At 44.3% G+C, this 69744-nt stretch overlaps 4 protein-coding genes across 17 annotated transcripts in view; all 4 read right to left on the bottom strand.

Annotated features, from left to right (window-relative positions):
* CHD4 (chromodomain helicase DNA binding protein 4) overlaps window positions 1-19850 on the bottom strand; it is a 37277-nt gene extending 17427 nt beyond the window's left edge. For 2 of the 9 annotated variants that reach the window (XM_069101614.1, XM_069101615.1), the window contains exons 1-25: window positions 19663-19850; window positions 18552-18726; window positions 14621-14742; window positions 14200-14415; window positions 13857-13975; window positions 13490-13731; window positions 11552-11679; window positions 11180-11315; window positions 10868-11046; window positions 10461-10700; window positions 9648-9851; window positions 9352-9557; window positions 8840-8971; window positions 8667-8763; window positions 7489-7680; window positions 6826-7026; window positions 6560-6697; window positions 6280-6401; window positions 5962-6135; window positions 5444-5585; window positions 5219-5350; window positions 4999-5116; window positions 4642-4766; window positions 4068-4305; window positions 3729-3904 (exon numbers count right to left, since the gene is read on the bottom strand). In XM_069101614.1, the coding sequence (XP_068957715.1) occupies window positions 3729-3904; window positions 4068-4305; window positions 4642-4766; window positions 4999-5116; window positions 5219-5350; window positions 5444-5585; window positions 5962-6135; window positions 6280-6401; window positions 6560-6697; window positions 6826-7026; window positions 7489-7680; window positions 8667-8763; window positions 8840-8971; window positions 9352-9557; window positions 9648-9851; window positions 10461-10700; window positions 10868-11046; window positions 11180-11315; window positions 11552-11679; window positions 13490-13731; window positions 13857-13975; window positions 14200-14415; window positions 14621-14742; window positions 18552-18648 (3876 nt within the window). In that variant the 5' untranslated portion in view covers window positions 18649-18726; window positions 19663-19850. The remainder of the gene's footprint in view (window positions 1-3728; window positions 3905-4067; window positions 4306-4641; window positions 4767-4998; window positions 5117-5218; window positions 5351-5443; window positions 5586-5961; window positions 6136-6279; window positions 6402-6559; window positions 6698-6825; window positions 7027-7488; window positions 7681-8666; window positions 8764-8839; window positions 8972-9351; window positions 9558-9647; window positions 9852-10460; window positions 10701-10867; window positions 11047-11179; window positions 11316-11551; window positions 11680-13489; window positions 13732-13856; window positions 13976-14199; window positions 14416-14620; window positions 14743-18551; window positions 18727-19662) is intronic. The other 7 variants (XM_069101619.1, XM_069101617.1, XM_069101622.1 and 4 more) reach the window with 7 other exon arrangements.
* Window positions 19851-36597: 16747 nt separating this feature from the next.
* LPAR5 (lysophosphatidic acid receptor 5) lies at window positions 36598-43648 on the bottom strand. The gene is made up of 3 exons (XM_069101606.1): window positions 43544-43648; window positions 40143-40241; window positions 36598-38271 (listed from the first exon to the last, which is right to left on the bottom strand). The coding sequence occupies exon 3, from the start codon at window positions 38134-38136 to the stop codon at window positions 37033-37035; it is 1104 nt and encodes a 367-aa protein (XP_068957707.1). The 5' UTR covers window positions 38137-38271; window positions 40143-40241; window positions 43544-43648; the 3' UTR covers window positions 36598-37032.
* Window positions 43649-46229: 2581 nt separating this feature from the next.
* ACRBP (acrosin binding protein) lies at window positions 46230-59418 on the bottom strand. The gene is made up of 12 exons (XM_069101461.1): window positions 59321-59418; window positions 58835-58966; window positions 58665-58720; window positions 58105-58521; window positions 57768-57862; window positions 56919-57021; window positions 53718-53982; window positions 53068-53236; window positions 52243-52422; window positions 51933-52100; window positions 47207-47290; window positions 46230-46672 (listed from the first exon to the last, which is right to left on the bottom strand). Exons 1-12 carry the CDS (start codon window positions 59416-59418, stop codon window positions 46550-46552), a joined length of 1890 nt encoding a protein of 629 aa, XP_068957562.1. The 3' UTR covers window positions 46230-46549.
* Window positions 59419-60720: 1302 nt separating this feature from the next.
* Window positions 60721-65894, bottom strand: ING4 (inhibitor of growth family member 4). Of its 6 annotated transcripts, XM_069101613.1 has the most exons (9): window positions 65745-65894; window positions 64950-65021; window positions 64361-64468; window positions 62972-63156; window positions 62655-62769; window positions 62205-62313; window positions 61880-62027; window positions 61439-61500; window positions 60721-61327 (listed from the first exon to the last, which is right to left on the bottom strand). In XM_069101613.1, exons 1-9 carry the CDS (start codon window positions 65779-65781, stop codon window positions 61288-61290), a joined length of 876 nt encoding a protein of 291 aa, XP_068957714.1. In that variant the 5' UTR covers window positions 65782-65894; the 3' UTR covers window positions 60721-61287. The 6 variants fall into 6 exon arrangements, with proteins under 6 accessions (XP_068957714.1, XP_068957708.1, XP_068957709.1 ...); XM_069101607.1 differs by lacking the exon at window positions 64361-64468 and having other exon boundaries at window positions 62972-63138; XM_069101608.1 differs by lacking the exon at window positions 64361-64468 and having other exon boundaries at window positions 62205-62310; window positions 62972-63138.
* Between the last annotated feature and the right edge of the window lie 3850 nt (window positions 65895-69744).

The raw sequence follows: 69744 nt of genomic DNA, 5'->3' as shown, positions 1-69744 counted from the left end.
GTTAAACAGATCCAAACAAATGAAAGAATAGAAGGCAATGTGAAATATCTCATGGGAAAAACCACTGACCTGGAAAATAGATCCAGGAAAGATAATTTAAAAATTATTGGACTGCCTGAAAACCATGACCAAAGTAAGAACCTAGAAATCACCCTCCAGGAAGTTCTCAAAGAAAACTGCCTGGATGTTTTAGAATCAGAGGGCAAAATAGAGGTTGAAAGAATCCACTGATCACCTCCTGAAAAAGATCCCCAAAAGAAAACTCCTAGGAATATTATAGCCAGGTTCCGGAATTCCCAGATTAAGGAGAGAATATTACAAGCAGCCAGGAAGACAATTTAAATATTGTGGAAACACAATCAGGATAACCCAGGATCTGGCAGCTTCTACACTGAGGGATTGAATGGCTTGGAATATGATATTCCAGAGGGCAAAGGAGCTGGGATTAAAACCAAGAGTCACCTACCCAGCAAAACTGAGTATCATGTTTCAGGAGAAAATATGATCGTTCAGTGGAACTGAGAACTTTCAAGCATTCTTGCTGAAAAAACCAGAGTTGAACAGAAAATCTGACATTCAGATACAAGAAACAAGAGAAGCATGAGAAGGTAAACAGGGAAAAGAAATCATAAGGAATGTATCAAAGTTGAACTATTAACATTCCTACATGGAAAAGCAATAATTGTAACTTATGAAACTTTTCTCAGTAGTTGAAGGGAATATATATATATATATATATATATATATATATATATGGGGTAAACTAGAAAAGGCAAGAGGAAACAGTTACAATGGAGGGAAAGACTAGGAAGGCAAAAGGGAATGGGTCAACCTTATTCCCATTGAATTTGGCTTGAGGAGGGAATGAAATACACACTAAATAGAGTGTCTCACCCTACAGAAGAGTAGGAGGGGAAGGGGATGAGAGGGGGGATGATGGAAGGGAGGGCAGGTTGGGGGGGAGGGAAGTTGGAAGCACCCACTTTTGAAAAGGGACGGGATCAAAGTAGAGAATAGAACAAGTGGGAGGTGGGATAGGAGGGAGGGAAATATAGTCAGTCTTTTACAATATATCTACTATGTTATTGTTTTGCATTAGCCACACATGTACATCCTACACTGAACTGCTTATCTTCCCAGTAAGGGTGGGTGACAAGGGAGGAAGGGGAATGAATCTGGAATTCAAAGTTTTAAAATCAAATATTCAAATATATATGTATATACATATATGTGTGTGTGTATATATATATAAATACAAATATATATATAAATATACACTATTATCAATACTATTTTACATGTAATTGGGAAATAAGATATACAGGCACCGGGGCATAGAGATCCACTGGAAAAGTTGAAAGGGGCATGGGAGAAAATATAGGAGAGAGCAGATTGGAGGAGGGGATATCCTGAGACTGCTATTTTGGGGGGTGGGTAGGAAAAAAAAACGGGGAGAAAATTTGTAACTCGAAAGCGGGAGGAAATGAATGATGTAAATCGGAAGTTAATAAAGCATTTGAAAAAAAAATATTCATATGGGATGGCCCCCCCTGAGAGGGGGAGAAGCACTGGGATGATGTAAGAAATAAAAAAATATTTAAAAAATATTAGGGGTGGCTTAATGAACAGCAAACCTGACATACATCAACAATGTGATATGGCAGCCAACAAAGTTAATTGTAGCTAACATGGTGGATTAAGAGAAGTATAGTGTCAAGGACCGGGGATAGTCTCACCAATTTCTACCCTATTCAAACCATTTCTGGAGTATAATGTTCATTTCTCAGTGCTACATTTTATAAAGAATATTAATAAACTGGAAAATATATGTAAGAAGGCAACCAGGATTGTAATTAAGGGCCTCAAGAAAATGCCACATAGGATCAAAGATGTAGCACTTAAAGGGGACTTTTGAGAAGTATAACCCTCTCATCAAAATCAGAAGGATTTTACTTACTTCCCCAGGATTACACAACTAAAAAGTATGAGGCAGGATTTGAACTCAGCTCTTCCTGACTCCAAATCTGGTGTTCTTATCTGCTATACCATGCTACTTCTCTACATGAACTACAATATTTTAGCCTTTAGAAAAGACCTGAAAACATGAAAGCTGTTTAATTCAAGTACAAACTGTTTAATTCAAGTACAAACTTAACTACTTGGCCTTAAGACAAAAATATAGATGGAAAATATAGGAAGAAAGCCATACGGCAAAACCTTACAATTTGAGTTATCCAAAAGTATATATGTGCTCTGTCCAAAGGCAATATCTTCCTTGTTATTGGAAATCTTCAATCAAAAGGTTGGTCACTTGTTGGTATGGAGTAAATTAATAACTTATGGTGTCCTTCCTAACTCAGGGTCTGTAGCCTTCCCTCAAGTATCTTGAGAATTAATCCCTTAATACCTTAAAAATTGTGTCTCCTTATTCTCTTCCAGACACTATTCCTGTCTTTGTGTTATTTCTCCCATTTTTATTTCCTCCTGTTAAACATCAGGAACTGTGCAGTTAGAATCCAAATGTCATGCTCCGCTGGTTGTAGAAAATAGTGTTACAGAATCTTGGCAAATCTTTTCCATTTTTCTTCTTTTCCTCCTTGGATTTTCATTTTTAAATGTGCTCCCAATGATGTGGCTTATGTCTCTTCCAAATTCTATATAGTTTTTCTCTTCCTCTAATCTTCCATCAATCTCCTCACTTATACTTTATAAAATTTTTATACTAAACTAGTGGTATATTTTATTTAGGTGTCAGTCATCACCTTCTGTTTGGCAAACCGATCAAGTATTTCCTACCTGAGGCAGTTTTGAGTCTTTTGGTGTCCTCAGTAAATACTGAAAAGTTTGAATCAGTGTCTATTCTTTTATCCTTACCCTATTATTCCCAAAGAAGAACAGATTTAAATAGGTCAGATTGGAAGTGCCTCAAATGAATACCACATGTTCTCATTTAGAATTGATTTTTATATTTCTTAAAACAAAGCACTACTTTTTACTGTGCACAGACAGCTTGACATACTGGCAACCAGTTCCTTCTTATCAGTACATAATAAATCTTTTTTGGTGATGTAATTTGGCCCTAGCCATAGCCAACACATATAGACTCTCTAATTGAGGACAGACAGTATCCATGACACAGATACATGAGATATTTGTAAAAACTACAAACCTCTGGTCTGTCTTTTTTTGGTTCTTACTCTTTAAACATGTAGTCGACATATTTTTTGCCATCCTCCCCATAACACCAATTTGCTCCATTCTCTACCACTATACCACAATCACTGTAGAAGCAGAATGACAACCAAGCCTGAGGTTCACTTTTTCCCATGGCCAAAGAATTCATCAAAAAGTGTCTCACCTCTGGCAATGAGCTTCTGCAAATGGAAGCCAGTCTTGAAAAGATATGACTATGCTTCACGTCTTTCTAATAACGTAGAACCTCACAATACTGGCTTAACATTTGAAAACCTCCACAATACAATAAGGCAATGGAGTAAGCTATCAATGAATATCCTTCAGAAACAAATGGATTAAAAAGAAAACAGAGGAAATAACAGAATTAAGAAGATTGGCAAGAGTCACCAAAAGCCTGTTGGGACAAAGGTCAGTTTAGACAACCTGAATTTAAGAATGGATAAAGAAATGCACACCTGGAGAATGGATTCTTCCCATTTTAAATACCACCCTACTCCTGATTGATGGTTCCAGATTTCCCCATTGTCACTTACCCCCATTTCTTCTTCCCGAACCACATACTGGGCCACCTTGAAGGAGCTCAGGTATTCATTCATGCCTTGAAGTTCTGTGTCTTCTGTTTCATCCTGATTTCGATCTAGTAGTCGCTCTATGGCCTTGTCATCATAGTGGATAACACTACTGTCTTCTCCTTCCTTGTTGTCTCCCCCTATGAGAAAACAGTATCCCACATAAAGGACCAGGAGGTATTTGGTAGAACAGAATGAGTCAAAAAATTTAAGTAACTTTCCCCTGGAAGATCTACCACTCCAACTCCCATAAATACTCTCTAATACTGTATACCAAGTTTAAAGACCCAACCAAATCCTTACCTCCATCAGTGGCTTCATCCTTGAATAGTTCCTCAGTACCAAACTTGAGGATATCATCAAGCTCCTGCTTGGACATGGAGCCAGTCTTAGAGCCTAGGCCAGGCCTTACTACAAGATGTGTAAGCATCATCTTCTTCTTTGCCACCTGTGTGATTCGCTCCTCTACTGAAGCACGAGTCACAAAACGGTAGATCATCACTTTTTTATTCTGACCAATTCGATGGGCTCTGCTAAAAGCCTACAGGATGGTAGGAAAAGAGGCAAAAGTTGAATATCTTTCACCCTGTTTCCCTGATCTATTGATCCTTGCATCTGGACTTCTCTCCACATCTAAGTACCAATGCCTGTATCAATCTTCCCAACCTAGATACTAGAATAAGATGGAATTGAGGGACTGTTCCCTGAAAGCATTACCATCATGCCCAATTCTCTTGCTCACAAAAAGATTAACAGTTATGAAAAGTAAAACTTCTGTTTTCATTTAGCCATCTACTCATAAAAGGCAGGGGACCTTTACATAAACAAATAGTATCAATGCTCAGCAACTCATCACTTTGAATCTGAGCCTGTTCACCTGGATGTCATTATGGGGGTTCCAGTCAGAGTCATAGATGATAACAGTATCTGCAGTAGCCAAATTGATTCCCAGGCCCCCAGCTCGAGTAGAAAGAAGAAAGCAAAACTGTTGAGCACCAGGTGCTGTAAAGAGAATAAAAAATGCCATTTCAGATATCTTTCAGAAATAATCAGACACCTTTCAAGCCAGAGGTAAACTCTGTTATTTCCTTCCCTACTCAATAAATTCCCCTGTGGCAGGTATAAATGGAAAAACAGGTGTGGAAAAAAGTGACTAGCCAAAAGACAAGTCTGATGGTGTTTTGATTTGCCCCCCTTTTCTCAATACATATATATATATATCCTGACCTCTTACCGTTAAAGCGATCAATGGCCTCCTGACGCATGTTCCCAGTAATACCCCCATCAATTCGCTCATACTTATAACCTTCATGTTCCAAAAAATCTTCTAAAAGGTCCAACATCTTAGTCATCTAAAAAAAGAATATATTTGATATACATGAGTTGAGTTCTCTTCCTAAGAACCATCTCCTTCTAACTCTCCTATATTTTATCCCAACACACTTGATTGATACCTGTGAGAAAATGAGTACACGGTGGCCACCCTCTTTGAGGTTCTTGAGCATTTTTTGCAATAAAAGTAGCTTCCCTGATGCTCGAATTAGGGCACTGCCATCATACATCCCATTGGGCATCTTTGGTGCTTCCTAGAGTAAAAGATAGGAAAGGAAAGAAAAATGAAATGAAAGACAAGGGAGTAATTCAGATGACATTAAAGAAATAGAAGTTTCAGGACATACCATGGCAGCCACAGGGAAGAGGTAAGGGTGATTACAGCACTTTTTAAGATCCATCACCACATTAAGTAAGGAAACCTGATTGCCACCACCCCGAGCATTGAGTGCTTCAAAGTTTCGAGTTAGAATGTACTTGTAGTATTTCCTGCAGACAGAACAGAAAGTCATACTACCAAACTTCAAGATAATCCTAAGTTCTAGGTATATCCCTTCTTTTGGTGGAACCCAGAGAATTAAAAAAATCCTAGGCTTAGGGTCTAAAAGTTATTAAATTGAACCTAAAAGTAACTTGCAAATAGAACTTGACTAAAATTGGAAAAAGTGTTTTATGACACTGGTACTGATAGCATCTCCAGGCCCCACTTGTTCCCTACCACCAGATGCCCCAGAATTGGAATGTTCCCAGAATGGAGCAAAGTGTGGATACTGGAAATATTGTGGGGGACAAGCAGATTTTTCTAGATATTTTTGGTGGACTTAGTGTTTCTCCTGTCCCTTCAGGGAACATTCTTCCAACTCACTTCTGCATGGGGCTCAGTTCCACACGCACAATCAGCTCTGTCTTGGAGGGCATGTTCTTGAAGACATCAGCTTTAAGCCGCCGCAACATATGAGGACCCAACATGTCATGCAATTTCTTGATCTGGTCCTCCTTGGCAATGTCAGCAAACTCCTCTAGGAATCCCTCCAGGTTGCTATATCAAGGAAAAAGGAAAGAAGTTTATCAGAGAATTGGGGGGGGAAGAGGCAGAGAAATATGTGATAAACAGGAAAAAAAATGGGGGGGAAGTAGTAGAGTAGGTATGAGAAATGATGTACTGTAATTAAAAAATACTTACTGGAATCTTTCTGGAGTGAGGAAATTAAGCAGGTGGAAGAGCTCCTCTAAGTTATTCTGTAGAGGAGTCCCTGTTAGTAGTAACTTGTGCTGGAGGGAGTACCCATTGAGGACCCTGAAAAACTAATAGGGCAGAGGAGTCAGGTAAGAGGGAAAGGAAAACAGATCACTTCATGCCACCTATGGGCCCCAGCATGAATCCAGAGAATCCCAATCCTTCAGATTCCCCACCTTCAATAAATCAATAGAATCTAATAAAAGAGGCCAAAGACTTTGCTTACCTTAGACTGATTGTTCTTAAGTCTATGAGCTTCATCCACGATCAGGCAGGCCCAATCAATGGAGCCCAGAATGGCCATGTCAATGGTGATCAGTTCATAGGAAGTCAGCAACACATGAAATTTCACAGATGCTTCTTTCTGCAAAGGAAGGGGGACCCAATCACTGATGCTAAGCCCCACTACTGTGAGGAGCATCTTCAAGATCCCAGGGTTTCCCTTTTTCTTCATCCCAAGGGAATAGGCTTGATAATCTCCCTCTGAGATACCTTCATTCTTGAAGCCTTCTTGCCACCACGGATAGCATTGTCTTCAAAAGAAAACTCATTTTCACGGATAATGGCACGACTATCCTTGTCCCCAACATAGGTTACCACATACATGTCTGGAGCCCACATCTCAAACTCTCGCTCCCAGTTGATGATTGTAGAAAGTGGGGCACTCACTAGGAAAGGGCCTTTTGAATGACCCTGGGGTGGGAAAGGGAAGAGAAGAGTTTTAGGTCCTTTTACTACCCCATGTCTATAAACCACTCTATACATTACAACTGCCCAACGTCCCTGCCAAGAGTTTGAAAAAGAACAAAAGGCATCAGCATCAGTCTTAAACCTTCTCCCCTTCTAAACTGTTTTGACCCTCCTTCAAAACTTGGTCTTCCATGGGGCCTTCTCAGACTAATTCCTCCCACAGGTCTGATCAAACTGGGACACCTGCCCTGAACATACATTCCTACAGCTCTGCCTGTCTGCCACTAGTTACATTTTGTTATGTAATAAATATTCTTTTTCTGTCTTATTTCCCCCATTATACCAAATGCTCTAAGAACAAGAATTAGTCTCCTCTCCTACCTCGGCACTAAGTAAAAGGCTCTGCAATAAATGAATAGTTTTGAGAAGACAGAAAAGATAAGTAATAGCTGTGCTCTTTCTCACCTCCTTGTATAAAGAGTAGAGGAATACAGCTGTCTGAACAGTTTTGCCCAAGCCCATTTCATCTGCCAAGATGGTGTCAGTGCCCTGGGCCCAGGAAAAGCGCAACCAGTTCAATCCCTCCATCTGATAGGGATGTAAAGTCCCACCAGTGGCATCTAAGTACTCTGGCTGCCGCTCATACTTCACTGTTGGCTGAAAGAAAAAATAGCGGGAAGTCAGAAACAGGCAGGTGATGGGCTTATATTCCACGAAGACAAAGATGACTTTGTAATACCAAGTATCTTTTCCAGCCTACTTACATGTCAACACGAAAGCCTGTGCAAAGTTTCCTTAGAGGTCATTATTTCCCCTCTGCCGTTGTCCTAACCTCTTCCTCTTGGCAGAACAATAACCCACCAAATAAATTTTTAGTTTTAGTATTAAAAGATTTTCAGGAAAACACTCTAGTGTCCCTCAGTAATTTAATAATTCCTAAAGTCATAAAATTCTCCAAATTAAGGAAACCTATTTATACCACATTCCTTCCTAAGGTTCATTTTGACAACTTTCCTGTCTATTCTCCAAAAAAAGACAACCAGAGAGGAAAAGAGCCTTGGGATGAAGATCAGGAATGCTGAGATCTAGCCCCAACTCAACAAAGTATATATAAATATGGGCTAAGGATGTTATTAATGTATGTAAAAGTACTTTGTAAATCTTTTCATTTGATAGTCATAAACACTGTGTAAGACAGACAGTTGTATTAACACTCTCATTTTACAGGTGATAAAACAAGAGCTAAGAGAGATTAAGTTATTTGCCCAGTCTCACAGCTAAATGTCAAAGGATAGATTCAAACCCAAGTCTTTCCTGACTCCAAGTGTAGCACTCTTTCCATTACACCCTGTTACTTTTCTCCAGGATTTTCATGACCTTAAACAAACTTTCCATCCTCCCCTTCCCCTTTTCCACCTCTATGCTTTAGTTTCCCTGCTGGCTAGAATGAGAGGAAATAAAGCCCTCTCTTAATTTAGAGGTATGGTGAAGGGAGGAAAAGGAGACTTAACTAAAACAATTAAGAGCTAGAGAGAACAGGTTATTATTTATAGCACTGCCATCAAATGAAGCATCGTCTGGATGGAGACAAGATCCATTCTCCCACCTAAATAAGTGATATCCTTTTCTCTGTCACAACTCACATCAACTGTAGGGGTTTCAGGGGGCCTCTCCAACTTCCTTAGCTTAACCTTCTTGAGCTTTTTGCCAGGTCGTCCTTCCTCACCCCGCATTAGCTCCCTAAAGAAAAGAGAGGTTAGATGTCTGCCCTTCCAATGTCCTTTCTCTCCCACTATGAAGGCACTCAAATACTCACCTATGGTTCCAGTAACTCTGCTTGAACAGATCATAATCTTGCACCTCCACATCCTCACTCTCCCAAGATGCTTGATCATAGGGCAGGTCCCGCCATTTGATCAAATAGTGGACATGACCCTTCTTATCCACACTGTGGCACCAAAGAAAAAGAACTGTCAGAGTAGGTTACTCCATTCTCTTCAGGATCTTGAGGTAGACAGGCCTGAACAACACATACTGCAAGCTAGGAAATCAAACTCTGCACCTCTAGGGTGGTCACCAAGAGCAACATTACCACCACCACCACCCCTTTCCTCTCATAACAGTTTAAACACCAAGATTCCTTTAATACTAATTGCACACGTATTTTGTATAAGACACTGACAGACTTTCTACTTGCTCAGTCTAAGTAACAGGAAAAATGAGTCCTAATTCTCTTTCACAGAGATCTTGTTCCCCACTCACGCCAATTCCAGTAACCTCATAAGGCCAACCTTAACAACCTATAGCAACCACAAGCTTTACTAGTACCTATGGTTGAGGATTCGGTGAATCATCATCCACTCAGGTTTAATCCCATAGCGGTAGAAGCGTTCCTCCATTTCTGCAAACTTGGGGTCTTTGTTCTTTCGCTTACGGCTTTTTTCTTCCTCCCCACCAAAGTCTCCAGATGGTGGTTCATCCATATCATTCTTGCGCTGGTAGTTGCGGAACATCACTTGGCAGTGAAGCTCCAGCTGGGATCAGAAAAATATTATCCTTTATCTAGGAATATTATCTTTTCCCTTACTCCCTGTACTTCATTGCACACATCGAGCCACATTTACCTGTAGTTCTGACACCCAAGAACAGTGCCAATAGGACATGCCTTGCCACTTCACAAAGAACTGCCGCTCAGGTCGCCCCTCCAGAGGTTTAGGGGAAGGAGTATTGGGGTCAGCATCAGGAGGTCGAGGCACTGGTGTAGGGGATGGTGGCTGCCCCCATTTCCAGATCAAGATCTTCTGAACTTTACCTTTCAGTGAAGGGCACTAAAAAAAGATAATAAACACAAAAGCATAGCTCTAAAGAAAAGGCCTGATATACCCTGTGTCAGCACAGTCAGAGGTTTATAGCAACAGAAAGAAGGAAAAATCTTTTCCATTTCTTATCTTCATCTAGCAATGGTTTCACAACTAATCTCTTTTTTACCACCCAAATGCCTAGTTCTCAAAAAATTATACAGGACAATTAAACCTGGTAAATCAATAGACTTGGAGGCCTGGATTTTCCTTATGGAAAATTATAGAGTATTAAGTGGCTCCAATAAACCAGTGTGAATTGATAGGGTCCCTGAGGCTGGGTGTCAAGGCAGAGACAGGAACAGAGTGCTCCAGACTAAGACGACACTACTTCAGTACCCTCTGGACAGCTGGCAAAATATTAACTTTCCTGCCAGATGAATTCCAGAATCACCAGAAACCTTGGGTTTTATAAAAGCTAGGTAGACAGGAACTGCTTCAGAACTAAAGAAGTCATTTCCCTAGTTCCCAACCAATCCCTTGCCTTCTTTACTGTCATGATGCTTTGGTGCTACATAATAACAATGCAGTAAGTTATGAATTTTACTTCCCCCCTACAACTTCAAGTCAGGCACTCACTGTGCAACGAGGACAGAGCCATTCGCCATTGGGGATCTCTGGAAGTGGGGGATTCAGGCAGTGGATATGGTAGGAAGAGGGACAGGTGTCACAGCAGAGCAGTTCCCCACCATCCTTGCAGACACGGCAGAACTCCATGTGATGATCATCCTCCTCCTCAGGGTCACCGCCAACTTCTTCTAGTATTTCTTCACCCTCAGAGTTGTCCTCCTTTGCCTCCCACTGGATACCCTCCTTTTCCTGTGGTAAGAGATCACAGTTAGGTTCCACCCCCCCCCCAGTTCTTGACCTACCTTTTCCCCCAAAACCAGCTTCTTTCCCCAAAATCTCATAAGCTTCATCCCCATAACCCTATAAAATACAACCTCCCCCAAGTCAACAGAGGCCCATATTTGACAGGTACTCACACAGTGTGGACAACTCCACTTGCCCTCTGGGGCCTTCTCCATATCAGGATCCAGGCAGACCATGTGGTAAGCACGGGGACAGGTATCACACAGGATGATCTCGCCTCCTTGCTGGCACACTTCACAGTAGTCCTGGTGGTCTGTCTCATAACCATCCACAGCAGTCACCTCCTCCTCGCCTAGGCAAGGAAGAGGGGAAGCCCAGTAAGTAGCACAACCCGCCACCCATTATGATACCTCCAAGTCTCAGGCCTATTTTTAGGGGATTTGGGCCCTCACCAATAACCATACAAAGACATAAGAGAAACACACCTTTCTTTTTCTTTTTGGTAGCTCTGAGTTTCTTGCGGCTGCGGCTGCTCCGACTAGTTGATCCATCTGACACAGAGTAACTGTTGATACTAGCATCATCAAAGTCAGATTCCACATCCAGGTCATCATCTTCACTCTGGCAGGATGAAAGGGATCAGAGATATAGAAGTCCTAGCCAAGGGGAAGACGTATATGATAAGGAAAGTACCATTCTTTCCTTTCAGGGAGAATGTTAGGATACTAGGAGGGAGTATTAGATGTCTACTATAACAACTCTGCCCACAACCTCCCACACTTATATCCACTGCTGTATCCCATTCTAGGGTACTTTCTCCTTGGGATGTGGTGACCCTACCACATGCAGATTCTCACCGAAGACCTCTTGCGCTTAGAGCCAAAGCCTCCCAGTTTGATTTTCAGGGGTGCCACCTTCTTCGGTTTAGGCTTCTTAGCATCGGGCACACGGGGGCTAGCTTTAGGCTTCCGTCGGGCATTGGGACCTAAAAGAAAGTTAAATGCAAAGACCAACTCTCCAAGGGCTCCAAAAGTCTGCCTTATTGACCTTATTCCCTCATTCACCTTTAATCTCTTCCTATTTCTGACTCCATTCCTGTTATCTGCAAATTCGTCAGGTTTACCACATCCTTTAAAAAAAAAAACCCACACATACTTCACTTAACCCTATCCTACCATACCTGTTCAAGCTACTGATCCCTTTCACTGCCAAACTTTTAGAAAAAAAATCATCTATGCTCACTCACTGCTTCTACTTCCTCACCACCCACTCATAATTCTCCAACTCTTTCAATCTGGCTTTCGACCCACTACTCTACCTAAACTTCGTCTCTCCAAAGTTGCCAACCACTTTAACTGCTAAATCCAATAGCATTTTCCATCTTTCTTGACCTCTCTACAGTTTTTTCTACACTGCTGACCTGTCTTCCCACAACATGTACCTGAATACTCTTTCTTCCTTTGGTTTTCAGAAACTACTCCTGATTTTTTTCACCCTATCTACTTAATCAAGCTTTCTCAGAATCCTTTACTATACCATCTTTCATTTCCTAATTCCATAGAGTGGATGTCCCCCAGGACTCTGTTCTCAGTCCTTTCCTCTTTGCAACTTCCTTCTTGATCATTTCATCTGTATAAAGATGATTCACAAATCTATATATCCATTCAACTTTTTCCTAAGTTCTCAGTCTGGCATCATCAGTTGCCTGCTAGACATCTCCATGTGGAAGTTCCATTAGTATTTCAAAAACAGCAAGTCTAAAATAGAGTTTATGATCTCCCCACTGAAAAACCCCACTTCTAAACTTCCTTATTTATCCTAGTCACCCAAAAGTTATTCTTACCTCTATTTTCTCCTCCTAAATCCAATCAATTATGAGCTCTGGATTCTGCTTCTACAACACCTCCACCTGCATATTCAATCAGCATCTCAGGCTCTACTTGTCCAATGTATTACCCCATCCTGTCAATTCACCCATTCTCTTCTGTCCAGTCACAGAGCTACTACTCTAGTTCCAGCCATCAAAATCTCACCTAGGCTACCCTAACAGATTGTTATATTTGCTTCTAAGCCTTCCCCTTTTCAATACTGCTGCCCACAGCTGACAAATTAATATTCCTGTAACACATTTGTTCACGTCACTACCTCCGTGCCCCACTCCCTTTACTACTCAAAAATCGTTACTGCCATTAGGACAAAAGTTCTGCCTTCTCAGCCTGGCAAGAGGGCCCACCACAATCTGACTTCAGTCTTATCAAATTACTCCCCTTCACACTTTATGCTCTAGCCAAATTTTATTAAATCAGCTTCCCAAACTCAATGTTCCTCATTCCTGAAATGTTATCTTTTCATCCCTGCTTCTCAGAATCCTTATCTCCCTTTAAGAGTTAGTATAGCTGGCACCTTTGTGAAGCTTTTCCTGATACCCCCAAAAGTCAGTGCTCTTTCCCTCCTCATATTGCCATACAGAACAAATCTTCCTACCTAGCTCTTCCCCAGGAGAATGCAAGCTCCTTAAAGATCATTTAGCTTTTGTCTTTGTATGTTATCCCCTGAGCCAAGCACAGTGCCTTCCTCATATGGCACTTAACACAAATGTGTTGAATTGAATCACTGGGCAGTAGGTTTAAAAAAAGAAGAAAATCCTCTTTACAATACTTCCTAATATAGTTTTGCCAACATAATTTTCCCCAAACTTCTCCAACCTAAACTTGAGATCCAAATTCAACCTCCTATGTAAGAAAAGACATCTTACAACCAGACTTGTCTACATATTCCTATCTTATCTTACTAACCTTTGCCCTCCTTGGTTTTCGCCTTGCGGATGGGTACCTCCACAGGGGGTGGAGGTGGAGCAACTTCAGTTGCAGTTACCATACTCTCCACCACAGCCACAGCAGCAGCAGCTGCAGCTGCCACTGAGGCCCCAGAACTGCCCTTGAAGGGGTTGTTGGTACTGAACTCTCGCCACTTGGCCCCTAAAACCATCATCATCTTGGAAACTGCAATCTTGGGGTTCTTAGCAGCAATGAGAGGTCTGGGGAAAGAAGAATGAAATTAGACACTGTTTGATAAACAGAAGAAATAGCAGGATTAGAGACTGAAAAAGAGAGGCATATGCCTCTTCCCTTTCTAATGATCCCTGAGTCTTAGCTTAAATACCGGACAAACTGGCTGAAGGCCTTATAGTTGGTAAGGGTGCGGTAATCTTCTTCTGAGAACACGTGGTCAATGTCCTCCATGCCCCAGTCTTCCAGTAGCTGACCTGATGACTTGGGCTCCTGCAGGAGGCCAAGGGAAAAGAGTCAAAGCCCTAGCAGTTCTTTCAATGGTACATATTAAGGAGTAACAAAGGACCTTTGAGAAGCTGAGAATTATTGGATCAGAATACTATTATAAGGGGACAGAACTGGAAGATAGGTATTTTATAAGAGAAAGCCTTATAAGGGGCAGTAAGAAATTTTGGAATGAGAAAGAAAAAAAAAAACACAACGGATTCAGGTACCTTTGAATCATCATCATCATCATCTTCTTCCTCCTCCTCCTTCCTCTTAGACTTGCTTTTCTTCTCTTTCTTAGGTCCAAGCTTCTTCTTCTTTTTCTTGCCAGGAGTATAGTCACTGCCCTCGCTGTCTGATCGCAAAACCATCTCATCTTCTTCCTCCACAAACTCAGGCCCCTCCCCAGAGCTGTCTCCCAGCTGCCGGCATAAGAGCACACGCTAGAACAGGGAGGGGGGGGAGGGAAAGGGAGACAGACACACACATGCTACACACATGCTGGCCTTGGGACAGCCACCTGGCTTATCCCAGGACCTTTCCTACATAAGGTCCACCCCCTACACACAAGTCTTTCCTATCCCTAATTCTCATATTTTGACTCCTTCCCACCCTCCATCCATTCATACTTTAGCCATCCTCACTCACCTCCTTTTTTTGTCGCTTGCTCTTTGGGATTTTAGGATCCCGGGGTTTCTTAGGCTTCTTCTTCTTTTTGAGTTTAGGAGTCTCTGCCTCTGATAAGTCTTCCTCTGGGTCTTCTTCATTCTCTTAAGTATGTTCATTAGGGTAGAACACAGAAAAAGAGAAGATATGGAACTGTTAGGATCCAGTACCCAGTCTTCAATCTATAATTTCCCCACATTCTGAGGGGAATGTGCCTTCTTCACTCTCCTTCAGGAGACTAAAAGAAATTGGTACTCAGAAGAGAAAAAGATCAAGAAAAAGCAGGATCCATATTAAACAGAGCCACTATAGTAAGTCAGCCATCTCTGGTCTATCACAGAGCCCCAGGGCCACTCCTTAAGAGCAATTTTCTTTATCTCCACTAACATAGCTTCTGAACTAAGGTAACAGTACAGGAGAAATAAGTTCCAATATTCAGTCATGATGCACTGTAATTGACAAGATATCCCTAACCTGGGGAATTATACCAGCTGAAAGACAGGAAATATGGCAGCATACCTCTTTCTCTAATAATATTCTAAAAATATGGGTAACAATTCAGCTCCAGGGTTCCCCATCTCCACACCCTTAAAATCAACTTTGGTTCACTGCTACTTAGGGCAACCAAAGCTTCTGGATCCTAAGCCCAGGTGCCAACTGTATCTCCAAAGACAGCTTCCCCCATACTCCCCTCCACTCCCTTCCCCAATAGTTTACTCCCCTTTCTTTCCTACCCCAAGCTTCTTCTCTCTGATATTCCCTGGGGCCAGTAGTTTTACCCTCCCCTGGGCCCAAGTCAAATCAGCTGTTACTACTCCCTCCAACCCAGCCTTCTCCCATCTGGCTTCCTCCTCCCCCTCGGCTCTGGGCACACTAGCACAAAGCCTAGGGTTATATACATGGTTGATGGGCTGGGCTGGGGGGGGGGGGGGCACTGAGGAGGAAGGGAAGGACAGATGTTGCTTCTTTTTTAACAGAAATCCATGTCAGCTCACTTACTCCCCCTTCTCTGGCCACCCCCACCCATCATACGGGTGGTAAGGGAGGTACCTCACCAACTAAGGAGAGGGAAAATGGCTCCTGACCACAGAAGCCACCCAGGGCACCCAGCATGCCAATATAGGGCAGACAGGAAATGGCTGGGAGGTGTGAAAGGGGAAAGAAATTGTCCTCATTGAGAACTTTCTTGTCCTTTCCCCTTTCAAAAGGACCCCAGATCCAGGTCCCTTACCCAGTTTTAGGGTGACATTTGTCTTGAGAGACCTCAAGATAAGGAAACCCAGTATAAATGCACAGGAGACAAGTGATAACAAGAGGTTGAGTTACACCACCAAAAAAATTGTTTTAAAGACCAGAACATAGCTAGGAAATTGAGAGGTCCAAACATACAATCCCCTTGCCATACTTCTGATAGCTAATATTTCATTGGTTGTGGTAGGAATTCATGGCAAAAAGTTCTAAAACATACCCTACAATGCCACCTTCATTTGAGTAGCTACATAACAAAGTCCCTCACTTCCCTCAAGTTTCAGAGATTCACACACGTGGCCCAAGGAACATAAACAATATTCTTTTTCCAATTCTATACAAGCTCCTACCCTCTAATCCCTGGAGACCTAGCCCCTAAGCAGCTTCTGGCTCTTCCCTCCCAGGACCAGACATTAGAAAACAGACATCAGGTTAGACAAAGCGCCATCAGGCCCCTAGCCTACTTAGCCCAAGATCAGGCTAGGCTCAAGGCAACCCCTCCCACTCCCAAGGGAATAGGACACCCGGCCTAGATCTCACCAGGAAGAATAATTTTCTGGAAGGCCTCATCTGAACACTCCCATGTTATCCCATGATCAACAACACCCCAGTTCCTCCTTTTTAGAACTCCTATAAAGAATCCCGAGAGGAAGGCAAGGGGAATGAGGATGCAAGAGGTACATCCTAGTCCACCCACAAATAGCCCCCCAACCTCTCAGGCAAAGAATGTGCTGACATGGCCAACATCACATTAGTTGAGATCTGGAGGAAGATTTGGGAAAGGGACAGGAACGGGGTGTGGCAAAGTGGAAAAACTGGGTCATAGAACAGCTTGGGGCAGAGTTCATCTTGGGAGCCCATACAGCTTCCAGCTAGGATAGGAACAACCCCAGCCCTGGGGGCCAACAGAGGGGGAAAAAGGGAATAATTGCCTGTGGTTCACCTAGCCTCTAGGCCAATAGCACAAGACAACTCTACTGTTTGTCAAGAAAAGGCTAGGACCACTCTACTTCCTTGGACAACAGGCCAACCATATGCTACCCTAGCCTATATGAACCAAAGAAGTTCAAAATTTGGCCCTCCACTATACTAGACTAAAGCAAAGGGCAGTGGAAGATAGGGATTAACATCCACCCAAATAACTTCGAAGGGCAGAGCAGAGGCTGCACTGCACACATCCCTAGCCCTAACTTAGAAAACCCCAAATCTAGAAGCATCTCTATGGCAGCCCAGTTTTTCTCAAAAGTAAAGAAAATTAAAAATAAGAAAGCTAGTCACTGGGGAACCTAAGCAAGAACAGTAGCCTTTGTAATGAGAGGATGGCTGGCTCAGATAACAAAAAATCAACAGCAGCAGCAGTAGTTAACATTTATACAGTACTCTAAGGTTTACAAAGTACTTCCCATACATTGTCTCATTTGAACTTTACAATAACCTTGTGAAGTTGGTTCTACAGTATCATCCCCATTTAACCGAAGACAAAACTGAGGCTCAGGGAGATTTCTTGGCTGGCCCAATGGCCACACAGCTAATGAAAGAATCTGAATCCATCACGTACTCCACTGTCTCTCTGACCCAATACAAGGACAGAGTTCACTTGAATAGACAACAGGGAGGAGAAGAAAAACCTGAGATGGGGAAAAAAGAAAAGGAGGAGGAGAACAAAAAGTCCAGTTTAGGGGTAAAGGAGAAGACAAGAGAAGCACACAGCATCTCTCTGTCTGAGGAATTAACCAAAGCTCTGCTCCTCAGGACTGGTCAGTACCATCTCCATCTCCAGAAAGCACAGGGTAAATCCAACCATTCCAATTTGCCTGGTCCAAGGTTCCACCCCAAACACACATAACACACATATATACTTTCTTCTCCCCTGCCACCAAGATAAACATACTTTCCCTGACACAAGGTCTTCAATAAAACATTCCTTCCCTAAGAAGAATGACGGAAAGTCTTCAAAAAAAAAAAAAAAGATTCCTTCCTACTCATTGTACTGGGGTAGGGGCTCCTCTGCTCCCCAAACCCTCAAACCTTGTCTTCTAGATCATTAACATATTCCCTCCGCTTTCATTCCCCCAACCAAAACACTCCAGCAATTTGCCTGGCTGCAAGTGCTCCATATCCCGGCTGTGAGCGAGATTCAAACTTTGCACAGTTCAGTCACCAGAGAGAACAGAAAACCGGTAACTGATCACTGGCTAAAAATAAACTGAAAAAGAGAACCCAGCAATCCCTGTTTATACTTTCCAAGGCAGCAATGACCCCTGCCCCCAAGACCCCACTAGATTTCAGAGATGCTTGGCCATTCTCCCCCAAAACCCTAATGCCAAGCAACAAAGCACTGGCTGACCATAACCTAAGCTTAATGCTACCCTATTCATTCTAAGTTTCACATACAGCATTACCATCTCGCCATGAGCTCAGACCATACAATGGGCACTAGATGTCATCTCCAAGACACCTCAATCCATGATGCCCAAGGCAGAAACACATGGCTGCCATCACCCTTTTTTACAGGAGAGCTCTGAAGAGAACCACTCCCTCTACATACCCTCCCACCTCAGATTCTGCAAAGAGAGGCATTACCCAACCCTGCCCCAACAGAGTCACTTGAGGAAGGCCCCAAAAGCCTCCTCTTTCCCAGCCTGTGCCCCTTCAGAGCACTTACCTGGGTGGGGTGGGGGAAGGCTGTTTAGAAGCACCTCCATGTCCTCTTCCTCACTGCCTGCTGAGCAGGGGGATGGGGAGCCCAGGCCTGAAGCCATCCCCTTCCACTCCTGGCCAGGGAATTGGCCCAGCTGCTCCTGCCTCCGGCCTGGGGCCCTCTGTGCTGGCCCGAGTCACTGTGCAGAGGAGGGGGGGGAGGGGGGGAAGAGACAGAGAAAGAGAGAGAGAACAGTCAGTGACGTGCACTGTCCCTGTCCCCCTCCCCCACCCCACCCCCACCTATTCTTTCCACCCACCACCCCACCAACCCCCCTCCCCCCTTGCCACTTGGGCCAGACAGAAAAACCCACTTCAGCTGAACTTCGTTCTTCAGCATTTCGGGGGGAAGGGTCCGGGATCTGACTCGCTCCCCGTAAGGGAGGCTAAGGCCAGAGGTGGGGCAGGGGCAGGAAGGAAGGAGCCCTCCCCTCCTCCAGGACCAAGCGGGCATTGTGGTAGGAGGACAGCAGAGGGCCATGGGGAAGAAGGGGCCTGGGCTGGGCGAGCTGAAGGGGAGGGCTTCGAGAGGGGAGATTCTCGGAGGCAGAAGGTCACTGGGGGGCGGGAAGGGGCTGCTCCCGGACGCCGGGGAGGGGTCAGTCCCCAGAGAGGGCAGCTGATCCCGGGAGCACTTCAGGTTTTCCAGGGAGCCAGGGGAAGGGGGAGGGTGGAGCCTCCAGACTTGAGCACGGACCGGAGTGGGGGGCAGGGGGTGGGGGGGAGGGTCTGCTGGATAACCTAGGGGAGGGGGCCAAGCCACGTGTCCCGGGGAACAAGCCCGCAAAGGGCAGAAGAGGGGGCAGGCTCCTGATATAGTAGGAAGCCGCCCCCTCCCCGTTGTCCTGGGGGGCGGAAAGGGCGCACAGAGGCCCAAAGAGGCTCCTCGGAGCCCTGGGTGGGGGAGGGTTCTGCTCCCCCCCCCCCCGGCCCCCCGGGGGGCCGGGGGGGGGCAGCCAGCCGGTTTTGAAGGGGCTTTCTGCGGGATAGGCGAGGGGACCCCTGGGAGAGTTTCTCGGGAAGGTAGTGTGTGTGTATGTAGGGGTCTTTCCTCGGGGACCCCGCCCCCTCCTCACCCCGGAGCCGCGGGGTCCAGCTCTCGTAGCTCTCGCAGCTCTCGCTCGCACTCCAGCTCCTCCTCGCCGCGGCCGAAGGGGGGAAAATGGCTCCGGCTCCGGCTTCGCCTCTTAAAGGGCCCGAAACACCGGCCGGGAAATCCCACAGCCCAAGCCCCGCCCCCCCCGCGGACAGCCCATAATAACCCCAACCAACTCCAACCCTCCCCTGTCCCCTTCCCCCCACCCTCCACCTTCCTCCCTGGATCTCCCCGGCAACGCCCGCCCCCTCGTCGCCCTAGCAACCATTGGCCCCGCCCCTTCATCGCTCGCGCGCGCGTGTCACCGGAGCAACCGCCCACCTCCCGGACATCCCATAATACTTGTGGACTCCCCCACTTCCATACACATGTATGCCAGAGTTAGAGGCATCCCATAATACTCAGTTCCTTTGCAACTCAACCCTTTCTCCCCAAACATCCCATAATAACCATTCTCCTGCCAACTTCCCCACTCTAACCCCCCAGGACTGACATCCCATAATGATCCCTCTCACCCCTCCCTCTCCATGGCCATCCCATAATAACCACCCCTCCCAACACTTCAGCCTTACATCCCATAATACTCACCCCCCATCCCCCAACAGACATCCCATAATAACCACCCTCCATCCACCCCCAGTTTGACATCCCATAATATCCACCCTCGCCCTCTGCAACAACGGCCATTCAGGGCCCCTTCCCACACACATCCCATAATAACCAGTCTCCCCTTTTCTATACTGACATCCCATAATAACCAAACCTCTGGTAGCTCCCCCCCCAGCCCCTCCAGGCTAGTATCCTCTGATAGTCTCACCACTATCATCCCCATCCTTTACACACTCACCCTGTAGTCTAACAGCCCATAATAATCACCCCTCCCCTATATGCAGATGTCCCATAATGATCAGCACCCTCACTGTCACCCTAGAAATGGACATCTAACCACCTCTTCCCTCAAGACATCCCATAATAACACAACTCTCCCACTCCAACCCAGATATCCCATAATAAACACTAGGGGCAGCTGGACAGCCAGACATCCCATAATACTCCCAGAAACAACCTAGTGCCACATCCCATAATATCCCGTTCTCCCCCATACCCTTCCAGCAGGCAGCCCATAATACTCACATTCACCTCCCCCATCTTCAGACACACAGTCCATACTAATCATCGGGAGCGGGGAGGGCCAGGCAGGGCTGCCCACACTGTCCAGTCTGCCCACACACACACACACCTCCACCCCACCCTGAGCCAGAGCTGTGTCCTGGAGGGATAGCCTCTGACAGCCTAGATCCTGGCCTCCTGTCTCTACTCTCCTGGGACACTGCTCAGAAAGAGAGACCACCTGGAGCCCCACCCAGATATCCTGAAAACTGGAGCCTCCACTCCAAACCCTGGTGAGCCATGATGTATCCCAGGTAGATGGGCCATCTTCATGGAACCTACTCTTTCTTAGGCTTTCCCATGATATTCAAGGAGCTCCATGCAAAGACATCATATAAAACTCCAGCTAGTTCTCTTCCCCACCCTCAGGCCCTGGGGACTTGTTCATCAACATGCCCAAGCAACTCCTATACGTTAAGTGGACTGAGGCCCCTCCACACATACCCAGGAGTAGACTTAGGTGCTCACCCACGTCCCATAGTGCACTTGCTAATTCATTCATCTGATATTGACTGAGTGCTTACTGTGAACATTGTGCTAGGTCCTGGGAGGATCAACAGAATACCTTGCTTGCCTTCAAAAAGCTGACAATCTAGTAGAAGTTAAGAGAGTTACATAAATAACTATAATACATGTGACAAATTTATACCAGAGAGGTACAAAGCACTGTAGTTCAGAGAAAGAGATAACTTCACTACTCCACTGGGATTTCTAATATCACATAAACCAATCTAAACCATTCTTGACAAAGTCTTGCTCTCCAGTAAGGAATCCCTGATGGTTGCCATCCAAAGGAGGTTCCAGAGTGGCCTCACCTACACTCAGGTTAAGGTAGCCTATTAGACACAATAGTTCCTCTCCCCTGAATCACAGAATCCTAAAATGTTATCATTTTCCTCAGGACACAATCAAAATCCCCTAATACGCTATATTGTCCCATTACACACCACAGCTTTGATGCTCATCTTTTTCAATGACTTTCTCTTTATGATATCCCATAATGCTCCCTGTTGTTCCCATTCAACTAGTCTATCCTCCAACCCTCTCTGTCCTAGTCTTCCCAGGATATTCTGTTACTCTCCATCCTTTTTTTCACATGCACCAACCACCACCAACATCCCATCAAACTTTCACCCTGTAGCTATTGTAACAAGTGGCACTTCTACCTATTATACAAAGTGGCCATCCTTGTCAACAGATTGTCCCCACCCTCTACCCTGGAAACTGGGTAGAAACAGTGCCTAGAAAATCTCTGAGGCCTTTTCCCCATCCCACCCCCACCAAGTTCCCTTTGCTTTTCAGAGGTCTAGCACTCCCATGTTCCCTTCTTCCATACCTAATCAAATCTTTTCCTTTCTGTCTGAAAAACCTCAAACACCCCCCCACCCCACCCCAAACAGGCCCTAAAAAAGCAGGATCTGGATTTCTTATCTTCAATGAGCTTTCAGTAGCTTTGCTCCCTAAACAGAGAGACTTTTCTCTCAGCCTCTATATTGACTTCAGAAAGTCTGCTCTCTGGAATTAAATTCTGCGGAAACCTTTAATTGCAAGCTCATTTCCCTAAACATAGGTATTCTTTTCCAATCTGAGAATTGATGGATCAGGAAAACTGGTAAAGATATATTTTCCATTCCCACAACTTTCACGTATATCTCTTCTAAGCCCCTCAAACCACAAGGTCTCTCTGTCTCTGTCTCTCTCCTCTCTCTCTCTCTCTCTCTCTCTCTCTCTCTCTCTCTCTCTCTCTCTGTCTCTCTGTCTCTGTCTTTCTCTCTCTGTCTCTGTCTGTCTGTCTTTCCCAATTTCTTCTTCAGAAAGACAGAGCAGTCACAGAATCTCATAGTTAAAAGGAACCTCCACAGCTCTTTAATACAATCAGCGCTTGAACACAAATCTCCTCTGCACCACCTGGCAGGTCAGTGTTCTGCCTTTACATGTGAGGGGGAACCACTACATGTCAAAACACACCATTCCACTTTTAGGTAGCTCTAATTTTTAGGAAGCTTTTTTCTTACAGGGAACCTAAATCTGTCTCTCCAACTTGCACCCATTGCTCCTACTTCTGCTGTCTGCAGAAGATTTTAATCCCGCTTTCACATGACACCCCAAAGGGGTTATTATATCCCACCCTGCCTACCAAGTTTTCTCTTCTCCAGGCTAAACACTGGTAGTTCCTTAAACCAATTTTCTTATAGTATAGTCTCCATTCTTCTCAACATCCAAGTTACCCGATTTCTAGATGCTCTCCTGCTTGTCTAGATCCATCTGAAAATGTGATGCACAATAATCCAGATGTCATCTAACTAGGACAGAAAATAGTGCCAACTATTTCCTTTTTTCTGAACAATATGCCCCCTTAATGCAACAAGGATACCATTTGCTTTTATGGCTGTCTGTCACACTTACAACTCACATTGAGCTTGCAGTCCATTAAAACCCTGAGATCTTTTTCTAACGAACGATTGACTAGCCAGGTATCTTTCATCTTATACTTGTGAGTTAATTTTTTCAAAACTCAAGTGTAAAATTTTAGATTTATTCCTATTGATTGAAGAGTTGAATAAACTGTGGAGCATTAATGTGATGGAATACTCTAGTGCAATTAAAAGAAATCTAGAAAGATCTTTATAAAATAATGCAAAGTGACAAAAAGCAGAACCAGAAGAATAGAGTACACACATACATGGCCAGATGATACAAAAGGAAAAGTGAAGGAGAATGAATGGACTATGGGAATAACTAAAAAGTTATAATGATATTTTATACACTGAAATTAACTTACTTAAATATTACTTAAAAGGCATATTTAAATGGTTATATTGATGCATGATATTGTTTTTAATAAATTCTCTTTAAAAATGTATCTGATTCAATTGTGTCTATTGATTCAGCATAATATTCTTGTCTATTGAGATATTTTTGGATCCCAATTGTCATATAATGTGTTAACTACTCCTTCCAGCTTTGTATCATATGTAAATTTGATAAGCATGCCATTTATGCCTTTTTTCAAGTAACTGATAAAAATATTAAAAAGCACACAGCCAAGGACAGACGTCTGGGATGCTCCACTAGAGATCTGTTTTCAAGTCGTTGAATCACTGGGTTCATTGCAATTTTTGGCTGTTTGGTTCTAGTCATTCAACCAGTGCTGAATCCACCTCACCATACTCATCTAAGGTAACATAAGAGACTTGTCAAATAGCTTCACCAAAAACCAGTCAAATACCAAGTATGTTATTCTTTCCCTTATCCTGGATCCCTAAGTAACCCTGTTCCTCTCAGGGCTTCAATTTCCTCTCCCTAATATCACCACAGCTATCCCATTCCCTCCCATCTATCTAAGACACAGGATTATTCTTTTAGTGTTTAATTCAATTAAAAGGACATTTATTTAGCACTTGGTGCTTAAGGTATTTTTTAAGGTACTATGCTCATTGCTTGGGATATAAAGAAAAAACTAAATTGTCTCTGGATCTTGTCCTCTAGAAAGATAAAACATGTAAATACAGGCTAATTTGAGAAGGAAGAGAACACCAACTAGAAGGACACAAGTTAGGAGAGACCTCAGAGAGCAAGCAGATGGTACCCTGAAGGAAGACGAGTGTATGAAAAAAGCTACATGTGGAGAAAGAACATTCTAGGCTTGAGGGATGGTTCTGAGAGAGAAGATGGAAAGCCAAATTCAGGTAATAGTACTCTTGTTTGGCTGAAACAGAAAGTACATGAAGAAGAGTTATACATAAAGAGTTTGAAAGTTAATTGGGAGCCAAATTGTAGAAGGCTTTAAATGCCATGCAGAAGAGCTTGTAATTTCTGGTAGAGGAAAGAGAGATACCCACTGAAGACTTTTGACAGAGTGATGACATGGTCAGATATGTGTTTTAGAAATATTAATTGGGATGATTCAAAGAGGGTAGAGACTGGAAGAAGAGATCTCAATTCAGAGACTATTGAAGTTGTCCAGGCCAGAGGTAACAGGGGAGTTTGATGAGCAGTGGACTTAATGAGATGTGGAAGCAGAACTGAAAAAACAAAAAACAAAACAGAAAAAAACCAACCCTTCAGAAATGATTGAATATGGAGGGTAAAAGAGAGGGCAGAGTAGATGATTCCTGGGTGATTGGGCTATACAACATAAAAAAAGGAAAGTTTGGAAAAAAGGATATGTTTAGGAGTAGCAGGCAGATAAGAGTTCCATTTTTTACATACTGAGTTTGAAATGTTGATAGGACATTCAGGTGGCAATGCCCAACAGGCAGCTGATGATTCAAGACTGGAACTCAGGAAAGAAATGAGGTCTGGAAATACAGATATGGGAATCATCTGTTGTAGAGATGGTAAATTATCCCATGAGAGAAGATGAAATCTGAAAACTAAGAGAGTATAGAAAGTGATGGGAAAATGGCTTAGGATAGAGTCCTGGGAACTCTCGAAGTAAGGGAAAGAGGGCAGGAGATGCAAATTAGACTGAGAAAAATTAAGTTAAACAGTAGGAGGAAAACCAGGAAAGAGTAGTGTCATGGAAGCTAAAGAGGGAAAAGTATAAAAAAGTGGTGATCACCAAGGTCAGAAGCTACAAAAAGGTTGAACAGTTAAGAAATGCTTTGTTGAGGGCAGATATTTCTTGTTCTGTTTTTGTATACCTTAGGGCAGTACCCTGCACATGGTAGGTATTTAATAAATATTGACTGAACTTGATTGGGGGAGGAGGAGAGAAGAAAAAGTCAATAATCTTAGAGAAAGCAACTTCAGTCAAGTGGCTGGCTCAGTACTCTGACCAGATGAAGAGATTTTTACCTGGAATATCCTTGAACCGTTGCTTATGAATAAAAAAAATGGCAAGTGTTGCTGTTCATCTTCTCCTTTCCCACTAATTCCTCGCTGATGTTCCTATCCACACATATAAACTATGTAAGTAATACATTAATTGTTTTGCTTTTCAATCCTTTATTAAATATTCAGGCTCTCTTTTAAACAGATCACTGTTGTTGTTTTTGCTTTTTTTTCTCTACCATTCCCTTTATTCTCTTTACCTTCTCCTGTCTTTTCACCTGCTGCCATGTGGGACCTCAGAATCATAAAAGATTGTGAACCTTAGGGAGCAGGAGACACAAAAGGACTTATGGTGTGGTGCTAACAAGAGGCCTGGCACTTCTTACATTTAGAGTTATTTTCTGAGTATGCCTTATCCCCACTACGATCCTAATATTAAGTTAAAGGAAGCCCTAGCCTAGAGGTATTTATTGGGACACAATCACTTCAACTAGCCCACTCTACCATCAGCTCCTCAATATTTCATTGATAAGACATGGAAGCTGATACTCACCAGTGCCCTATTCCCAATGCCATGCTCAGATATTACAAGACCCTGGAGGTAGAGTCCACTTGTTGCTGTTCTGACTCTTTGTGATCCCATGGACCATAACGTGCCAATGCTGTCCACGTGGTTTTCTTGACAAAGATATTGGAACAATTTGCCATTTCCTTCTCCAGTGGATTAAGGCAAATAGAGATTAGGTGATCTACCCCAAAGCACATAGCTAATATGTGTCTGAGGGCAGATTTGAACTCAGGTCTTCCTGACTCCAGACCCAGCACTCTTATCTACTGAGCAACCTGGTTGGTTGTTGTCCTTCCTTTGAAGAGTCAAGTTACAGTGTGTCCTACTGTGGCTGATCAGACCAACACGAGCTCAGAATGTTCTACTACAGTTTGGGCACAAATAGTCTGTGTGAACATTTGGGCTGGATTCTCTAAATTAGTCATGTTTCCTTTGAGACACTTCAATTCCTCTTTGCTCATTGAGCACAGCACCTTCTCTGCTATGGGCATTTCATGCTGAGAGGTCCTGCACCAGGGTCTTCCAGGTCACACAATCTTCCAAAGTTTTCAATTCCAAAGTTTTTTTCTTTTTCTTTTTTGGAGGGGGGAGGCAAGGCAATTGGGGTTAAGTGACTTGCCCAAGGTCACACAGCTAGTAAGTGTGTCACGTGTCTAAGGTCGAATTTGAACTCAGGTCCTCCTAACTCCAGGGCAGGTATTCTATTCACTGCATCACCTAGCTGCCCCCCAATTCCAAAGTTTTTAAGAGAGACCTTGAAAGTGTCCTTGTATCCTTTCTTCTGACCACCATGTGAGAGCCTGCCCTGTGTGAGTTCTCCATAAAATAGTCTTTTGGGCAAGCAATTGTTTTGTATTCAAACAACGTGGCCAGCCTAGCAGTCCCCTAATCATTACTACATCCTATAGTTGGAAAACTCCCATCTCCTGATCATGTCATCCCTGTGATTGCAGGCCCCATCTACTAGGGTAAAACTCATCACAGGAACCTTCTCCTTGATCTTCACTGCTTACATATATTGTTTCCAGCATCACTTAGCAAACTCCTCTCCTCTGAGGTACCCTCCATCTGTTTATATAAAACCAAATGCATATACTTTTTCACTGTCATCAATCAGGCTCCCGGACATTATCCTTTCTCAAGGAGATAAATACCTGATTCACAATCTGCCTTTCTACCTAGATACCTACCTTCATAGTTGGGGACCTCCAGATTTACACTGATGTTGACTGGAACACCTTAACCCATTCATCTACCTCTTAAATTCCCTGGCCTGTGCCTTCAGACCACCTCAGCCATATCATATCTGAGATTTCAAGATTACCCATAACTGTCCTATTTCTATGGTCTTAGACTCTGAAATTTCTTCTCTCTGATCATAATCTGTTATCCTTATTTTCCTCCTTCTGCCTCACTCCTAAACTAAGTCTTCTACCTATTCTATCAGTCCATTACCCCTTATTCAGTTTCACTTTCCTCCCTTGAAATTTTTGACTAGGATTGAACCTTAAACAAAGGTTTACCAGACATGATGCTCTAAAATTTTTACAACACTTATTTTGAAGAGAGGTGTTTAGGAGTTTTCTCAAACAACTCAGTTAAAAAGTGTAAAGAGGTTACCTAAATAACTTGACCACAAAGAGCGAAGAAGTCCCTTTACCTGACTAGGTATTCATCATTGAAAAAGGCAAGTGACTGAACACAGACAACTTCCATTGAGCAGCTCCTTTGGGGCACCCAAACTTTGACTATGAGTTGAAGAGAATTATCTCAAAGAGAATTCTATATTAAGAAATAATTTAGTACCTAGTTATATCAAGAATTAATTAAAATTGGATACTTCCTTTCCCTCTCCCCACCCAGGTATACCCCAACACCCCAGGTGTGCTCTTTTTTGGCCTAGTTCCATCTTGTTCCCTCCATGAGTAGCAGACACCTCTCTCATTCCTTAGCAGTACCTTCAAACTATTTCTGGACTCCATTCACCAGGCTTTATTTCCTGGGGTTTGAGGTTTGTCATTACTCCCTCTTGATCAATTGATTGTGTTTTACTGCTTGCAAAATATGTATATTTTGTGTTGTTAGTCCTAGGAGCCAAAATAGGTAGTCATGTCTCTGATCTTGGCCCTATACTAGTTAACCAATTCAGTTCTATGCTGTCCTCTGCCTTTGAATGCTTTGCCCCTTCATCGTTTACTGCTCACAGATTGCTAAACCTTTGACTCAGGTTACCCCCACTATTCTTATTGTCTCTTCTTGAGTGTTAACTAAATGCCGCTGGAGAATGCTATGACTATGGAGAATTATATGACTATGCTGACTCTTTTCTTTCTACACTTTCTTAGATCTCATCGGTTTCTAAATATTGCATTATCATCTCTACATAAATGACTTCCAAATCTATATATCCAGCCCAAATCTCTCTCCTGAGCCCCGTCCTGCATCACCAACTGCATTCTCCCCAGAATATTCCATCAAAACCTCAAACTCAACATGTCTAAAATGGAACTCATTATCTTCTCCCTAAACTGTTCCCTCTTTAAAACTTCTCATTTCTATTGAAGTTATTATTATCATTCTTTTCCTCTCCTTCTCTACTACATATCCAACCAATCGCCAAGTCTCCTTGATTCTATAGCCACACTTCTCATATCAGTCCTCTTTTCTACATGCACATGGTCAATATCCTACTTTAGGCCCTTATTAACTCTAACTTGGCTTACTGCAAAATAGTTTCCTAATTGGAAAATTGTTCTCCCTTCCTATGCTGCTGGTCCCTGAGGAAGTTTGGAGCAAATAAAGCAAGTAAGGGAACATCCCAGCTTTGCTTTGCTGGTCTTCCTTTTGTTGTTGAACATTTTCTTTCATTCAATTCAATAATAAGCAACGAACTCTGAAACAAAAACAAAACTTAAGTATTACCATTCTTCTTGACCTCTCTGTGCAGCCTTTGGTGACTCCCTTCTCCTTGATACACTCTTCTCTTGAGGTTTTCAGGACACCATTTCTCCTCCTACCTATCTGACCATGCCTTCTTTGATTCCTTACCTGGATACCTCCTTCAATTATATCCTCTAAACATAAGTGTCCCTCAAGGTCCTTGTCTTGGGCCATCTTTTCTTCTCCCTTTATTGACTTGATGATCTCATTAGCTTCCATGAAATCTAATTACCCTCTTTCTGGGGATGATTCTCAAATCTACCTAGCCTTCCCTAGCCTCTCTGCTGTCCTCCAGTCTCAGTATTTCCAACTGCCTTTCTGACGTCTTGAACTGCTTGTCAGACATTTTAAAGTCATCATATAACAAAACTGAACTCATTCTCTTTCCCTCTAAATCCTCCCCACCTCTTTTCTAATTTCCCTATTACTGTTGAGGGCAACACTATCCTCCCAATCCCTCAGCTTTACAATCTTGGTGTTATTCTCAACTTCTCACTTTGTCTCACCTCTCATATCCAATCTGTTGCCAAGTTCTGTCAATTCCACCTTTGCAACATCTCTTGAATATACCTCCTTCTCTTTGACACCGTTGCCACTCTGGTGCAGACATTCACTACCTCGTATCTAATGACAGCAATAGTCTATTGATGGGTCTGCTTTTCTCCAGTCTCTCCCCACTCCAATCTGTCCTATATTCAGCGAACAAAGTTGTTTTCCTAAATTGAACATCAGACCATGTCACATCTCCCCCTCCCACACACACTCTCAATAAACTCCAGTGGTTCCCTATTACTTCCAGGATCATATGCAAAATACTTTGCATTCAGAGCTCTTCATAATCTAGTTCCTTCCTACCTTTCCAGATTTACCCTCCCATTTTGTACTCTTCAGCTCTGGGCATGTTCTCTAGTTGTCCCCCATACCTAAGATGCCCTCTTTCCTCATCTCCACCTACTGGCTTCCCTAGTTTGCTTCAAGTCCCAACTAAGATCTCATCTTTTACAGGAAGCCTTTCCCAACCCCTTTTATTCCTGGTACCTTCCCTCTTTTAATTATTTCCTATTTATTTTATATATAGCTTGTACATACATATTTGTTTGCTTGTTGTCTCCCATTAGATTGTGGGTTCCTTGAGGTCAAGGATGATCTTTTGCCTCTTTTTCTATCTCCAATGCTTAGCACAGTGCCTGCTATATACTAGATGTTTAATAAATGTCTATTGACTGGCTAACTGCCTTCAAGAAGATTATATTCTCCTGGGGAGATACATGTTGATGGATAAGTAAACAGAATATAATTTGAGGAGGAAATAAGCACTCACAACTAAAGGGATGAGAAAAGGCTTCAAAGAAGAGATGGCATCCAAGCTGCTTAAAGGAAGGGAAGGAGACTAGGAGTGAGAAATGAGAAGGGAGTGCATTCCAGAAATGAAGGAAAGCCTTTGCAATGGAAAAGAGATAGGGGGAGATAGAATGTCAGGTGGGGTGTAGTCTCATTTGGCTTAAATGTAACAAGTATCAAAGGGTCAAACAGTGTGTATTTGTATATGTTTGTTGCTTGAGTATCTGTGATTTCTATTTATCCTCTGTTTCCCCTTGTTATCCTCACCCCATGATACCCTTTAGGATAAATTATAAATAAATCCAGTGCAATTGGTCCCCAGAGACAGAGGGTAGGGTAGTCCTCTGTCTAATATACCCAGTCAGATAGTTCCTCTAGTTGGTTACCTTAGAGTTCTGTCTTCTTCCCATGGGACAGAGGAAAATGGAAATGAGGAGAGAGAAAGGTCTCAGGAGAACACTTAGGAAAGGTTGATGGTGGGATCTAGAACTCATATACCTTATAATACTCATCCTCTAAATGCTTCCTCTAGATGAGAATGATGAAGTCTGTTCATGAGAGGTCTAAAGGAATCCAGCCATTTTCCCACCTCCCCATCAGTAAGCTGACAAGTGCAAGAGTCGGTGCACACTGACGAGGTCATGGGGATGGGCAGTCTGCAGGCAACCTTCTGTACCTGATGGATAGGTGGCCGACCCAGTCCTAGCAACATCAAGCTCTTTCCACAGAAATGGCAGCTCACCCCACAAGTGATCTGCCCCACCAGATGCTCCAAAGCTCATCATTTGGAACCTCGGCTGAGCTGGGAGCAAAGAGAAGAGGGCCCTGATCACTGTGGGAGCTTTCCAGAATTAATCCTACGCAGGCCCTCGGCCAAGCCAGAAACAGGACCTGGGAGTGCCCACTTGGACTGGACTAGCACGGGACTGGAGGGGAGGGGGCTGGGTGGGGGCGGGGTGGTAGGTCCTCCTTCAGAGCAGCCCCTCTCAAAGGAGCCTCTCCACTCAGTTCCTCCTACCGGGATCCTAGCTAGGTCAGACTCTAGGTGTCTCCCCACCCACTCCTGTTTGCAACTTCTGGGCTTTCTTGTCCTTCCTTCTCTCTCAATTTCCCCTTTCTCTCCTAAGCTTCACCTTCCCTGAGCAGCCCCACCCAGCTGTGCCGGGCACATCCCATAATAGTCAGCCTCCCCCCCCCCCCCGTCCTCCCTCCCCCCTCCAAAAAGAGGCGGTCATCCCATAATAGCCACCCACAGGAGACATTCCGCGGTGACCGCCCCCTCCCTGCGGAGCTGCCGGGAGCCGCCATCCCATAATAGTTGTCTGCCTGTTTTACTGGTTACTGCTGTGAAGGGAGCTGGAGAGGAGAGGGGAGGAGGGAAGAGGAGCAAGGGTCTCCCCTGGGGGAGGGCAGTGGAAGGCTCAGGCTGGGGGTGGTGACAGGTAGAGGGGAAAGATGTACAGGTGTGGGCAGCGACACGCACATGTGCCCCCATTACCTCGGAATGGGACCCCTTCCCCCCCACACACCCTAGAGGTGGCGACATGTCAAGGAAACTGCTGGGGCAGCTTAAAAAAGGAAGAAAAACCGAGGTGTTCGGGGGAGGGGGATTGGCTATCAGGTGTTCCCCCAGGAAGACAAAGGTTTGAGTGAAAGGGTTGACCTTAGACAGTGAGGGGGGAGGGGCAAGGAAGAGCTTTCTTATCCTCCCCACTCTGCACCATCATCCCATAATAATCCTTCAACCCCACTCCCCCTCCCACACACACACCATCCCATAATATTTCCCAGAGAGGCAGTCCTGCAGTAGGTACAAAGAAGCATCCCATAATAAGCTTCCCTACCCCACCCATTCCACTCACCAGGCCCCCCCCCCCTTGGTCACATGCAGTCAGTGCCAACTCCCCCCTGCTCCCCCCTCTGGCCACCAAAGGCCTTGCCAGCCCATAATACTCCCTCCTCCCCCTTCCTCCCCCCTTCCCACCCCGCACCCCTTCCTCCTGCCTCCAGTTGGATCTGAGCCTCACCAGCCCATAATATTGGCCAGTCTCCTAAGGCTGCTCCAGCCCATAATACTCTCCATGTCTCCTAAGGCCTCTGCATCCCATAACATTGCCAGAAGCCTGACCTGTGGGCCAAATCCCAAGTCTGTTCCACACATCTCAGCTGTGTCAGCACTGGTCTCTCTCCCTCCCTCCCTTCCATCTTCCTTCAATCTAGTGCACCCTTTTCCAGACTCTTTCCAATGCTTTTGTCCCAGACTGCTTCCTCCCTGTCCCCCCAACTCTCAACCCATCTTGATGCCTTGATCCTGGACACAGCTCTATGTCCTTCATTGCCCTTTCTCCCTAGTCTGGTCCCTCCCAGGTTTTTTCCTCTCCTTTTCATATCTGTATATGTACACACATGTATATATGCATGTATTCACATGTATACACACACTATATATGTTTCACACATATACATACATACATACATACATACATACATATTTATTCCTCGAAGTCTCAGGAAGGTAAAATTATACCAGAGGGCAACAGGGCATTCACCTTGTGGTTCATGGAATAACCTGCTTTTCAGGGAAAGAGGCTGCTACCTCTAAGACTTTCACTAATGATCTGACATCACAATAATTTCCTTGACCTGCTTTGTACACTCTGTTCCCCAAGCCTGAATACCCAATATCAGATACCCCCTTTTGAAGTAGAGGAAGCCCTAGTTTTCCCACAGAAATACTTGCTTGATCATCCCTAAGTGGTGAGATCAAGCATGGGTACCTTTAGGATTCCCATCCATTTGCAATGTACTTTTCCTTTGATGGCCTCAGTTGATCTACCAGCCCTTCACCATCACTTCTGTAGGGTATCAGTTGTTGAGGATGCATAGATACCTCTTGGGGTATAAAGACCTGGTATAGTGGAATAAACCTGAGGTTTAGGGTCAGAAGACGTAACTTTGAATCTCATCTCTGTCACTTCCTGTGTGGCCTTGGACAAATTGTTTAACTTTTATGAGCCTTAGTTAGTTTTGTTACCTATAAAATGGGCTGTGATAATCCGTAGGATCATTGTGAGAATCAAGTGAGATAACTTATGGAAAACTGCTCAATAAACAGGAACTATGATTAACTTCAGTGAAGTTCACACTTCTTTGTCAGGCATTCAAGGCTTTTCACAATTTGGTGCCATTATATCTTTCCAGCCATAGTTCACAGAATCTCAGTTTTGGAAGGATCCTCAGAGGACACCTAGGCCTATTTACCTACCTGAAAAGGGTCCCCTCTACGGCATACCCAACAAGTAGTTATCTAGCTTTTGCTTAGAGCTCTCTAATAAGGGAGGAACCTACTACCTCCAGGGAAGACCAGTTCTCTTGAAAACAGCTCTGATAGCTTGAAAATTTGTCCTTATGAGCTAAATCTGCCTGTCTGCAACTTGAACCCTTACTTCTCATTCTAGAGCCCTATGAAGTGGAGAGGACCAAGTCAGTTTACCTCTTCCACAAGCCAGTCCTGAAAAGACTCAAAGACAACTATTATCTCCCCTGTCTTTCCTGTCTCTTATCCAGGCTGAATATCTCAGTTCCTTCAATGAATCATCATACACATGCACTAGACCACTAAGTAATACTTTCTGTGGGCCTTTGTTCATCCTGTTACCAATACTTGTAATGTTTCCCCTTTCTCTCTTACCTATTGAGTAGTTCCATCCAGATTTTAAAATACAACTCAGATGGCTCCTCCTCTTTGAAGTTTTTGCCCCTCTCCTTCGAGTTCTTGATTTGGTTTTGTCCTTTCAAATACACTTCTAGTGTGTTGGGGTTATCTGTGTGTGTGTATATATATATCTTTTTATATTGTAAAGTTTCCTGAAGATGGTTTTTACTGAACTTTGCATATTTTCTAGCATCTAACATACAGAATGTATTTAAACATTTGTTGAATGAATAGAGAAATAATTTTCCTCAAATTTTTACTTTAAAAAGGCGCTCTTATTCTTTCCTTACTTTAGAGAACATAATTGGCTAATGAATATGAAGATGTCCTGGCCAGTGTTCAGTAGAGGTTTCTTTTTCCCTTCTTCCAATGTGGGCCCACCCCAGAGCATTTTTCCTGTGTTCTGTAGACTAAATATATATTTTTGATGAATCTTTTCAGGGAATAGGGAGGGGACCCAACAAGCCCTGAAAATGAAATGAAATGAAGTCTAGCATGCTAATTTAGATGACTCCTAAGTCTAATCTCCACTATTTTCCTAAACTCTAGAGTATCTCAGAGTGCAAAGCAGTTCTTATGTGAATGGACTTCACATAATTCATGACCAGACTAACTTTATGGAACAGGGAAGAGGAAGCAGGGCCTTTGTGTGGATGTACACGTGGGTGATGGAGATAGATGCACAGGAAGGTTATTTCAGGCACACGAGTTGGAGAAAAAGTGTTAATGGCATCCAGAGTCCAACAAGAAAGCTGTAGGTCAGACAAGAGAAGGAGTCCTTTCATACATGTATCATAGTCGAGACTTTATCTTCCTCCTTCAGATTTTTTTCCTGATGAGATCCCAAGATTAGGGTGTGAGATTCAAAGGACCATAAATTTAGACCTGGTAAGAACTATAAAAGAACCCCTCTCCAACCCTCATTTTACAGATGAGGAATCTGAGACCCCAAGAGTCATATAGGTAGTGACAGAAATAGGATTTGATCCTAAGTCATCTGATGACAAACACAGCACTCTTTCCAACTGCATCATGATGCCTCCAGAAGAGGAGAGGACAGAGAAAAGAAAGAAGGCAATATAACTGATTTCTGAGCTAGAATTAAGGAAGGAAATGAGATCCTTTAAGAAGGAGCTTAAAGTCCAGAGTACCTGAAGATGGTGAGCAGGCAGAGGACTCAAGGATGGGGAACCTATTTCCACTCAGTGTCTCAGTTTCTCCATGAAGAAAATGAGGTACCTCCCACCAATAGGGCCAGTTCAGAGGGTGAAACACTCCCAGTGCCCCATACCTTATCCATTTCCCTGGTTGTGGCCACTCCTTTTCTGCCCTATTAGTATCATAACAACTGTGGAAAGGAACCCGTATAGCAAAAGGAACCCATATATATTTTGTTTTAGGAGCTTGCACTGTCCCAGGAAGGGTGCCAAACCTGGTTCCCTGTGGCAGGACCGGCCATCCTCCTAGTTTAACAGGAGAGAGTGGGCAGAGGAATCTGAGCCAATTCCCAGTTTGGCCACCAGGGGTCATTTTACCCTTAAAAATCACAGTCTGGAATGACCTCGAAAGGACACACAGAAGACCCTCATTAAGCAACAAAGACACAGAGAGACAGGAATACGCACACACTTGGTAACATGTACATAGAAAAATGCACATAAACAGATGTGACCCAGAGGCAGAAGATACATGCAACACCTCACTTTGCTCCTCTGGTTGGAATCTTCACGTGGGTGGGTGGTGTGGCAGTGGGGGCAGGGAGCATGTCAACAATGTAAGAAGCCCAGTCGACGCCTGCCGATGGGAGACCCTCGTTCTCCTGCCTCCCCTTCCCCTCCCACTGAGACCCCCCTTCCTCATTCCCCACCGAAGCCTTCAGGATAAGCTTCTGCCATTGGACATTTCTCCCTTTCGTTTCCCTCTGGTTCTTCCTTCTCTATGATCTGGGGCAGCCAATAAGCTCCACCCTACTGCTCCTGGCTTAGCCTCCCCACCTCCAAATATCTCCCCAACGAAGCAGGAGATTCTACTATTATGGCCACATTCCTTTGTGTTAAGCATTGCCCTCTCCCTGTAATCCTATTTTTAATCTTTAAATAACACAGTACCTTGAGTTTGGGGTTGGGGGATCATGGCCATTGAATAGCTCTCTCACTTGGGTAAGGCAAATAAGTCAATCATGTTGATTTTATTTTCAAAGGCAGAAGAAACATGGTAGATGAAGGCAGAGGGTATTTGTGTTGGGTGTGGGTGAAAGGAGATCAGGAACTCTGATGACAGCTTCTCTACTGCACAATTTTGCCACAAACCAAGCCTGACCTTGTCCCATTGCCCCATGTCAGAGCTTAGACATGGATTATTCTAGGCCACACAACAAAAAGGAAATTGATTCTGTAGAAGAGAACTATTTCCTACCTCCAATTTTATTAGTTCTTATGACTACCTGTCCCTCCCTACCATCCCACCCCTCCAAAACAGAATAAGGGGATCTAAGGCCCAGTGGCATGAGGAAGCACCATGTACAGGAAAAAATTCTAGTGAGGAGACTTTTCTGCAGGTTGTTCAGCTGGGTAACTTCAAGTGGGTTGAATTTAGAACACGGGCAGCCAGGTTTCCCTATCTTTGGGCAGAGGAAGGAGGGAAGGATTCCTCCTCTTCTTCAAGAAAAGTGGTTCCATAGCACTCCTCCTTTATACTTATATTTTGTTCCTGGAAATAAGAACTAAGGCTGAAATCTGCTGCTAGGTACCTGATCTCTTCCCCACATGCCTTGCTCATTTGCAGTCTCATAATGGGGATGAGAAAGGAGTTGAAGGGAGAAGTTTGGCCAGAGTTTTTGCTCAGGTGGTTGAATCCTTGATGGACTGACTGAAGGACTTCTCCAGAGGTGTAGGTGAGAGCAGCTCAATGTGAGAGGCATCCTCAGTCTTAGTGGAGGCTGTTCCACTTTTCCGATGCCCAGGCAGTCCTCGAGGGCCTTTGGCAGTGCTGACTTTTACCCACTGTGTAGTTCTCAGGCTTCGAAGGGTATTTCGGAAGCCCTCTGCACTGAAATAGTATACGAGGGGATCTAAGACACAGTTGGCACTAGCCAACACTATCATCACCACCAATACCTGGCGCACTCTGTCCCGGGCATTGGAGCTGGCATCTACCAGCTTTCCCCGAAGTAGTCCATACACAGCCAGGGTGGTATTGTAGGGTACAAAGCACAGGAGGAAAATGACCAGGTTAGCCAGTAGAAGGTGTACTGTTTTCCTACGACGTTCATTCCTGGTGGTACTGGGCTGGGCCAAGGTCCAGAAGACCCGACTGGAAGAGTAGACCATAGTTATCAAGGGCAGTATGAAACCCAGACCTTCAGCAAGAAGTACCAAGGGCAACAGACTGCCCTGCCACAAGTTCTCACTGAAGCTCTCAAAACACAGGTTGACAGTGATGTTCTTATAATAGCAGGGTGAGGAGACATGGACCTGAACAGCAGGCACAGCACACACTAGGATCAGGGCCCAGACACCCAGACAGAGTAGTCTTGCCACCATGGGCCGGCGCAGGTGGCGGAGCCTCAGTGGGTGAACGATTGCAATATAGCGGTCCATATTGATGAGGGCCAAGAAAATGCAGCTGCCATACATATTCAGCTGGAAGGCAACCCCTGCAATCTGGCACAGGAAGTCTGGGAAGGGCCAGTAGTGCAGGGCATAATAGGAGAGACGTAGGGGCAAAGAAAGGGTAAAAAGCAGGTCACTAGCTGCCAGGTTACACATATAAACACTGACCACTGAGTGGACTTGCAGGGCTCGGAGGAAAACCCATAGTGCCAAGGCATTGAGGGGTAGACCAGCAGCAAGCACCAGACTATAGCCCACCAGGTGCAGGTGATGATAAAAGCGGTAGTCAGGACACACGGGGTAAGTGAAAATGGAGGTGTTGTTGGCCAACATTTCCCCAACAGATGGCCTAAACTAAGGACATTATTCCTCACGCAGAGCAGGAAGAGCCAGGTACAATCAAGATGGAGTATGGGGAACAGGGAGAAGCCAGATATTCCAGTACTCCTCTTTTGTTACAATGGGGACCTGAAATGTGAAAGGAAGCCCAGGTTCAATAGCCAGAAAGTTCATAAACATATGCATATCATGACATACTCAATACCTGAAGCAGGCACAGGAAGCAGGACTTCTTTCTTTCTTTTCCAGAAAGTCTTGAAACCATCCCACTACTTTTTTCAGGCTAGCCTAAATCTGTACCCAGATATAAATGAGTTGACTTCCTCCTTTCTCTAATTGAAATGACACATGAACCATCCTACTTCCCTTTTTTCCTTAGTTCAAGTCAGTGTTTCTTTTGCACACATATACAATCTTGTCCCTTATTTATGAAGTCCTCTGAGCACTTATGTAACTCGGTTCACAATCTCCTAGCAGGGTGATGAGTACTCTTTCCATTACATTTCCATAAAGTTTCTCCAGCTAAATGGTAAGCTCTTTGAGGGGTTCATCTTCTACTTTTCTCCCCTTCCCATTTCCACAGCCCCTAATCTAGCGCTCTGCCCATAGTAGGTACTCGATGGAAATTTCTAGGTTGATCAAAACACCAGAAGACAACTGCCACATCCTGTCAGAGACATATCCTTTCCCTTAACCACATACTATCATCTCCACAGTTGTCACGCCACAAGTATGCAGAAGATTGGGTTCCTGGAAAGCTTTGTATAAATCCAGTTTTGCTTCTAACTTCCATTCTAAGTGAGAGGGCTTTAGTGGCCTTTCCTATAGGGCAGCTTTACAGTATGTCACAGCTCCTAACACTTTAAAAGGATAGATAATCACTGTAAAGTGCTTCGCAAAACTATGTGCTGGCCACATAGTGCTATATAAAGGTTAGCTATTATCATATTAGCATATTCTGCTAGGGTCCCCACAGGTCCTCCCCATCAAGTTATTAATGACTTGTAAACACAGTGCTTGGCACATAGTAGACACTTAACAAATGCTAGCTGATAAAACACATAAATGAACTAGGGGAACCATTATTTTAAAAGCAAAACTAATTTTACCTCCCAATATAATTGGTATGGCAAAACCAAACCATCAGCCCTTCACCGATCTTTTCCATATATTGGAATTCTCTGGGTTTTCTGAGCTCTGCTTTTTCCCAATATCCCCGAATTCCCTACCCTAGACTCTCCATCCCTTTCCCTGACTTGATTAATCCCTAGGGCCCTGCAGTGGGGCAGGTGGGCACTGTGCCAAGTCAAATGGGAAAGAGAAGGAAAACTGAAATGGGTGGGGGAAGGGAGGGGAATAGATTGGGAGCAGCTGAAATCTCCATCCTCTAACCAACACATCTGGTGAAAAGAGAAGGCCCTAAATGTAGGTATGAGGGGAAGAAGGGGGGAGGGTACAGGTAGGAGAGAATAGGCCAGGGAGCAGAGACAGAAAAGTTGGCCCAGTCTTGCGACCTCATTTCACCAGACACATCTGAAACCAGGGAAGAAACAGAGACTCACAGGTACAAAGAACAAGCATACAAAGGGAGAGACACAGGCCCAGTAACAAGGAAATGTACACTTAAACTCATAAACCTAGGAAAATGTACAGACACATTAAACAGGGGACACAGAAATGATCAGTTAGCAAGTATTTATTGAATGCTTACCCCATAGTCAGCGTTGTGCCAGAACCTGGACCCTGCCCTCGAGGAGCTTACAAATACACATACATACACATACTCATATGAACAAATATACACAGAAAATCCATCTGATACATATCCTACACAGTAAGGTAGATTCACACCATTGGACATAAATCAGTCCTCCTTGGCAGCTTTCTCCCTCGTCACCCACACAGATTCCAGCATGCAGCAACCCTCCGTTGAATCTCCCATGTTCTCTCCCCTCTACATCTCCCACTTTTACCCCCAGCCCCAGGCACAGTCTTCTTACCTGTCCAGTGGGTCCCGGTCCCTGTGCTCCATCTCAGTGCCCTCTGAGCTGGGCTGGGCTCTGCACATTGCTGAGATAAGCGAGGAGGGCAGGGTTGTCCTATGAAGCAGACAGGAAGTATGAGGGAGATAGCACAAACCCAAGAATTCCTCCATTCCACCCCCCCCACACACACACTGGGTACCCCATTGGTCGATGGTTATTGGCTGGTGGTGTTGGTGGGGAGGGAAGGAAAAGGAAAGAGTTTCTGGGCTGAGGTGAGGAGCAAGAAGATATGTATATGTGTCAGAGAGAAATAGAAAATCACTTTGCCCAACTTCCTCATTTCTAATAGAAGTGCCACCATCTCAGCTCCTTCTGGCACACAATCTCAGAGTCATTCCTCTGGCTACTTGACTTCCTCTCCCCAAGTTCATAATCCCATCCATGGGTCCTAGAAGGAATCTCTCCTTCCCATAGCTCTAGGATTTACACCCCTCTCCCCTACAACTTTCTGGATTTCAGTGGTTTGAGACAATGCTCTGTAAACCTTCAAGTATTATATAAATATGAATTATTGTTATAATCAGTATATTATGGGAAGGATCACTCTCCTAGTAACTGAATTCTGAGACAGCTACCCTCTCTGTAGCTCCATTCTTGAATGGCCTCAGGGAGGAGGGAGGCTAGAGAATCTAAAGATTCTTAAAGCCTTGATTGCTTACTGCTATCTATCTCACCACCCTGAGAGTCAGGAAATTCTTTATTCTCCCAGACCTCAAACTCTAACCTAGTAAGCTGAAACTATTCCCTCTGGTTTGGGTTCAGAGGAATTACAGACAATTCACAGCTGTCTACCCACTCTGGCTGGTGTTAACTAGAAGCTATGTGTCTGGCCCACTGAATATTCAGGCCTCAGGCAGCCTGATGCCCTGCAACAGTGGGTTTAGCTTACAGTACAGACACAGATTTTCTGCAAACCTTTGTTCGAACACTTCTGGAAAGCACCCATAAATCACATTCAGCATCTTGCACAAAGAGCAATCCATTTGCCTTCTTCCCAGGAGGAGTCTTCCAGGATGATGGAGGTGACCCTTTCCATGGGATAGAGAAGTACAGACAGGCTGGGGAAGGATTATGGGGAAAATGCAAGGCAGGATAAAACAGTGCAAAGTGGGCAAGGTCTGAGTAAGAGGACCTTGATTCAATTCTCCTACTTGGGACCTTTGTGACATGGAGCAAGTCATTTAACTTCTCATTTTCTGTTTCTTCATTTGCAAAATGAGGCTGCTGAACTGGCCTCTAAGGTCCCTGCCAGCAATACATATATGATCTTATTAAATGGATCCCTGAGATTTCCTCCGGTTTCACTGATTACTGATTTTCTGAAGCTGTGCAGAGTTAATCCAACCACCTTATTTTACACATGAGACATAGAAGATGTGACTCGCCCAGGGTCAAACAAGTAGTCAGTGTATGAAACAGGATTTCCACTCAAGTCTTCCTTACTCCAAGTTCAATGTTTTATGCACTGTGACAACTAGCTGGCTCCTAGTGAACCCTAAGTCTAGTTTCCACCACATCACTCTCCCTTATCCTAGGTCCAAGCCTTCTGTTCTCTACAACCTAAAGTTCTGTTTTAGCCCTTCTCTACTCTTCCTAAAATCTATTTATTTCTATCACCCAAACAACACTGTTCTTTTCCATGGGGGCTTAGAGCTAGCCAGAGGTCAGGTCTTTTTTTTTTCCCAAGAGGCAACAGAGTGACTCAGCGATCTGAATCTGAATCTTAGCTCTGCAACTTACTGTGTGACCTTGGGCAAGTCACTTAATATCTTTAGGCCTCAGTTTCCTAATCTATAAAATGAGGATTTTGGACAAGATGATCTCTTAGGTCTCTTCCAGAAAAAGTTTTTAAGTTCCTAGCTATTCTGACCTCTCTGTTGGCTACCTTGGACATGGCCCATGGCTCAGCCTCCTAAGAATTGGCCTCACCTGCTTTCTTGGATGTTATACATACTTCCTAACTCCCTATTTTTAACAGTTCAGACGACAAATAATCAACTAAGAGGAATGGTTATTTTGATTCATGAAGCGTGACCTTTATGAGAATGTGTTTGATATGATGCCCTTAGTAAATGTCAGGTCAAGTCAGCCTACATAAAAGGTCCAGCTCAGGTCTCAGTTCTTCAATGAAGATTTAGGTGGCTTCCCTGACTTCCCTGACTCCAGCACTCAGATCTCACATGGTTTCTTCCTCCCTGATATGAGTGAATGTAAAAAGTCTGTGAAGATGGACTATGATCTTGGAAATTGGAAGGAGGAAGGGGAAGAGTCTGTGTCTAGAGATGGATCTGAGCCCCAATGTCTCCATATCTCCATATAGTATGAGGATATGTGTCCCTAAGGCTGGTGAATTAGTCTGTGAGTACAAGGGCTACCTAATAGAATGGAAAGAGCAAGGAATTTGAATCTGAAGATCTGGATTTGAGTCCTATTATTTACTAGTCTTGTGACTATGAACAAGTCCCTTCATATCTATGAGCCTCAGTTTCCTTATCTGTAAATTGGTTTATAATATTTATCCTACCTAGCTCATATGGTTGTTATGTAGAAAACACTTTGTAAATATAGTAAAGTGAAATATGAACATGAACCACTGTGATTAGTCTTTTTCTGGGTCTCCCCACCTGTCCACCTTATTTCTATTTTCCCCCAAGGTCAGAGTGAACTCTGGAACAAAGTGGCTAAGGGCACAGACTGCACAAAAAAGAGACTAGACCTATGAATAGACAAGATAGAAAACTGCCTACATGTAGGCTTGGACAAGTGCCACAAAACCATGTCTACCCCAAAGTCTTGTGCCCATAACACCTCCCCTATGAGCTACCTTTGAGTTAAGCCAGTATTTTGAGAAGCCTTCTATTGTACAGTAGTTACCCTAGAAGAGTAGCATGTTGCTGTCAGCCCAGGTGACAATGAGGATCATAGGGGAATAGAACAGACACGGTAGGAAAGTATCCAAGTATAGAACAATGACCCAGGAAAATGGAACTAGGTGGAGCAATGCAAAACTCGGAGAAACCTAAAAGGCTACTAAGGACAGGGGGCACCAAGAAGAGCATAGAAGTAGGGAGTTGGGCCAGTGAACTCAAAAGAACCATGCCTGCCTCATTAAGAGACCCAAGAGAGGAAACCCTGGGCCACAAAGGGGGCTTTCCTAGGAAGGAGTTTCCCTGGACACAGATCTCAAAACTTTTGTTCATCTATGAACAGAGGGGTTTTTTTTGAGTTGTATTTCATTCAAATACATTCCCAGGGACCAGAGGCTATCATCACCTTCCCCACTCACTCCCATTCCTAGGGGGTCTGTGTGCACTACTATGGGGTTCACCCCACCCCTGTCAGTGACACCCCCCTACCTGTATTCACCACTGCTCTGCCGAAACCTGGTGTTTGCTTCCGCTGCACTCCCCAAGCTGGGCTGGTAGGACCTGCTCTAGAAGCAGGTTTAAACACACCCACCCTAGCATATCCTGGCATGTCCTTTTCCTGTTCCCAGCACATTACCGATCCCAAGCAGGGGAGAGGGAGAGACACACACAGAGACATATTTAGATGCATACACAGGAATAGATACATTCACACACAGGAATAGATACATGCACACACAGGAACAGATACATGCAAACAAAGGAACAGATACACAGAGAAATAGATATACACATATAGACCTGCCTCTCCCTGCACATCAAACGAAGTTTTTCCCTGCCTTCAGAGAACTCCTCCACATAAATGCACTTTTTTTTTTCTGGAAGCCTTCCTGACATACCCACTTGGCAGGCACCAAGTGAATAATAACCATTACTTCTGCTTCTCTTTGCAGTTGCCCTCACACCATTCTTCCTCTGACAGCATCTCCTCCTTTCTTTGGATCTAGTAAGACTGCTTAGCACTTAAGTAGGACTCACATCTATCTACCCAGTGGCTCTTGGACATTGGCACTCAGGAAATGTCAAAGGTTAATTCAAAGGAGTCATACTGACAGACACATTATGAGGGTGGGACAACTGTCTGTTGAGGAAATTGGGCAAATATCAGGGCAGAGTTTCTTAGAGCAGGGCTTTCTCCTCCTTGGGGAAGGGGTAAAGTATGAGCTACCAAAAAGGTAAATAGACCAATGTCCCTTTGCCCCCAGCCTCAGCTCTCATGGATTCAATCATTTTTTTATGTAAATGATTTCTAGATATATTTATCCAGCCCATTCTTTCTATCCTGAGCTCCAGTCTCTCATCCCTAACTGCCTAATGTATGTTTCAAATTGCATGTCCCACAGGACAGGCATCTCAAACTCAACATGTCCAAAACGGAACTCACAGCTTCCCCTCCAAACCCATGTCTCTTGTAATGTTAATCTATTGCCAACAGATGTTTCTGGTATCTGTCCCCCTTTATTCTTAGAGAGACAGAGATAAAAACAGAGGACAGACAGACAGAGAATGAGACGAGAGAGAGAGAGAGAGAGAGAGAGAGAGAGAGAGAGAGATGGCCTCCTTATCTTGCCCATGCTGGAAGCTCAGGGTAGGGTCCCACTCTTGATCTGGTCCATTTACAACTAGCCCCTCAAGCAACTTAGTGGTCCTCAGCAGGAGAGGGCTCACTGGTGAACTTAATTCAGACCACCTATCAGTCACCAGACTAAGAGCTGGGATTACAGGTGCCTGCCACCATGACCAGGCCTCTGCATCCTTCTGGTCACTCACACTGCTGCAGCTAACTGCTAGGTTAGGCCCTAATCATTTCTCAGCTGGATGCCTGCAGTGGATTTTCTACTTCAAGTCTAGGCTCATTTTAATCCATCCTCCACAGTCTACCAAATGATTTTCTTAAAGCATAAGTCTAACTAGACATGTCACTTCCCTCTGTCTCTGCTCACCTGCTCCCCCCAAACTGCAATGTCTTCCTGTTTTCTCAGGATCAGATAGAGACTCCTCTGTTTGGCTTTTAAAACTGTTTAACACCTAACCCCTTCCCATATTTTTATTGTTGTTGCGTTTTGGAGGGGGGAGGATAGGGCAACTGGGGTTAAGTGACTTGCCCAAGGTCACACGGCTAATCCTTGTGTTAAGTGTCTGGGGCTGCACTTGAACTCAGGTCCTCCTGACTCCAGGGCTGGTGCTCCATTGACTGAGCCACCTAGCAGCTCCCCCCTTCCCATCTTTCTAGACTTTTAACATGTCCTCCATAATCCAACCATATTTATTTATTTATTTATTGTTCCTCACATAAGACACTCCATATCTAGCCCCCATGCCTTTGTAGTCATTGTCACATTCCCCCCACCCTGGAATGCTTCCCCTCCTCATTTCTGACCCTTAGAATCTCTGGATTCCTTTAAAAGCTCAGTTTAAGAGATACCTCCTTCAGGAAGCTTTTCCCAATTCCCACAGAAGCTAGTGCTTTCCCCTCTCAGACATATATTATGTATTTATCTCCTATAGACTGATTTATAGATTGCCTCCCCCTTTAGGATGTAAACTCCTTGAAGAAAAAGGACTGTTTTCTCCCCCTTTTTTGCCTTTTGGAGGGCAATTGGGGTTAAGTAAGGTTACACGTGTGTATGTTAAGTGTCTGAGGCCGGAACCAAACTCAGGTCCTCCTGACTCCGGGGCCAGCGCTTTACTCACTGCGCCACCTAGCCTCCCGTTTTCCCCCTTTTCTTTGTCTCCCTACCGGTAGTACTTAGCCCAATGCCTGGTTTATAGTAAGTACTTAATGAATGCTTATTGATTGATTACACAGAAGACATTGGAGACCCTTGGGCTGCCCAGATGTAGAGACACCTGTACGCATCAGAGATGTGCAACATTCCCAATCACTGCACCAGTGGGATCCAAGATCTGCTTTAATCACAGTCTCCAAATTTGCTTGGACCTTACACTTCCAATGGTAGGAAGTTGCTTCCTTTATACCCCTTAGATGAGACAGGATTTTCCTCTATAACCTAATAATACAACATAGAGTATAGGTTTCCTAGGATTTTTGTGCAGTGCTAGGACAAAGTGATCATAGATAAAATGGGATCCAAGACTGAAAATAAATGCTTTATTTACAGGCACCTTTTTGGGGAGCACAGGTATAAGGCAGGTAGATTTCCTCATCACAACTGCAAATGTCCTTCTCTGTTGCCCCACTCCCAGGAACAATGTGAGAGTGGGGTCAGGGACCAGATAACAAGAGGCTGGGAGGGCTGGACTGTCTGAGGCCAGACCGAGGGACAAGGATCTTGCCAAGGGGGTCAAGAGGGATAGTGTGTTTGAAGGAATGAGTCTGGAGAAGGGGTTGGGAGTGGGCAAAGCTTGGAGAATGAAGAGCACTGGGATGTGTCCAAGGGACCGTGACCTCTGATATCTCTTTGGTTTCCAAGTTCATCCGTCCTGGCCCAGGGTCACACTGCTGAACTCCTGGCTCCAGAGAAGTATAGCCTCCTCACCTTTGGCTATGCTCAGTATTGAATACGTCTCATTCTTCAAACATCTCAGGCGGAACACCTTTGTGGATATTATGGAAGGAAGAGAAAGATATGGGACAGCAGGATGCAAGATGGAAGGGAAGGAGTAGACTCAAACTCATAGAAGGCTTGAACTGTAAGGCACCTTTGAGATCATCTATCTGGTCATCTTCCAGATGAGGACACTGAGGCCCTGACTTGCCCAAGGTCACATAGATGATAGTCAAAGGACCAGGATTAAAACCAGGTTTCTTAATTCCTAATCCAATGCTTTCACCACTACACTTAACTACCTCCATTAACCCCCTCTACTATCTTATCCCATTTCTCACCTAGGGAGTGCCTTGTTTTTTCCAAGAATTAGGGAGTCAATGAAGAAGTTCTGGATGGAGGCTTGGAACAAAAAGAGGAAGGAGGTATTTGTGGAGAGAACTATTCTGTGCTTTCTAGTAGCTCTCAGAAGAGCTCACAAGAGACTAGCCTACTTGGGGTGGGGGTGGGGGTGGGGGTTCAGTTTAGAGATGAGGCCTACCTACATCAGTAGGACAGTAGGACAAATCCAGGATGGGCTCACCTTCTTGTCCTGGTTACGAAGCAGACACTGATGGCTTTTAAAAGCACAGTAGTTGGGGTACTGCATATAGTCCGAGTCACAGATCTAGACCAGTCGTTAGGGATCAGAGGGTAAGGGGGTAGAATAAAAATGACAACTCACATTTCCACTATAAAAATCACAGATGATGAAACTGAGACAAAGAAAATTGAGATAACTTGCCCATCCCTGGTCATTCCAGTAATGATTGTGAGAGCCAGGGCTTATGCTCTGATTTCCTTATACCTGATTCTAAATCCTATGCTCTTTCCACATTATCACACTGCCTTGTCTAGTGGAAAGGGAATTCAATGGTGACCTAGTTTAACCCATATCTAAAGGATAGATCCCTTTAAAACACCTCTGACATTAGCCACTCCTTGAAGACATGGGTTGGCACTCTCTCCTGGGATAGCCCATTGCACTTTTGAACAGTTCTAATCGTAGGGCAGCTAAGTGGCACAGTGGACAGAGCACTGGGTCTGGAGTGAGGAAGACCTGAGTTTAAATCTGACCTCAGACATTTACTAGCTGTGTGACTGGGCAAGTCAATCAACACCGTTTGCCTCAGTTTCCTCATCTGTAAAAGGAGCTGGAAAGGAAATGACAATCCATTCAATATCTTTGCCAAGAAAACACCAAATGGGATCATGAAGAGTTGGACATGACTGAAATGACTCAATAACAAAAACTTTTGGAAAGTCCATCCTTATATTGAGCAAGAGCTGACTCTCTATAACTTCTACTCATGACTTCTAGTTCTGCCCTCTACTAGGGTTTAAGTATAACAAGCTTAATTCCTTGTTCTTAACACAATTCTTCAAATATTTGAAGATGATACCATGTCCCCCCTAAGCCTTCACTTCTCCAGGGTAACCATACCCAGTTCCTTTAACTGATGCTCATAAGACTTGTCTTCCAGTCTCCTTACTCTGCTATGACAGGTGTGGGGAACCTGTGGTCTCGAGGCCACATGTGGCCCTCTAGATCCTCAGGTGCAGTCCCTTTGACTGAATCCAAACTTCACAGAAGAAATCCCCTTAATAAAAGGATTTGTTCTGTAAGACTTGGACTCGGTCAAAAGGCCAAACCCAAGGACCCAGAAGGCCATATGTGGCCTTGTGGCCACAAGTTCCCCACCCCTGGGTAGTTTTCCCTAATCTGGTGTAATGGTTAGAATGCTGGACTTTGAGTCAGGACAATCTGGAACTAAGTCCTGACTCTGACACTGAGAAAATGGGTGACCCCTAGCTAGTCATTTAAACTCTCTTGAGTCGTAGTTTGTCCATCTGTAAAATGAAGTCAGGGATGGTACCAACTTCAAAAGGGTATTGTAAGGACTAAAGAAAATGATGCATAGGAAGTACCTTGTTATATATCAGCTATTAGGATCACTGAACCCTGTGGGGCAGCCAAGGTAAATGGGATTGTTTCCATTTTACAGATAAAGACACTAAGGCTCAGAGAAGTTAGGTAAGTTGTACAATCAAACCTGTGTACCCTGACTCCAAGTCTAGTCCTTTTCTCACTTCATCATTGCTGCCTGTCAACACATAGGCTCCAGCTAACATAAATGACAGAAAAAGAATCCAAAAAGATCTTGAGGGGCTTAAGTAATGGGTCAAAACTAATGGATAGTACTAATCTATTAGATTAACATGTTGACAGAGATAAGCATAAAGTCCTATCCTTAGTTGTATGAATAAAGAATGTGGGAACATGTGGCTAGAAATCATTTACATGAAGATGAGTTGGGTTTTCTAGTGCACTGCAAATTCAATATGTCAACACTATGATACACATCTTTGGGAAGAATCTGGGAACCCTCAATGTGGGAACTCCTTCCATTAACAGAGATGGCAAGATCTGTGCTTGAGAGGGGCAACTTTTCTCAAAATTTGACAAAATTTTTTGTTTGTTGGCTTATCTGTCATCTCTTTTAAGCCTCACACAACAATACTGTGAGAGAGGTACTATTATCCCCATTTTACAGAACAGAAAACTGAGATTCAGGGACAATAAGTGTCTTGATCATGATTTCACAGCTAAAAAGTCTCCAAGGTAGGATTCAAGTCCTGTACTTTATTCATTAGGAAAGTGCTGAATTAGCCTTAAAACTTTTCAAATGTGAGCTATTAGCTATTGTTCCCTTTCATCTTCATATTTGACAAAGCATGACACCCATTCTAGCATCTGAATGAAAAACAAACCAACCACTGAATAGCACAAAGGCCCAGCAGCACACTTAATGTCCTTCCCATTTTGACCCTAATTCATTAACCACCACTGCTCACTTAACCCATTCCAAATCCACCTAAATATAATATCCTCTTTTCCATCTTGCCCACCTTGTACCATCATTCTTACTTTCTTAGAGCATTGTCCCTTAAAAGCGTCACAGGAAGCAGGATATGAGGGACTTGAGAAATGGGCCTTCAACAAAGGAGATCCTCCTCCAGTTCTACAGAATTGCTTGCACTCCAAAAGACCATAGGTTCAAAACACCTTCTTCTCTTCTCTCACCTTATCTCTCAGTCTCCAGGTTCCAATAATAATAGCCCACATTTATAGAGTCCTTCTCATACATGATCTCATTTGAATCTCACCAAAAGCTTGTGAGGGAGATAGTTATTATTACCCCTATTTTACAAGTGAATAAACTTGTCTAAAATTAAGGGGTAGGCAGAAGAGTCAAAAACCTGTCTTTAAGTCTAATGTTCTTTCCATTGTACTAAGCTCCCTCTCACTGACAGTTGGATTGCTAGGGGGAAGAACCAGAAACCAAGAAGGGTGAGAAGTGGCTGCTTGGGGATCCTCTTACTGGGGAAGTGGCTAGAGTAGGGCATCTGGGGAGAAGGAATTGGGAACAGACGTGGAGATGTGACTGATCTCCAGGAAGGGGATAGGGGTGTTGGGGGAGCTTCACAGTTCTTGTTGTCTGTCCTTCGTTCTCAAAAAAAGTCATGACATCATGGAGGTGATGCCATAACATGCAAGTGAATTGGATTTAATAGAGGGAGGGAAGGGGTGGTTAGGTGGTACAGTGAATAGAGCACTGGCCCTGGAGTCAGGAGGACCTGAGTTCAAATCCAGCCTCAGACACATAACACAAAAACTAGCTGTGTGACCTTGGGCAAGTCACTTAATCCCAATTGCTCTCCAAAAATAAAGAGAGAGAGGGAGGGTTATGCAGTCACCAGCCTCACTTTCTCTTCTGGAGTCATCTAGGTCCAATGACCTGATACTCATCTGGACAACTGGAGATGGCCCCAGGTGCAGTGGAAGGCTTTTAAAACCACAGTCTTTAGCAGATCTCAGTTTGACTGAGACAATGGTGATGAAGGCTAGGTTAAAAAAAAAAAAAAAAGGTCTCTTTAACCTAGTCCAGAAAAGAAAAAACAAACTGGGGCGGGGGTGGGGGTGGGGGTGGGGGGTGGGGGTGGTGTTTGTTTCTGGCCAAAATAGAAACAATTCCTGTTTTACACTCACTATGAATCAATCAGGGTCCAAACAATGACCAAGTAGGGTTTGGTCTGGGACCTATTGTTGAGAGAGAATGTTGACCCATCGGTGAGAGGGTTCACAGTACCTACTGGAGAAGAGACAGCATATCTTTCTGGAGATGATGAGGAGGTGAAAGGTGTTTAGTGTCTCTGATTAATAGATAAGGACTGAGTAATGGGGCAGCTACTAATCACCTCTTGGCCTCCCTGTTTTTCCTTAAGCTTCTCTTTCTCCTGCTGAACTCACAGCAGGAAGGAGAGGGGAAGTATCCACATGGTAGGATTAATATGTCTGGTAGAATAAAAGGATGATTTCAGAAAGTAGGGTGAGGGCTAGGTCAGTGAGATGAGGAAACTTAGAGGAAGAAGGAGAAAAGTAAAGGAGGCAGAATATAGTATATTATAAACAGAGAACTGGACTTGTAGTCAGGAAGAACTGGGTTCAAATCCTTCTTCAGACATTTACTAGCTCTGTGACTATGGGGAGGTCACAACTTCTTGATGCTTCAGTTTCCTCATTTGTAAAATAACGACATTGAATTTGACAGACTGGTGGGCCTTGATGGTTTCTTCCAACTCTAAATTTGTGATCTTAGAAGTCTGTATAATAGGATTTTAGAACCAAAAGAGACCTTTGAGATCACCTAGTCAAAATCATCCATTTTCCAGATGTGGAAACTAAGGCCCAGGGTAGTTAAGTGACTTGTCTAAGGTGAAATAGTTAGTTAATGGAAGAACTAGTAAAAGTCCCAAGTTTAGTAAACTTTCTATTACTTTATGACTCTGCCTCTCCTTTCAAGCACAGCAATTAATCTTCCCATTCCTCTGGGAAAAGAAGGTTGGGTAAAGTGAAGAAAGAGCAACTCTTTTGTTTCCAAGGTTATTGAGCCAAGTGAAAGATAATAAGGTCACATCGCAAGGGCTGGATATAGAACTCAAATCTCAGCTCCTTCTTTAAACCATAGGCAACCAACAGTAAAGTATATTGAAAATGCTCTGAATCTACCTTGTTACTCTGTGATGGTGGTCAAATCACTTAACCTATGAGGGACTTATTTCTTCAGTAGATCTTTTTTCTCAAGAAATCAAAAGTCTGGACCAGATGATCTCTAAGGTACTTTTCAAAGACCTATGATCTATGTATGACTTGCAATAGAATGGTTGAGGGGTGAAAAAGTCAGAGGAGGATGGGTAAAAGTTCTGACCTTGGAGGGGTAATCTCCATCCTGGAAAGAGAGGAACTCAGTCTGCAGCCAGCTAGAGACTCGGGTGTCCTCACAGCCCTTCATGGCCAGTCGATCACACCAGAAGTCCATGCGAAGCCCCCCATACAACTCCAGGCCATAATACTGGCCCTCCATTTTAGGGCCTACCTGCAATACAGTGTAAATGTATAGTTCTTCTCCTTAAAGGTTCCCCTCAGCACTGACCCAAGACCTCGATCTTATGTCCCAAAAGAGCCCTACAGCTATGACTACTCCCAGCAATGAGGTTGTAGCTACCTAAGTTAGGTACCTGTATGCCTGTGGTGGTATCCTGGACAGAGAGCAGGGGGCTGAGAAACGCTTCACTGTGGGTTTCACTGCAGGGCTCCCTCTTCAAAGATGCCTCTGACCGGCACTGCTCCAGCTTGAGGGAGCAGAATGCACAAAACTCGCAAGTGTCCATGTGTCGTCGCCCAAGGCTGTCACACACCTGGAGCCAGAGAAGGATATGAAAGGAGAAATGCTGGGCTGGAGTCTTCTTCTCCCAGCCAAGAGCAACCTCTGGGAATTGATTCTAGATGTAAAGACCTTAGAAAAGAGGAAGGAGAAAATATGCAAGGACAATAAAACTAGATCCAGGTCTCAGCTTCCCTGCAATGGGATTTGGGTTCTCTGGGTATCAGAGGTAAGGTTCAGGGTAAGGGCAGGAAAAGAGGAGAATGGTATTGGGAAATGCTAAGAGGAAAGGTACAGAGCTGGATTCTAGGACTAGAATCTGGTCTCATCAGTTTAGGGATCTGAACAACCAAATTTAAGTCCCTGCAAACTCTGGAATGGATTTCAGGGTAAGAGGTCTTGACCTTTCATTCACAAAGGTATGAAAGGAAAAAGCCCTTTACAGAAAAGGGGAAGAATCAGAAATGAACTAATTCATAGCCTAGCACAATGCATTGTATGTAACAGACACTAAAAATGATGTTTGTTGAATGCAATTTTAAAAACTGGATGCCACACTGGAGAGGGCATAATAGGGTAGACAGAATGGGTAGTAGTTAATTGACAGAGGCCACACTCTATATTTTATAGCGCTGGGCACACTAAATACATTCCTGCTCCATCAAGCTGAATTGAATACCGTGTTCCCGAAGCCATAAATCTGTTCTTCAATATGTTGCCAGGCTTTGGTCACAGGGATAGCAGGGCAGCTGCTTGAAAGGATTGCATAACATAACACCAACAGGGCCTCCTCCCCAGGCACAGAGAGAAGACTTGGGGAAGATGTCTGAGGAGGGGTGGGGAAAGTGCTGTAGGCAGAAAAACATGCACCAGGACATAAAGACAAAAGGAAGCAATGAGGCAATTACAAAATAAAAAGTAAACTATATACTCATATTTCTCCTTCCATTAGCCACATAACACAGGGCCACAAGCTAACTCCTTGAAAAGAACCTTAGAGATAATTTAATCCAACTCTCTCATTTTACAAATGAAGAAACTGAGGGCAGGAGAGCTAAGTGACTTGTAGGTCACAGAACCAGAACTAGAATCTAGATTTTCAGCCCTTCAGGTTCAGTGTACCTTCCACTGAAATGAATGGGTACATGACCCCTCTCCCTCTCGCCCATGTCAACAGTGCCTATAAAATCAGGTTCTGGAATGGGCAGAGTAAGGGTGGGACAACAGATCAGCCCCAGAAGTCCTGATGGATCTGTAAGAGCTCAGGGTTGGCCTGAGGAGCTGAGACTGCTACATAAGGCCATAGAGTGGTAGATAGGTGAGGGTTACCTTCTAGAAGAATTTCCATTATCTGGGGTGGTCTGGTTCTGGCCCCCCAGGGCCTGGGTTGATCGAATGAGTTCCCTGATGCCCTCGATCACTGAAGGGCTGGGGTCCTCCTCCCTCATCTGGCTGGTAAAGGAGGGATTGGGAGATTTTGTGGGAGCCTCACTCCTCTTCCCTTCCAAGGAGAAGGAGGACTGTGGTAGCTCCTCCATGTCAGTGTGAAGCTGCTCATTCCAGAGTAGAGAGGTTTCAAGGCTCAGTCCATCTGCTGCCATGGAGAAAGAAAGAGATGAGTAAAGAATGGAAGAGAGGGGACAACCAGGTAGGACAGCCTCTGTAGCTTTCTCTCCCCTATTACAAACTCATACTGACAATATGCTGTGAATACTCATATTCACCTGAACATTTCCATGTGCATATAGATGTACAACTAAATACACAGGCAGAAATAGACTGAATTAAATATGCACACTCATAGATGCAAAAAGCATGGATTCAGAAATGTGTTTAAGTACAGAAACAAATACTATTGTTAAAATAATCTTAAAAATACATATTATACATAGGATATGGCAAACTGGTAAGTTGGTAGTGAGAGGGAAGTACTGTCTTTGCACCATCCCACTACCCCTAGCACCATTCCCCTCTTTCTTCTTTAATCCCTGCTTCCTTATCACCATCACCAACACCACCATATTAAAGAACGTTTGAGCTATAGGAACTTTGAGACTATCTAGTCTAACCCAGAAGAGGAAACTGGGGCTCATTCAAAGACCCAAGGTGACCAATGCACTTAAAATTAGAAGGGAGGAAGGTAACCGGGGAAATAGAACAAACAAACTTTTGCTGTGTGTTTCTCTGGTAAAGGCTTTATATCCAAGATATACTGGAAACAGATGGAAATTTATAAGAATAAGAGTACTTCCCAAATGATAAATGGTCAAAGAATATGAACAAACAGTTTTCAGAGGAAGAAATACAAGCTATTAATAGCCAAATTTTAAAATGCCCTAAATCATTAAAGTACAGAAATGAAAATTAAAGCCACCGTGGGGTTCTACTTCACACCCATAAGATTGGCAAAACTGACCAAAAAAAAAAGGAAAATTACAAATGCTGAGGCTCTATGGGAAAACAGGTATGTGGCCATTCTAGAAAGCAATTTGGAACTATATTCCCAAAAGTTTTTACACTGTTTCATAATCTTTAACTCAGCAGTATCACTCCTCAGTCTATAAACAGAGAGACCAAAGAAAGTGTACAAGCACCCATCTTTTTGTGTTGGCAAAGACCTGGAAACTGAAAAAGTATCAATTAATTGGAGAATAAATGAACAAGTTATGGCATAGGAATGTGATAGAATATTACTATGCTGCAAGATGATAGAGGGATGGTTTTAGAGAAACCTGAAGACTCTTATATGAACTGATGCAAAGTGAAATGAGCAGAACCGGGAGAATAATTTACATAACAATAACACTGTAAAGACAAACAACTTTGAAGGACTTTATAATTTGGATCACTGAACTCTGGGGCCATCTCCAGTTGTCCTGATCTATATCTAGCTGCAGGACCCAGATGGCTCTGGAGGAGAAAATGGCAACTTTGCAAAGCCCTCCCTCACTTAAATCCAATTCAACTGCAATTCATGAAATCTTCCTGACGTCATAGTTCTCTTTGAGAATGAAGGACAAACCACAGAACTAGGCTAACCAATTAGATTTTCAAAGGACTTATGATGGAATATACTACCCATCTCCTGACTGACAGGTGATAGACTCAGGGTGCAGAATGAGAAAAACATTTTTTGGACTTGACCAATGTGGGAATTTGTTTTTCTTGACGAAATATTTGTTACAAAGGTTCTGTTTTTCTTTCTTTTTCAAAGTGTGTGTGTGTGTGTGTGTGTGTGTGTGTAATAGAAAACAAATTTTTTGCTAATTGAAAAAAATTTTATATAACAAAAACAAAACAAAGAACCAAGGTGAAGGTGTTAACTTAAGATTCTGTACCTCCCAAGGATAGGATGTGCAAGTGAAGGAGAAAGATTATGGGGGTAGCTGTTGCTTACCCATAAAGTCAGTCATATACACATACAACACAATATATAAATATATATATGACTGCCATTGGCTTGAAGGGAGGCATAATAGACATCTCTAGCCTCTTTTCCCACAACTCTTCTCGAAGGGAAATTTTATTTTCTGCCAAGAGAAGTAGGAGGTTGGAGTCAGAAGCTTGACCACTTTCTTTTCCTCACAGAGGAATTGTAGTTGGGCTAGAATTATTTCTATCTAATCCCTTAAATATTATTAATTTAGGGGATGTGGTTTTCAGGTTCAAGCTAAACTTCTGATTGCTATTTCTTTTTTTTTTTTTTAAAGCAATTGGGGTTAAGTAACTTGCTCAAGGTTACACGGCCAGTTATTTTGCGTGGGTGCTAAGTATCTGAGGCCGGAACCAATCCCGGGTCTACTGACGCTGGGGCCAGCGCTCTTACTCACTGGCCGCCCCTCTGATTGCTTTTTCTTAATGCTATCTCTCCAAGCTTTATATCCAAGGTTTGACCCCTTTCCCACCAAATACCATTTCCACAATGAATATACACAGTGACTAGCAAAGAAACTCACTTATCCACATTGCCAGCAATACAGAAATAAGAGAAAATATATACATGAGAAGATATACCCGACAATACTGAGTGAAGGAGCTCTTCCATTGGGAGCAAGGTAAACAGCTCAATCAAGAGAGAGAATCCCAGACCTCACCCAATGGAAAATTTCCAGAAGTCTCAAGTATAGTAAGCTGGGCATAAGGACATGATGGAGATTGCTAGCTCCTCTCAAGGTAGCTACTTCCCAGAGTCTTATTCAGCAACCTGAAGCAGTTTGGCACTGTCCATCTTCTCTCTTGAAGCTGGAAGCCAGAAGCACTCAAAACCATGGCAGAACCCCAAAAGACTCAAAAAGAGTCTCAAAGAAAGCTTGATGGGAGTAGAGTTCCCCTCTCTCCTGCTATGGCCAACACTGCCCTGCCCCTTACACAGGTGTGGAGCATTGATCTCCACAAATGAGACAGTTCCATACCAAAGGGCTTTGGGACAGGGGTACATATATATCCACAGCAGCCCTACCAGCAGACACACATCCTATTCCTTTACTGGGGATGATATCAAAATCTTCATGGCTGTTTGAGGGAGCTCACCTGTTGTGACATGGGGAAGGCTAAGAGGGACTGTTGTGCTGTCCATCTTGGTAAAAGTCTCAGGGGATGAGAGAGGTGGGGGTGACGGGGAGCACAAGACCCTCTGCAGATGGAAAAAAGGGGAGTGATGGGGAGCACAAGACTCTCTGTAGAAGATTGGGGATGGCTTGCCCAAACTAGATGCCCCACCCCTTTCTTATTCCTCATCCTCTTCTCAATATGTCCCCCAATAGGTCCTGGGCTGTGATAAATAAGGGAATCCTTTCAGAAGGCCAAATCCTCAGAATGGATTCCCTACTATTGGTGTAGAGGTATGTCTGAGCTACATCTATATATTCTGTAGCTTATCATTAATTTTTGGAGGAGGGAAGGCAAGGCATTTGGGGTTAAGTGACTTGCTCAAGGTCACACAGCTAGTTAAGTGTCAAGTGTCTGAGGTCATATTTGAATTTAGGTCCTCCTGACTTCAGGGTTGGTGCTCTATTCACTTTGCCACCTAGATGCCCCTATAGCTTATCATTTTAATTAGGTCACTGGGATTCCTTTAGAGAAATAGAAAAAAAAATGGCTTTGTTTAGGCCCACTCTCTCCCTCCCTATTTCTGCTTCTCTTCCCAACTTCCATCTCTGATGCTCTAAAGTTAACAGATGTTGAATGCAGCTTGAATACACAAGAAATACCACTGCATTTACATCATGTAAGCAATTTGCAAAATATCAAAGCTATGAAAGTATACCTTTCCCCAGATTTTCCCCCACCTCCACTATGATTTCTAGCTCCCACCTTGACTTCTGTCCTTTCTCTTAATGACACCCCTCGACACAAAGACTTTCCCCCCTCCAACCTCACCTTGGCATAGTAGAGTCGGTTGGAGCAACGGTACTGGGTAAACTGACAGAAGGACTCAAACCAGGAGGCATAAGGTAGGTCTGTGCAGACAGAGCCTGGGGATTTAGGGTTTGGGGGTTAGGGAACAGGGGGTTGGAAGTCGTGAAGAGAAGAGAAAATATCATTGCTGCCCACTTCAGGAATGAGGGGCTATTGTCTCAGTGCAATGGCCCTTGCCCTCCTCCTTTCCCCAGGGACAGGAAGGCAGGGCTGGGTGTTGGTTCCCCCAGCCCTCACTTCCCCCAGTGCCTCAGTTTCCCTCAGTCTTCATCTGCTGCGAGGCCAAGCAGGAGCTCACCCAGGGGCAGGGCGCCGTGGTTCTCATATTGGTCCAATTGAACAAGTTTGTGGTTCTGGCAGCCCTGGGTTGCCCGGAGGCGGCAGGCAGTCTCTGCTTTCCAGGTTGGGGTCAGTGCTGAGAAGAAGCGCTCATATTCGGCTGGAGAAAGTGGGGCGCCAGGGACAGCGGGGCCTGGGCCCGGGAATGGGGCAGGTGTTGGGGCCAGCAGGATCGCTGTGAGCAGGGACAGACAGATGGATGGATGACTTGGGGATGGATGGATAGATGACGGAATGGGTAGATGAGGAATGGTTGGATCGGCATGGTAGATGAATAGAATGGAAGACGATGAGTGAATGGACAGAGGGAAGGAAGATACCCCAGGACTCCTTTCTATTGCCCCCAAGACCCACCCTAGGCCCAGTTTGGGGGAGCCTAGGCCTCATCCTCCAGGGAGAAGGAAGTAACACCAGAGATGAGGCAGACACTAGCTATCAAGGGCAAGGAGGAAGAGACGGCGGGCCCTCTGGGGGGCGCCAAGGAGTCAAGGGACGCAGCTTGCCCGGGGCTCTCCAGACGGAGGATGGAGGGGCCGGGCGGGTATCGGCAGATCTCTCCCCAGACGTAGGCTCTCCTGCAGGAGGGAGGAGCCTCACCTGCCAGGAGTGGGAGTGGAAGGCCAGAAGCTTGGCCTCTCATGGCCCTGGAAGCTAGGCCGCCTGACGGCCACAACAGCCTCTTGCCTCACCCGCCAGCCCTCAACTGGCCTCTAACCGAGCACGGAGAGGGGGCGGGGCCTAGAAGGGCGGGGCGGGGCCGAGGAGAAACAGAGGCGTGGCCCTGGAGACCGAGAAAGGGACGGTCTCGAGAGCGGAGTGACCTGTTGGAGAATAAAGGAGCCCCCTCCTCGAGGGCGGGGAGAAAGGAGAAAGAATGAAAAGGCGGGGCCTGGTCCACAGAAGACGGAGTAGGGCGGGAAGGCGCCCGGCCTGGGCGTGGGCGGAAACCTGGCACAGCTCAGTCCAAGCCGAGGAAATGGGTGTCGCTGTGAAGAGCGGAGCCCGAAGGCAGTGGGAATGAGTGAGAGGAGGGACGGGGAAGAGTTGGAATTAGAACTCAGAAGGTAGGGTAATCCAGACAGATTTTAATGCAAGGCATTCTCTTTGGTTGAGCGCCCCGCGGCTCGGGGTCACCCCGGCCTCTTACCCTGCCCTCGTAACGGATCGCGTATCACCGGGCAGCTCCGGGAAGCGCTGTCGCCACACCGACCCCTAGGCCCACGTTGCTTTCCACTGCCCTCTCTACTTGCAGCCTCCTTCCTCTTGAAGTCATGCTCTATGCAGCTACCGAACCATCTTCCGAAGGCGCGGTTCTGTGTGTTCCCCTGCTCAAAAATCTTCGGCAGGAATTACCTCCACGCACCACCGTGGCCTGGCATTTAACCCCTGACCAGCACAACCCCAAACTACGTTTCTAGCCTTCCCTCATATTGTATTAATCTCCCTCACACCCTATTCTGAGGCAGACATTTCACCAACTCAGGGGTTCTGCATGTATTCCCCAAGTTTGGTATATAATAGCTATTAATTTCTCATCAACTTTTATTTACTTCAAGGCTCTTAAGAAGGCTCTAGTGATCCTCTGTGTCTTCTCATTCTTCAAAATATATATATTTGTATAAAGGCAGTTAGGTGGTTATTCATGAAGACCTGATTTCAAATCCTGCCTCACATTTACCAGCTCAGACTCTGGGCATGCCAGCTAATCTGTAAGATTATATAAAAAAATCATCTGTAAAATGAGGACTGCAGTACTTCATGGCTGTGAGGATCTGAGATAATATATATGTGTATTTATCACTACAAACTTTAAAGTATCATAGAACTACCAGCTATTATTACATCCCCCCAGTACAACATAGAACCCCTTGAGAGAAGAGGCTCAAGCCTAGTACAGTGTCTTGCAGAAAGCACTTATATTCCCCTCCACCAACCCATAAACAAGCAATTTATGATTTAGCAGATGTCCTGGGAAGTTGTTCAAGGAAAAGAGGGTAAGAGATTTGCCTATCCAGGATCACTGAGCTAACAAGTCTCGGAAGGGGATTTGAACTTGGGTCTTCCCAAGACCTTACCAGGATACCTCTACTGAATAACACATTAAGTGGTACTTTGGAAGGGATCTGCCCTAGCCTTAGGGAGCTAAGGTTGGGCTATTTAAACACATTATAAAGCTAAGCTACAGAAAGGAAGTCTAATGTAGTGGGAAGGACACTGAACTGAATCAGGAGGCCCAAGTTCTTATCTTGGGACTCTGCCAGTTGTTGGCAGTGTAATCTTGGACAAGTCACTTAACCTAAGCCTCAGTTTCCTTATCAATAAGAGACAATAAATGCACTATATCAGTGGGTTGTTATAAGCTCCAAGGCACTAAACAACCAAGCTTTTAGGATAGCAAACCCAGGAATGTGAAGTCATGTTCTTCCTTCTGTGGCTTGAGAGTTTGTAAAAGGCTAAAATCAAGGTAGCTCCAGGACCTGGAAAAGCATTTGGGGCAACAAATGGAGGAGTGAAGGAAGGGGTCAGGTGTCACAATGGCCCATATTCCTACTTCTTTTCAATAAATACAGCAGGCCAACTTTCATCACTTTTATTCTCCCACCCACTCCTCCCTTACAAAGGAGGTCTCTACCTCCAATACACACATGTCTGAAAATCTCCCCTACCACAGGGTAGAAAGTGACCTTCCAGAAAGAGCCCTACAGAAAGATGACATCCAGGGGGAGAAGGAAGATCAACATACCAAGGCCTCTACCATGGGGAAAAGGGAGGCACCCCTGTACTGCTGCCCCAGCCCCTATATACAGTGAGGGAAGTAAAAAGATGTCCCTCCAAGATACAGCACCAACCTCAGCATGGAGGCAAAGGGGAAGTAGGAATGACCCCCTTCTCCACCAACCCCAAGTAGGAGAAGGTGACGTTCTAAAGGAGGGCACACACCACCTGCCCTACTGCAGTTCAGATGCAGCCTCAGCACCAAGAGTGTGTTTGTGTGTGGGGAAGGCAGGGGGAGAAGGGAGTGACTTCTCTGTACCAGTCCCCTTCTCCCCCTGAGTCCCAACCCCTCAACACAGGGGTCTCTACCCCATGCCCCAGCCCAGGAGAAGAGATGAAACTGTGATGATGCATCCAAGGCCTTTGTTTATTTCTTCTTCCGTTCCTGGGAGCACCGGGGGCAGAACCTAGGGAGGAGGTGGCAAAGAGGGGCAGATAGGTTAAAGGAATCTGGAAAAAATTTTTCCTCAAATTTAGTCCAAGGCTCAGGTTCAAGTTTCCCTTAGCGATACACTCACCATTTTCCTCGAGGCTTGGTTGTTAATCCAACACAAGCAAAGTGGAACCACTCAATGGAACACTGAAAGAAGGTGGGAAGAGGAAGCAAGATTACAGGGAAGGGATTAGAACTCCCTTCACTTATTCCACACCTCCTATCTTCCTCCTCCCCTTCAAAGAATTCTCAAAAAAACTGGGTAGGGCTAGGCTGATTCTGACTACATTTTATGCATTCAACTGCCCTAGAGTTCAGGTCATCCTTGTCTTTTTCCTCATCTAACCAGTACCCTTCTCACCCTTTTAGAAAGTAACATCTTCCAAAAAGGAAATGGCAGATAAAAAGAATGTTTTCCTAACAAGGTCTGTTTCAGTATGTGGGAAAGAAGTCAGAGCCTTCTTCTCATCCCCTCCCTCCATCACCCCTCTTTAGCATGCCATCCCACAGACAAACCAGCTCTCACATCAGGGTTATCACAGCCAATCATCTCCCCGTAGGAAACCTGGTGGCAAAGACAGTAGGTAGGTTCATTGGGATCCACTGGCATATCCAGCACATCCGAAGGGTGGACACTGCCAAAAGTCACGGAGGGCATACCATACTCAGGGCTTCTAAAAAACAGAGGTAATGGCATATGTTATGACCTTCAAATATAAGGGGAGGATTTAGGGATGGGAATGGAGTTAGGGAGAAGTTATCCTCATTTCTAACCACAAGTACTGGGCCACGATGCAGGAAAAAATGGTAAAAGACATGGAGGTAAGGATTTTGATAAGGCTCTAACTCACGTGCGCACAAATTTCAGCTTCTTCTGGGCAGCCTTGGGAGCTTCCTCATCTGAGTTCTTACCCTTGGAACGAGCACGGGCAGCTTTCTTCTCCTTCTGAACCCGGCCTTCTAGGAAGGAGGGGAAAAGCCAGGGGGCAAAGAGACCAAAAGATGGGTTAAACCCTATTTGGCTGTTCTGTTCCTTCTGAACCAACTATCCTCTTTATTCTTTTAGTCATAGAATTTAGAGATGGAAGAAAAAAAAATCATCTTCCTCCACCCAGTTCCCTTAATCAAGTTTTTCTAATAGGAAAACTGAGGTTCAAGGTAATATAGATAGCAAGTAGCGGGTAGTATCTGACCCCAGGTCCTCTGACTCCAAATTCATTGTAATATGCAGCCTCTATTAAGCCTTCTCTTCCCTCTGAAGATTTACCCTACTTCCCAGAGCCCTGTCCCATCATCCTCACTTTTTTTTCCTTTGCTCGAAGAGCTGTCATAGTCACTTGATTCAATCTGTTTCTCTTTCAGATCAGCCTCAAAGCGGGCTAGATCCGTGTCCAGTCTTCGAATATGCTTATCCACCTGGGAAAAGGGTAGTGGGGGAGAAGAGACGGCAGAGAGATAAGAGAGCTGGAAGGATGAAACTAATCATGAGGAAAATTATAGACCCAAAACAGATTCCACAAAGTCCCCAAACCTATGAAAACTCCCCACACAGTTGAGAAGTCTTAACCCAAGGGAATGAGCAGAAGGATAGAGAAGAACATGGGGATCAAGGCCATACCATCTCATAGGTCTGCATGGCGAGCTGCACTTTGTCATCCCCAAATTCCTTGCACTTGCCATAGGCTTCCTGGATCTGCTTAAGTAATGCCAGCTTTTCCTCTGAGTTGAGGCTGCGAGCGCTACTCATATACTCAGTGGCCAGCTTGTCAATTTCTGCTTTCAGGTCTACAATAGAGACAGAGGCTTGGTTACAATGCCCCCCACCCCCCAAATAGTTGATTGAACATATTCCCCCTAGGCCCTCATCAAATTAAAACTCACAGAATATTCAAGGAGAGGTTGAAATGCTACATGGACTAGACTTTTGGCTCTACTGGTACTGGGAACTCCCACATGAGGAAACTCCCTCTACCAATGCAGGTTAGCATGCAGAGCACTGGGAAACACTGTGACCTTCCCAGAGTTACAGCCATGTGTGAGCATTTAACACTCCATTTAACTAATAACCAAAGGTGGTGCCATGAGCATTTCTACCCACCGTGTATAGCAGAAGCTGAAATTCAATATGAAGGTATCTCCCTTTCTATAGCATCCATATCCTAAACATACTTGTGAATTTTTGGTAGCTATAGATGTTGTTCACAAGGCCTGTCACTGTTTGCATGCCTCAACAGCAACCTTGTGTCTTTTTGAAAAAACTACCCACCCTGGGTCAAATTGTTACTGATCCAACCACATTATTCCTTTCAGCGGATGTCTATGCCTCACTGGATGTATACCTTCTGCTCAACCTGCTTCCCACCCTACTTCAGCTAACCTTTCAGTGACCTGATTAGGCTTTCTATTGTAATCTATCGCCTAGGCCAACTAGAATGTGTTAAAGCAAATTGGCTTGGAGACTGGTGGTATTCCAATTTATTACTGATGATCCTGGTTTGCCATTTGTTGCTTGGTAGAACTCATTGAAAATGTTGATGAAACTGCTCATGAGATTGGTTGTGTTGACTAGAACAGGTCCAAGTCTTGCACAAAGCTGGGCAGAACCACTGCTCTGTAGATCTTCAGTTTGGTAAGGTGATTCATTCTATGTTTGCACTACATTTCATCTGCCAGTTTCCCAAAAAACATATTATAAGGCATGCAAACAATGACATGTTCTCTGACATCTCTTCTTGATGTGTGCACTTCAAAAGTCGGGACTGGATTACAGAGAAAACAAGTCAGTCCTCAGCATTCGGCTGCTCCTGGATGACCATTTCCAGGACTTTTGATTTTGTGACGACTCTAAGGTAACCTTCCCAATGGGACTCAGTATGAGCTTGCAGATCACTTGTTGTTATTTCTTTGAGCAGGACTATATAAAAGAAAAAAGACTGTACCTATTACACAATCCTCTAGTGATGAGGGGGAAATGGACCTGATAAGGCACTATCAACTCTGATGAGACCAACCTGACCATCGGGGAGTAGCCTCAGGCTCCAAGTGAATTTCTCAGGGCAGCCAAACTTGCTCAAGAGTTGCCAGAGTGCAGGTCCACAGATGATATCTAATACTTCTGTAAGGTCGAAGAATACAGTGTAGAGGTCTTGTTGTTAATCTCTGTGTATTTTTTTCAGTATTTGCCATGAAGCAAAGATTATGTCTGCCAACATGAGTTGCAGTCAAAGCCATACTGTGAATTCTGTGGCAGTATGACTGATACTGAAGTGTAGCAGAAGTATTCTGGAAAGGGCTATACCCCCAAAGAGATGCAACTATAGTTGAAACCATAAGATTTTCTGACTTTCTTCTTGAGGATGGTAATGAGGTTAGTGTCTTTGAACTCTTTAGCTCTTTCCTCAATACTTCATTTGTTGAGGAAAAATTTGTGCTGATATCTAGGCTACCATAACCCTCCCTTCAAAAATTTCAACAGGTGAAGTGAACAGAGAAGCAACAGGACCCTGTACATCATCAGAATGTACAAGCAAACACCAAACTGAAGAATAATTATACACTCTAGACAGAGATAAATGTACACCTTGGTCTGTACGCACCCTCTGTTCTCTGGTCTAGGTCCCGCATGAGCTGGAAGTTTCTCTGGAGCTCAAAGGGGAGGTTTTCAATACCTGAGGGGAAGAGGAGGCTGTAAATTGCTGGAGGTCCACAGGGTTCCACTGGACCCCCACAACCTGCAAAACCTCAAACAGGACCTTAAACTGTGTCAATAATAGTAGTGGTCCAAACCTGGCAGCAAAGGATTAATTACAAAAAGTCCTATCAATCAAACCTGCCTAGCACCAGGTCCTTTTTGGTGAGACAGGGTCTCAGATCCATGAGGAAAGGAGTTTCAGTCCTTTCTTGTTTGGTAGTTACTGTCCTCCCTTCAGTCACTTAAGGGGTAGGGTGGACAGGCTGGAGGGAGGAGCCCCGGGGGGGGGGGGTGGTCTATTCCTCTAAGAAAAAGGACATCAGTGAATTTCACGGCTACAGACCTGCTGACAGGTGGGACACCTGGCCAGGCCAGATCAACACGGTGTCCCCCAAGCTGAGATTGTGTCCCCCGGTAGTTAAGGTCTAACTAAGACAATCCCCGGCCCCCCCCCCCCCCCAAGCGACACTCTTCAACTTCTCCCAAACCCAAACCGATCAAGCCGACCTCAGCGGCCCCTCCCGGAGCTGACACCCATCAGCTGTGGCAGACCCCGCACCCCGCCCCCACTCTTCCCCTCCTTCCCTTTCTTCTCAGTCGTCTCTCTCCTCCCGCGGGCCCACCGATGTGCGCATGTCCCATCTCGACTTGGCCCTGGACCCGCGCTAAGGCTGTCGACCCAACACCCGCAACGTCTTACTGTCCAGATAATGCTCCAAATACATTCCCGCCGCCATCTTGAAGCAAAACAAAGCAACTTCCGGTCTGTTCCCGGAAGTGATCGAAGACCCTCCAGGGTTCGAGCATATCCCAGACACAAGACCTCTTCCGCCCTTAAGAGGGGGGAAATTCCGCCCTTACTGAGTTTCCAGCCTTGACACTTCCGCCCATTATCTTCACCTTCCTTTCGGAGAGAGACCTCCCGATTGCTCTTAGAGAGACGCTGCAAGCTTCGGTTCCGCCCTCACCTGCTTGTGCCCCTTGATTTGGGACTGGAGGAAGAGGAACAACGTCACCCGCGCTCGCCATTTTGAATTAAATTCCCTGGCACCGTGTTCTCTTCCGAAAGCAATATACTTTAAAAGCCAAAAATATGCACTTTCCTTGTAGTCGCTTAAAAATTTTTTTTCACACGCAATTTCTCATTAGTATGCTATGTGTGTATGTGTGTGTGTGGGGGGAGGGAGTTGCATCCTTTTTATTTCTTGCTGTCATCTGTTGGGTAGAATAGGGGAGCAACCAGAGGAAATGGTGGGGCGGGGGACAGCCCTAACCCTGGAATGATGGCGATGGGGGATTAACTACCGGTCTCAACCGCGCCAGTGTCCAGGCTTCAGAGGCGGCCAGGTAGCGTCGTGGATAGAGTGACAGACGTGGCAGTCGGGAAGACGAGTTCAAATCCCCTCTCAGTGTGTCACGAAGCCTCTCAGCCTCAGCCTCCCCAACTGTAAAATGAGGGCCTCACAGGATTGTTGTAAGGATCAAATGAAATGATATTTGCAAAGCACTTTGCAAACCTTAAAGCATTAAAAAAAATAAAAGTGTTATTACCATGGCATCACTCAGCTGGGGAACCTCCTGTCTTCCCAACTTAAATCCCTGAAGATCCAAGACAATCTAAGAGCAAATTTCTCCTCTCAGAGTTTCTCACCTCTAAGCCTAATGTGCCAGGCTAATTTGCTCTGCTGGTTTAAGTGCAATTCTATAAAAAAGTCCACCTATGCAGGCTAAATAGCAGTACTCTGTAACCTGGATGCACACTATAGACCCAATTTTATGTTTTTTGTTGTTAAAGGGACCATCCCTTGACTCACTTCTTAAAGAGGCCTATTCACCAAATGGGTGCTACCTCACTCAAAGTGAGAACCTGAGACCTTGGCCTAAAGGGGCCAGGGTCTCCCACTGCACCCTGGGTCACCTCCAGTCAGCCTGATCAATTATCTGACCACTGGACCCAGATGGCTCTGGAGAAGAAAGTGAGGCTGATGACCTTGCACAGCCCTTCCTCACTCAAATCCAAGTCAACTCCAAGTCATGTCATGATCTTTCTGAAGTCATGGTCCTCTTCGAGAAGAACAAACACAACAATACACCCATCACCCAGTATGCCTTTTTTCCACAATTAAGAGCAAGTAAGGGTATGAATGGATAACTCCTGGTCCATTACCAACTACTAGGGCATGAAAGAATTCAAAGAATTTACTGATGGCAGGTCAGTCAACATCACCTTTGGAGGTATTTTTAATTAGTATATTTTCCCCAATAAAAATCAGTAATAAACCGGCTTCCCAGTTTAAATAAAAATTATCACTGACATTACAGACCAGAACAGCACAGAAATCAAAGGACTAAATCACCCTTTGGTCAGATGCAGAGATACAAACTGCTAGTAATTGTGAGACTACATAACCTTCCTGGACTAGGAAAAAACAGAAGAAGATGCAAGTTAAGAAATCTATTTCTGTCAGGGCAACTAGGTGGCTCAATGAATAGAGCACAGGCCCTGGAGTCAGGAGGACCTGAGTTCAAACCTGGCCTCAGATGCTTGATACACTTAATAGCTGTGTGACCTTGGGCAAATCACTTAACCCCAATTGCCCTGCTTTCCCCCCCTCCAAAAAAAGGAAATCTATTTCTGGTGCTAAGGCATTATTTTGACCTAGCCAATGAGTATATGGAGCTTGCACCAAACTATCTCACATACACTCTCTCATGTTCCAAAGAAGGGGCAAGCTTAAAAAAAAAAAAAAAGAAAAAAAGAAAATCCCGAGGACAGAGAAGATGCTTATGCACTTAGTTCCAAACTAAAGGGGGCACTGTTTGATTATCTAGTAGTACTATTTAGTGGGCCTTGTTAGCTGTTGTTTTCCCATAGGAAAAGACTCTAGCACAAAACTCTTATTAGCAGCTACCAAAAGATATTTTGTATTTAAAAATCTTGCACTTAGATGTTCTTTAAATATTCAGTAGTCATCATGCCAATAACAGGTATGCATCTCACTAGCTTATACCCAGCCAACTGTCTGTCCCTAGTCATTGCTGACCCTAGTTTAGTTCTCCATTGCCTCTTGCCTAAAACTATTGAAATAGCCTGCAGGACAGTCTTACCACTTCATTTTGTCTTCTTTCTTCCCCCTCCATTGAAAATCCTGCATTATATTGTTGCTTATTTAATCCTCCCAATGTATAGATCTAATTTCACTTTTCCAGTTTTAAAAAATGCCTTAATAAACTATGTTGGAAAAAGTTCTGGATTTGGAATCAGGACTGGATATTAATCCCACTCTCCATATACTACCTGTATGACTGTGAATAAATCATATAACCTTCTGGGGCCTTAGTTTGTGTTAGATGGCTTCTAAGATCTCTTTCAGCTTGGAATCTATAATCCCACTTAACAGAGTAAACTCAGTCTGGCATTCAAGGTCCTCCACAATTTAGCAAAAATAGCACATTTATAAACACCTTTAGGGTTTACAGACTATTTTTCACATAGCTCTGTGAAATAGGGAATTTATAGTCTTCCCATTTTACAGGAGAGAAAACTAAGGCTCAGAGATGTGAATTGACTTGTTGAAGGTTATGTCAGTTAATGTCAGAATCAATATTTGAACCCAGATCATTCCTTTATTCAATAAACTTTAGTGATCTCCCATGCCAGATCCAATAGAAGGTCTGTTTGGCTTTAAAAGCCCTTCACATACTACCTCCAATCAACCTTTCCAACTTTATGTATTTATTATTCCCCTTCCCATGCTATATGGTCCGGCTAAGCTGGCTTTCTTGCTGTTTGTTGCACAAGATGTTCCATTGGCCATTTTTGTACATTTTCATTGACTTTCTTAGAATGCCTAGGATGTGCTTCCTCCTCAGCTCTGCCTTATAGAATCCCTTGTCTCCTTCAAACCTCTGCTAAGTGCCAACTCCTGCTCTTCCTCTGATCCCTCCAACTGTTAGTACTCTTCCCCCCCCATAAAATTACATTGTGTTTATTCTGTATATTGTATAAACTTATTTACATAAATTATTGTCTCTCTTGACACAATGTAAACTCCTTGAAGACAGACTTTCATTTTTGTTTTTGTATCTCTGGCACCTAGCACATACATGTTACAGGTGTTTTTAATCTGGAGTGCACAGAGTCCCAAAGGGGTCTGTGTATAAATTTCAGGAAGCACATGAACATGTTTGGGCAACACACAAACCAACCACCTGCTGATTTCAATATAATTAGTTTCCTTGTAATCCTGTATATTTTATGTTACTCACTTTAAAAAACATTCTGAGAAGGGATCCATGATACAGAAAAAGGTTAAGAACCCCTACTTGGTTCTTAATTAATTGACTTTCTACGGATTGAACACTTTGCAATGAATCACATTGCCTTACCAAACCACTATCACCTACCCTACTTTTCCCCCTCTCCTTAATATCCTGTGCCCCAACCAAACTAGACCTTTTCTACCTGTGTCTTAGACCATATTTCCTCTATCTAAAATGTTCTTACATATTCAGATAAAAGCACTGGAAATAACAAAACAGAAAAGATAAATAGGGAGTTGATAACCTATGATAAAAAAGGAGCCAGTAATATTCCAGCTAGTTTTACTTTTTTTTTGTTTGCTTGGTTTTTGAGGTAATCTGGGTTAAGTGACTTGCCCAGGGTCCTACAACTAGTAAGTCAGAAGCTGAATTTGAAC

Source organism: Petaurus breviceps, unplaced genomic scaffold (genome assembly GCF_028583685.1).
Source record: "Petaurus breviceps papuanus isolate PSGF00001 unplaced genomic scaffold, PetGlider_PUasm1.0 470, whole genome shotgun sequence".
NCBI lineage: Eukaryota > Metazoa > Chordata > Mammalia > Diprotodontia > Petauridae > Petaurus > Petaurus breviceps.
Note: the sequence above shows the minus strand (reverse complement) of the source record. Positions and strands in the feature narration are given on the sequence as shown.

Excerpts from the sequence above, each read along its gene's own strand:
- LPAR5 (XM_069101606.1), bottom strand. The coding sequence starts at position 38,136 with ATGTTGGCCAACAACACCTCCATTTTCACTTACCCCGTGTGTCCTGAC.
- ACRBP (XM_069101461.1), bottom strand. The coding sequence starts at position 59,418 with ATGACTTCAAGAGGAAGGAGGCTGCAAGTAGAGAGGGCAGTGGAAAGC. Across the intron at positions 57,863-58,104 it reads CCACGGCGCCCTGCCCCTGG|GCTCTGTCTGCACAGACCTA; the intron begins GTGAGCTCCTGC and ends CTAAATCCCCAG. Across the intron at positions 52,101-52,242 it reads ATACCACCACAGGCATACAG|GTAGGCCCTAAAATGGAGGG; the intron begins GTACCTAACTTA and ends ACTGTATTGCAG.
- ING4 (XM_069101613.1), bottom strand. The coding sequence starts at position 65,781 with ATGGCGGCGGGAATGTATTTGGAGCATTATCTGGACA. Across the intron at positions 64,469-64,949 it reads CCTAGACCAGAGAACAGAGG|AAGTATTAGATATCATCTGT; the intron begins GTGCGTACAGAC and ends TCGACCTTACAG. Across the intron at positions 61,501-61,879 it reads TTGGCTGTGATAACCCTGAT|TGTTCCATTGAGTGGTTCCA; the intron begins GTGAGAGCTGGT and ends ACCTTCTTTCAG.